At 38.1% G+C, this 72,089-nt stretch overlaps 2 protein-coding genes and 1 long non-coding RNA gene across 3 annotated transcripts; 2 read left to right on the top strand and 1 right to left on the bottom strand.

Annotated features, from left to right (window-relative positions):
* Nucleotides 1-30,229: 30,229 nt before the first annotated feature.
* Nucleotides 30,230-34,499, top strand: LOC129732240 (uncharacterized). The gene is made up of 7 exons (XM_055692914.1): nt 30,230-30,663; nt 30,732-30,812; nt 30,871-31,346; nt 31,526-31,691; nt 32,611-32,798; nt 32,939-33,110; nt 34,129-34,499. Exons 1-7 carry the CDS (start codon nt 30,606-30,608, stop codon nt 34,485-34,487), a joined length of 1,500 nt encoding a protein of 499 aa, XP_055548889.1. The 5' UTR covers nt 30,230-30,605; the 3' UTR covers nt 34,488-34,499.
* Nucleotides 34,500-37,738: 3,239 nt separating this feature from the next.
* On the top strand, nt 37,739-55,871 carry LOC129731734 (protein sly1 homolog). The gene is made up of 6 exons (XM_055691962.1): nt 37,739-37,911; nt 37,964-38,123; nt 38,182-38,483; nt 38,550-39,498; nt 55,184-55,325; nt 55,392-55,871. Exons 1-6 carry the CDS (start codon nt 37,884-37,886, stop codon nt 55,710-55,712), a joined length of 1,902 nt encoding a protein of 633 aa, XP_055547937.1. The 5' UTR covers nt 37,739-37,883; the 3' UTR covers nt 55,713-55,871.
* Nucleotides 55,872-57,238: 1,367 nt separating this feature from the next.
* LOC129732409 (uncharacterized) lies at nt 57,239-57,714 on the bottom strand. The gene is made up of 2 exons (XR_008729252.1): nt 57,575-57,714; nt 57,239-57,504 (listed from the first exon to the last, which is right to left on the bottom strand). It is a non-coding gene; the product is annotated as an uncharacterized LOC129732409 (long non-coding RNA).
* Nucleotides 57,715-72,089: the final 14,375 nt, after the last annotated feature.

Genomic DNA, 72,089 nt, shown 5'->3' with positions numbered 1-72,089 from the left:
CTGTATAGGACGCTGTTACTCCCGGTGGTCCTTTACGGACATGAAGCATGGACGCTGAAGGAAGCTGATCGATGAGTGCTCGGAGTTGTTGAGCGTAAAGATCTTCGATCGATACTTGGCGGTAAACTGGAAGATGGAGTGTGTCGCAGACGCATGAATCACGAGTTGTATCAGGTATACAAACATGCTAATATAGTGAAGGTAATACAGCGGGGCAGGCTTCAGTGGGCTAGACATGTAGCCTGAATGCCTGACGAGAGAGCTTCAGTAGAGAACCAGGTAGAGGCCGTCGACTCCGTGGTAGGCCTCGCACGCGGTGGAAGAAGATGCACGATCTGCTGGTGTTCGAAGAGACTGGAGAACGGCTGCCCAAGACAGAAGAAGCTGGACATCTCTAACTCGTTCGGCCCTGAACCGGTGAACGGTCCGTTATCCAACAAAGTAAAGTGAGTAGCAAAGTTTCAATTTAACCGGGCATCGGGAACACGTGTCTCAAATCGGTCAAAGTTTTCACTTTTTGTTCGATGAAAAAAAGGCACAGGAGTAGTTCATGAAATCATCGGTATCGAAATTTGTTAGATTCCAAATGTCTTAGAAATGCATAAAACGTTTAGATCATCGACTTTATCGTCATCGACCACCCCGATCGACTCACCGTCGACCTCCAGCGTTATGTCGTCCACAAAACTGGCTTTTACAACCCCTGCAGGGAACTTAACCTTCAACACTTCGTCGTACATGACGTTCTAGATCAGGCCCAGGATAGAACCTTGCAGTACTTCTGCGGTGATTGGAACTCATTTCTGACCCTTCTCCGTGTTGTGATCTAATACTCGATTCTGAAAAATGTTTTGCAATATCTTGCAGAATCTACAGCGATACCGGTACATGGACGCTCCTGAGCGCTAGCGCTATGGAGTCCCAGCTAGCGCTATCCGTCGCCAAAATGGATTGAGTGCTACCTCAACCGTCTTGGTGACGAAAGGAATAGCATCCAGAGTGGACCTGCCCTTCCGGAAGCAGACAGATAGGCCTATATGGCTATGGGTCTCCTGGCGGTTTCTCAGCTTTCAAGAGTAGATCTGTGACGCTTCTACCTCTCCAGGAAAGAGCAAGCATTCAGGCACCTCTGCATGACTGTCCGGTTTGATCTCTTTTATAATGATGACAGGATAACCATTGTGATTTTTTACTAGAATTTCAGTAATTATTAGAATTGAAAACTTTTTAACCCCTAACTTTGCCGAGGTGCTTACCAAACGCTCGATTGTTGAAAATTCGATAACATCAAGCCAAAATTCAAGCAGAAATGTGTAAGTGTGTTCGTTACTGCGGCTCCGAGATACTATGATAATCAGCAATGAATGAACAAAGTGAAAATTTAGTGTAGCAATGAATGCTCAACTGAATATTTATTCATTTCATCAGCATTGCGAAAAAATTAGCGATCGAGTATTAATTCTTTAGACAATTTCAATATAATCCTTTGTTCACGAATCATTGGCGTCCGCAAGTGCAATGCATGTGCGATAACCGGAAGAATACGAGTGAACTCTTCTTCCGTAATCTGGCTGAAATTTCCATAGCATCCAGACTTTCTCGTGGCGACTCGTCCTCTGCTGGGGAGATCGCCCACCAGAATTAATTTTGTGTTGTCATACCCGTGCGTAAGCTGGTTTGGAGCGGTTTTCATGTTGATTTTTTCCTGTTTGTGCTTTCCCGAAAAAAAAAAATAACATTACAAACACATTAAAAAAACCTTAAAAATTGCTGTAACTGTACATAGCTATACCATAATTTAACTATGTTTTTCATTGTAGATACATCAATTTTACATTAAATATCATTGTCCAGAACAATAAAAAACATCGTTTTTGCCATTTTTACCATGAAAAAGGAGGGTCGTTATGTATCTTAACAGCATTTTTTCAGGCATTTTTCCCATACATTTAGAAGTCACTGACAATGTTTTTCATGGTAAAATTATTGTCGGTGGTAGATTCAACAACAAAAAACGTTGTTGAAACATGGTAATGACAACAATCGTTTACAAGCTTACAGTAAAAATACCGTGTTTTTATTGTAACATAAAAAACACGGTATTGTAACAAATACCGTGTTTTTATTGTAACATAAAAAACACGGTATTGTAACATAAAAAACTGTTAAGATACATAACGACCCCCCTTTTTCATGGTAAAAATGGCAAAAACGATGTTTTTATTGTTCTGGACAATGATATTTAATGTAAAATTGATGTATCTACAATGAAAAACATAGTTAAATTATGGTATAGCTATGTACAGTTACAGCAATTTTTAATGTTTTTTTAATGTTTTTGTAATGTTATTTTTTTTCGGGTTTTCTTCTTATGTTTATTCACAGTGATCGCAGGACCATTAATGAAATTAACTTTGTAATGCGGCATTAGCATACATAGTTGAAAATTCATAAATTTGTTTCCCAAAAACAACAGATGAGGATAATAATCAAAATAAATGCAAAATAAATTAAGCGTTTTTTGAAAGATCATATTTTAATTAAAACTGTCAAATGTTGCTATCATTATCAGGTGTTTCTAAATCTTCAATAATAAAGCAATCAATGACAGAAGGCAGGCCAGATAAGAACACTGCTAGGTGCATCAAAACCGGTTTTTGTTGTTGAATTTATTGAAATGAAAATATCAGTTGCGAATACTCGACCTGTGTGACCCTGGAGATAAGGTAAAGAATGGAAACCGGCTGCTCGTGCGTGCTTCTTTTTTCCTTGCGATAAATTTTCTGCGTACTTTTTTTCTGCAAATGAATTTGGCTTCAATCCAGTTACATACTTGAGTACGGAATTAAGGGTTAATCAGCAGGTACTCAAGTATAGTCTCGAATAAAATGTTGCAAAACCGAGTGAAAGGCGTTGTCTCCCCTTGATTGGATCAGAAAACAAAACAAGTCATCATTTATGGCCTCCAGTCTGTTATTGACGAAAATAAACTTCAAATGGATAAGTAATTAAATGAAAAACCACTTAAACAGAGTCACTGCAATTAAAATGAGATGCTAATTTTAGTTTTACTTTGTATGGCATGCAATCAAAAACATTTACTACTACATAAAGCAACTAAAATTGGGAATGCAGTTCAAAAATATTCTAGCTTTAAGTCATCAAGCACAATACAATACCCGTTCAAGTTGAAGTCACCAAATGCAAATCAGACAGAGGAAACCTACTGAGGCGTAGAAAACAGAAATTTGCCTTCATTGCTATTGGTACACTTCGTAGATTCTCCCGTTCATCTGGTATTGAAACAGCTGAAACATTATCAAGCCTCCGCGGGAACCCAACACAAATTGTCTGCTGGTTGGGTGATTGTTTACTCATTTGGACATTCTTTCACCATGACTTATTATTCGACCGGTGAGGATGATAAAACCCGTTTTTTGTATTATTTATTTTAAGTTTTATTTTGATATTGAGAAAGCGTATTATGCATCTTCACTCGACCGGTTCTGGTGATCGTATTGACCAGTCCGGTTTATTTTTTTCATTTCATCTTTGATTAGCATTCAAGGCTAATGGTCCCAAAAGTTCAACGTAACGCATGCCAAAAGAAGCCTTGAAAATTCGTACAGCGTCTTTCTTATCGTGCATATTCAAAGCGGAAATCTTGCGCTATACACGTTGATTTTGGTTTACTCACGAGCAGGTAGACGCAGTCTGTCTGGTAGATGGGTTTCGAAGCAAAAAAGGTTGCTTTATCAAAGTCCGCAGTAATGGCAAAATCTACAAAAGCTTTGTAAACGATATGAAAAGAATCGTGTAGATCGATCCTTTCGATAGATTGAAATGCGTTCAATTGTTTCCCGGTGGTGGACGATAACACTTAGCGCAGTACTAGATAAGATTTTTATTGAAGGTGTTGATTAAGGTCTGTATCCGCAATAATAACACTTAAAAATGGTTATAAAACAGTTCAGTGTGACTTAAAAATACAGGATACGGTTTACAAATTTATACTTCAAATCATCATCATTCTGCGTTCACATAAAAATCTTGAGCCATTACAATTTGTACAGACTCCTCAGTGCCGATGTTGGTAGATCTGACCCTGATTCGTTAGAAACGCTTGACATCTTCAATCCCCTGCTTTCCGAAGAAAGCACTCGCATATTGACAATCTTGGTGTTATATTACTCAATCACGGTTTCGGGCACGTCAACTTTGGTTTTCGTTGCGGTCTGGAGCTTTTTGGATTTTGTATGACTTCTTGGTTTCTTTTCGATACTCAATGATTCAAAAAATGTTTTCAACAGTGTTATGAGCAGTGAATTTCGGTGAATCCAGCTTTTTGAAGGCTGGCGTATCGAAAGTTAAAGATTCATTATAACTGTATAAGAGCCTGTGGAGCACATTTTTTATTTGTTGCCTTATTTACCCTCTTTTAGCATAGATATCTAACACTACGCTTGTGAAATATTTCAAAAGTTATAGCGTTTTGTTTGGGGTGTCTTTGAATGTAATAATCGAACTATTCAAAACCATTAAAATCGTTGAATACTGGTTCGAACGAGGTAAACAACAAGCCACTCATTATCGGCTGTGATGCCATCGCACACCACACAGTCTGGGGCAAGTCGGATGTCAGCATACGAGATGAGTACCTGCTTAAATACCTTACTTTTAAAAACATGTAGGGAACCAAATAGCTTTCGCAAATACTATTAGACAAGAGGTCTTAAATCTTACTCTATGTGGTGCCTCAATAGCAGAGAAGTTTTAAAACTGGTATGTCTCGGCTACTTTTCCTAGAGGAGAACTCTTCAGAAATCCAAAGAAAATCAACTGAAACTCTTTTAAGGAACATCTGGTCGACTAGAGAACATCATGCCATAAAAATATTCGAACTCCAGTTTATCTGGACAACGTAGCAAGTGGCCTACAACACATCACAGAAGCGTCTATATCGAAACGGACAGTTTAGCGTGATGTGCCTTGGTGGAACGAAACACTAAGCTTCGTCGGGAAGTTAGATGCTTGTTCAACTGGGATAAAATCACGTCCAACTGGGATGCCTATTGAACATCTCTTACTAAATTCAACGCTGAGCTACGTAAAACCAGAGGAGAACCAGAGTTCGATTTTGTGAAAACATTCATATTCTGCCTGAGGTAACGTGACTGCAAAAAGCGATATCTAAAGATTATACGAATGGTCTTGGGCAATTGAAAAAGGAGATGGTAGTCTGACTGTCTCTATCAAATGAACGCTGGAGGTTCTGATTAACATCCACTTTCCTGACTCGATAGTGACCTCTGGATCGAACGTTGAAAAACTACAGAGCCTCCACTGTGCTCGTTCGTCGATGTTCACGGAGACTTCTGACAGTCGGGCACTAAGCTCTTTCGAGCCTTTAAATATAGTCACCAGGTTCGGATGGCATTCTACTAATCTTGCAACAAAAATTGGACGGGGTCATCATGTCCGAACTCATCAGCCTTCACTCTGAGATGTTTCCCGGGCAGCTGGCGGAAAGTTAAAACGGTATGTATATCAGAGCCGGACAAACAAGACAAAACATTGTCTAAAGCTTTCAGACTATAAGTCTAATGTCAACTCTTTTCAAGTCGATGGAGAAAATTATGGATAATTATATCCGCAGCGATGCACTCTCAGCTGGTTTTGAGGTACGATGCTGGCCTAACAAACCAGTTGTCGTAGGTTCGAGTCTCGGCTCGGGAGAGACTGTTAGTGTCAGTAGGATCGTAGTGCTAGGCCCCGCAATTGTCCTGTACACTAACCAGTTGGCTGCGAAGTCTGTGTATAAAAAACAGAAGGTAGAGTTCAGAATCGGAATGTAACACAAAGGCTTTACTTTGCAATGCGAGTTTCTAAAGAACTTTCCTTTGCATGAACATCAATCTGCATGTCAACAGGGTGAATCTACTGAAACCGCTTTGCATTGCATTGCAGACAGTAGTCTGCATCTTTCTTGATATAAGGGGGCTTTCGATTACATATCTTTCGCACTTATTTACACGGCTGATAAAACTACAAAACTACAATTAGCTGGATTCGTGCGATAATTTCCAGCTGGAAAATCGCAGCTGCATTGGGAAATACGTGTGTCACAGTAGAAATAATCAAAAGGGGAAGGAGTTCTCTTTCCCTTGCTATGGTCACTGATGGTAGGTGTTTTCCTCAACAAGCTATCACAGCTTGCCTACGAAGTCATTGGTTGTGTTGATGACGTAATCCTTACTGCACGGGAAAAATGTGATGCGAATCTATCTAGTCGTAAGTAAACGGCTCTCAACATCACTTCCCAGTGGTGGTTTGAAGGAGGACTGAACGTTATCCTGACTAAAACAGTCATTTTACTCTTTACCAAACGAAGCACGCGTTCAATCACTCATCCACTGCTGAATGGGGCAAGAGCGAGTTTCAATAATAAAACCAAATACCTTGGAATCATTCTGTAAAAGTTCTGAAATAAACTAGATTGCTCACTTGGACTACGCTACTAAGAAGGCTACTTCAGCGATTTGGCATTGCGGTACACTGTTCAGTAAGACCTGACGGCTGAAACTACAATTAGTGATCTGGTTTTATATATCACCATTGCTCGGCCACGTATAACCTACGCAGCTCTCGAATAATGGCCTTTTCTTTTCATTTTTTTTTAAGATGTCGGTGGAATCTGCTCACAGACAACTGAGAACAGAGCCCGGGTAGTTGGGTTGGATATAATCGAACCTCTCCAGTCTCCAGCCCTTATCTTCCAGGAACGCTGAGTATTACGTCGGGAAGTTGTTTTTTGTGTTTCAGGCATCCTCTTTACTCTTATACTTAATAGCCAACCTCCTATAGACTGGCAGTCACCTAACACTGGCATGTTGGTGGTTGATTCGCTTCGCACGTTGTAGCTCCAGGACTTTGTTGAGAGAAGGAGGCAACAATAGATCTAACTAATGGTAGCAGTGGTCACAAGCTCCACAAGTCGCACTCCAGAATTCAGGGTTTTAGCAAATCTTCTAAGCTAAGTTGTCCGGAGTAGTGTCTGTCCCGCTCACTACCATCATCCGACCATCACATTGATATCGCCGAGATACGTCTGGGCGTCGCACGTGTTCAACGACGAAAGGGGATAGTTAAGTGTCGTCACGACGTCCGCCGACTGGAGAACAACTTGAATTCTTGCCTCGGAGTTGCTTACTACCAGTCGTAAAGCAGGTATCAAGAACGCTTTCATCGCGACAAGTGATGATACTTACGGTACAGTGCGTAGCGAGCGGAGGGAGTGGATTACGGATGAAACATGGAAAAATTTGAAGGGAGCTAGCGCGACCAGAGAAGCTAAGACAAATGCATGACTACGATATACTGAACTGAAAAGGGCTGTTCAATGAGCTTATAAACGGGACAAGAGAGCCTGGACCCCTACCCTATCCAAAGAAGAAGAAACTGTCGAAAATAGACAAAAATTACCGATTTCTCATGGGTTTACCTTGACACGCACTGACGAAACTATCCAAGCAGCATCAAACATAGTAACCCATGAGTCAGCAGAAAAAAACAGACAGCTCTATCAGCACAGAACGGAAGGTCAACTTCAGGTATATGATCGAACAGAAAGTGCACACAAAAAGGACTGAAAAATGACAATTGAATTTTCTGTGCTCTCGGGCAATATATATTTGTCGTGTACGTTTATGCCGCTCTGCCAGTGGTATAATGTGGCATAATTTATTCGATGTTTTGAATTGACGGTTATTTCAACAGTTTAACCCGTTTAATACAATCTATTACGTTCGATGCAAAAACGTATTGGGAAAAATTCGCAATTATTAACATTTGTGGAGTTTGTCATATTACAATAGTGTAACGAAGGTATTGTAATCGACAAGTGTTGATTTGAAACACGAGCAACAATCAATGTTATTGAAAAATCGTGCGTTTTAAACCGTTAATGTTGCAATTCTTCCATTTACAATTGTACCATGTGTTATAGATGGTTATTTTTGAAAATTGTTAAAATATAAAATGCAGCTCGTGAGTTTTTTTTTCAACTCGAGAAAGTACTTTGAGTTTTTAAAAATCATGGCACAGATGGATTTTTTAACGCAAATTTTCCGAATATTTATAATAAATGAATCACATCTTTATTCGGAAATAAAATTTATAAACTAGTTTCATCCTCTTATTAGATTATATTAAATATTTTGCCGATTGACTCTAGTCAATTCTGGAGAATATAGATTTTCTACTCATTGATGCGACATGCGACATGCCATTCAAATAAAAATAAGCAGAATAAGGTTCAGTAAAATCAGGTTAGCTTCTAGGGCAACGAATAATGCGATTGTAAGAGGTACTGGTTCCATTGTGCAGTCTTTTTTTTGAAATCTGATAAAAATCTAATCGTGATTCGAAAAAATGCGCTCGAGCAGGCAGAAGTCTGTAAAAATCTGCACACATTTTGAGAAAGTCATAGGGAAAAAAAATGTAGTTAACCATCCCGCATAATCAATAACCATAAAACGTGCCTAACAACTAGTTCGGGATATAGTTTCCACTGTATGGGGTATCGTTAAACCATATGGATTATCATCCGTTTATGGTTATTGATTATGCGGGATGGAGATTGAAAAAAAACCGCACATACCTGCGAATCAAAACAAATCAGCGTTTTGCTGACAAATCTGGTATCCCTGCTGACAATCGAAAGTGACAACCTTACAGAACACTGAAAAAGGATCTCAAGAGGTTCGTTTCAAGAGGTTTCGAAATGCGTCGTAACCTGAGATTACTCCGAAGTAATCAATGTCATTTTTTTCGAGTAATCCAAGGTAACCATCAACAATCAATGACAAATAAACTCAAGTACGAGTAGTCAAAATTTATTTTATTATTTATTCACTTTTCCGGTTTCTTGCATGCATTTGAATGACGTTCAATTTTGACATAAGAGCGCTTTTTAGATGGATGAGGGCCCAACTAACAAACCCCCGACTAATGAGCAACCGGAAAGCGAATCACCATTGTATATCAATAGTGCCTTACTCCTAGCGTTCGTTCATATATGGAAACATTCGTATAATAGATAACGCGCTCAGGGGAGAGGTGGAAGAAAGGTATCCAGCGAAGTGTTAAACTGCATAAGACCACCATGCAAATTTGCGTTACTTAGTTGATGAGGGTTTTGAAAATTTCCGAACTTCACGTTACGTAATATACGAATATTCTTTAAGAGGACTCTAAACGAGGTGGTAATTAGAGACTTGAAACAAAAGATGCGACTCTCACTTCATGTAACTCGTGTTAATAATCTGATTATTTTCACAGTTAAAAGGAGTAGATTACTAAAAAACAATAAAGGAACAGTTCTACAATTATCTATGCCGCTATCTGAGTCAGCTGTTTTGAAGGATGCTAGGGGCAAGACACTGCGTAACCCAATAGGTGATTAGTAATCCTAACAAAAAGAAACAACCGGTGTCATCTTGCAACCTGGATAGCTCAACCCAACGCGTGAAAGTCCTTCACTAGTTGGGCTACGAATTTAGTGCAACTAGCAAAATTCGATTGTATTCATTGTTACTAAGTGTTTATCGTTGCATTTTCAGACACACCTCTAGTTACATCAAAACTCTTTGAAGTCATATTATCGTCGTTGTGATGTTGGTGTATAGAAACATAGTAAAACGGTATGCCAAAAGTACAACCGGCTATATTGCAAAAAAAAAAAAGCCAAAGACTAAAGTTGTTTATTAAAACAACCAATGACCAAAATTCATCGCATCTTATAATATACTATTTCGATGCATTCAAATTATAAATCCGGTAAAGCTACATACCTTGCTACTGATATTCATTCATTTTAGAAGCAATTCACAACTTGAAACACATGAATTTGCGATTTTCATTTGCTTAGTTAGTAAGAATCTATTAACAAGTAGAAAAAGTTATTTACTGTCGCTTGGTGATGCTTCGTCTCCAACCGTACAAAACAAAAAAACGCTTCCCCGCTCGTGCCTACTTGTTAATCAAACCGTTTCAACATGTCGCTATGGTTGGGAAGTTAATGTAAATAAATAAATAAATTAATGATAGATATTAATAAATATATTAACCAATATCGTGTAATATTACCGAAATATTTTTCATGAAATAAAGTTGTCAAGCCCCTAGAAATAATGTGTTTTCCTTCCCACAGATGCTTAGCAGGGTTAACCTGTAGTGTTTTCGCCGACAGATTTATACCAGTGTGTTTGATAGATTTCGATAAAAGTAGTATAAATTCTGTTTATTTTCCGTGTAAAAAGCGTTCTTTCCACCCCTAGGGAGCGCTGCAAAATTCACTGAGCACTTAGCAGTTTTCGTATCACAGATGACCTTCCGTTCTGTGCTATCAGTCAAACTCTAACCGTGATGGCGAAAACAGTAAAGCTACTCCGTTCAGAAGTGTGCGCGTTCAAAGAACGGTACCCCATCGCGTCGAAGACGGGCATCGTGCGGCAGTTCCTGGACACCGGATACGCCTGTCCGGCATCTAAAACATCTTGGCATTATTAGACAACAATCAGAGCATCGAAAGAAGCCCGGTTCCGTACGGCCGACGACCCTGAGCGATGAGAACCTGCTAAGGATACTGGAGAGGAAAACCGAGGGAAAAGTACATCGCTGCGAGCGTTTGGCCGGAAGGTAAAAGTAACCGGCCAAACAGTGAAAAAATACCTGGCGAACATGTACATACATGTCAGGAAGCGGCAGTCCCATCCACTGGTCTCGGAGCTGCAGGCAATGAGGCAGGGGCAGCGTCTGAATAAGATGGTCAAGTCGATTTTTCCGGCAAATAGCGACGTGGCGGTGGTGAAAGATGATCTATCTCCCCCTGGATTGAAACGACTGCCAGAACATTTTTATTTTACTTCCCTCACGAGGGAAATGAGCACCGGGGTAAAGTTCATTTCACACACCAAGTTCCCCAAGAAGGTGCTGCTGAGGCTGATAATCAGCGAGAAAGGGATGTCAGAGCCGTTCTTCTTTCACTCCGGACTTGCCGTGAACAGGGAAATTTGTAGGACGAAGTACCAGCCGGAAGTTTTCAAGAAATACTATAGAGCCGAAGGCGCAATGTTTTGGCCGGATCTGGCGTCGGCTCATCACGCGGCCCATTGAGCGGCTGAATATCGATGTGGTACCCAAGTTAGCAACCCCGCCCAACGAGAATTTCTGGGCAAACTTGAAGCGTAAGATCTACTCGAACAACTTTGTCGCGAAAACTGAGGAGGAATTGATAAATAAAACGAAGAAAGAACTCACAATCATGCCTACACGCATGTTTTCGTCTGCTATGGCGAATATTCCGGTTAACTGTTGGTAGGCCGCTCGCAAGGGCGCAACTCCGAAGCGCCATCGCTAGATGAAATTGAACCGGTAATCAGAAGTATGAAGTCCAACAAAGCGCTAGGGATAGACTGCATTCCAGCCGAGATGCTCAAAGCTGACCCCTAGCAGATCAGCTATTAAGCAACATATGGGAAACCTCAACTTTGCCGGTAGACTGGATGCAGGGCATATTAGTCAAAGTCCCCAAAACAAGACTTAACTGAATGCGGTGACTGGCGTGGCATTACGTTGCTCTTTATTACTCTCAGAGTACTCTGCTAGGTAATGCTTAATCGGATCCAAGAGAAGATCGCCAAGAGAAGATCGACGCCAAATCCAAAATTTCAACTTAAACGTTGAATCCGTTTTGCAGTAGGTCTGCGAAACGTGGCGAGTCTCAGCGGAGACGTAGAACTGTAGGTATTGGTTAATCGCTGCCTGCGATACAAATACAAATACAAATTTGAGAGCGTAGGTGGAAGTGGATCGGACACACCTTGAGGAAAGCAGCGAACGAGATCCACAAACAAGCACTCGACTGAAATCCGCAAGGATAACGCAGAAGCGGCAGACCCAGAGGTTCATGGCGACGCAGCTTAGCCAATGACATCCTTGCAGTCCATCCACAATATAGATCTCCAATTTCATCCCTTTGTTCTGTCGGACTAAGTAAGTAAAGTATACGAAGAAGACATGCTTAGCGTTCTTCTGCACATCCCCGCTTCGAGACACACCCGAACCTGTGTATTTACTGCCTGAAGCAGCCATGGCCTAACAGGATCTGTGTCAGGTGGAAGTTCACTTCTCTTTGGCGCTTTCCGGATACCACTTGGATAAGTCAGTGCGTCCAGCTACGCTTCGAGGAATTGGACCATTCCCGCTGCCATCTGATCATCGAGAATGATCTTCTGGTACCTCGTATGCTCCTTGTGTCCCGTTGAACGAAACATTCCACATCTACCTGAATGACGGTGCTGATAGGCATCATGCCGGACAAGATGCAGATTGCACGCTCGCAAGAAGTTTTCGTTTGATACCGTACACCGTTGAGCTAGTCAACATAATTCGAGATAGTGCTGCAATAGCCGTTGAGGCCCTCTCACGGACATGGTTCATGTGGCTTTTGAACGTAAGCTGATCGCCAACCATAACCTCCAAGAGTTTGAAAGATCGCAATGAGGTAATGGTGCAGTCTCCGACTCTGACTACCGCCTTTTGTTCAGATTTACGGTTATGCACAACCATGAACTTCAGCGTAATGTCGTTCGCAAAGCCGACGATGACAATCTTTACAGGAAACTTTAGCTTCAACATTCCGTTGCACATGACATTCCACAACATCGGGCCCAGGATAGAACCTTGTGGTACTCCTGCAATTATGACCCTCCTCCGTGTTGTAATTTAGTACTCGGTTTCGGAAATAATTTTCCAAAATCTTGAATTATTATATGTAAGCCTGACAGTGTCTTAACATAATCTTTTTTTGCAGATTCATCTGTTTTATAAAACTGAATTTCTAGCTAAGCTTAACTTAAAAAAAAAAGGTTAGGCCAAATGTTAGTGTCTTGAATATCTAGTTGTTGATATTTTTGACAAAACTAACACTGTAGTATATATTTCATTTAATCAGTTACAACCTTGTTATTTCTCAATTTAAGTACCTAATGTTGAGAAAAATGGCCAAAATTAATGAATGGCTGGCGGGAGCACGTTATATTCGCAACAACGGTTATTTTCATATTTTCTCAATACCCAATAAAGTATGTAAAGCAAAGCATGAAAAGTGTAATGGTGATAAAGACAACAGGACTTTTGTGAAACGGAGATGAAGAGCTCTCTCCATTTTTCAAAGTTGACGATAAATTTTATAATTGGCAAACTTACTGCACCCGTTAATTGCTAGCTGTCATTTTTCCCGATATAGCGGATTCTTTTTCATTACATATCATCGCATCTGTTATGATATTCATCATCATGCATCAAACGCGTGGATGAGATTATCAAGTCACCAAAGCATCCGTAGGTACATTTGCAGCTCATGTCCTCCAGGCTCTGTTCAAAATAAAAGCTCGGCCTGATTCCAAGTGACAAGGAGACGAGAAAGTATAATCACTGAGAAAATTGACTTTGGTTGCGTTCATGATCTGGCGGAAAATGCACTGTTGTCGATAGGCGTACGTGACTGCTAGAACGTGAGTAAATTGTTATAAGGGAATTATTTATCTAACGATCGATCGAATGCTAGAAGGTTTTTATCAAGGAGCTTTTGTACCCTGCGGAAAAAAATCCAATGTTTGTTGTACCACGTGCCAAAACGAGCTGCTACGGTGCTCTATTCGAGTGGTTTCTCTCCGAAACTCTATGCGCCGCGTGATAAACATATCGGATCGGGACACACATTTTAATACAGAACATAAAAATAACGGAAGGCCGTTGATCTGCGTGCGTTGACTTGCCACTGGGTGCCTCATTAATGCACAGTGATTAATTTTACGTAAAATTTCTAACGCAAGAGCCGTTTCAATGACGAATATTACGGATCTAAATCAACCAGTTTGATGGTTAAGAAAACCGATTTATGGAAAATTTCCGAGCAGATTCATGCCTTGTACACGACTGTAAGAAAAAAAAAATGTGCAAATAAAGTTACTAAATTTTTTATTACGGAAATGTTTTTTGCAGAACACAGTCAGCGAAAAAAAAAATTCAACGGCTGGTGACTTACCTCGGTCGGGCACGCGCATATGCAAGACGATGAGTACTTCCTCCAATCTAAACAATTCACGCATATCTCGCCATCGAGAACTAGGTCATGGCAAATTCCCGCACGATATTATGACTGTGTGTGGGGTGCCGGCTAAAAAAACATTTCTCCCCAATTCACCATCCGACAGGGGTCAGCGGAATCTGTACGAATCGTGGGGATATATTTTCATGTTTATGTCATTCGCACTGAATCTACCCACGTTTAGCAGCTATTGTAATTTTACACTAATTTTCCACTTTAGCTTTCATGTTTTTTAAATTTTTCGTAATGTCAGCTTTACTCTATTTATAAGATTCAACCGAAACTCGGTTTACTGCCTCATGACGTGCGCTGAGCAACGTGTGTTTTGTTTATTTTCTTGATGAAAAAGGTTCCCACTGTTGCATCATTCTCGAGAAAGAAATCGCCAGTCGCGTGTTATCGGACTATGCCCGTGGATTAAACAATCCAAACAAATCAAACTGTCGATTTGATAAACCGCTTGCGCTGCTTAGTTCTTTATCGCTTTGTCATTGAGTAGCGGGTTTCGTCAATATATTTGTGTTGCATAAAATTTACCTGTTGGTAAACTGTTTTGACTTTGACCGTGTGTCAGGCCTGTGGGATTTTCAGTTATGTGCCGACAAACAAACAAATCGCATAAATTTGAAAGTGTGTCAGTTTTCCGCTCCCGTTGTCAATTTTTGACATCAGATTGATTATTACGATAATATTATCGCATGTGATATCGCTGGAAACAAAAGAACGAGAGAAATTTTCTCGCATAAACATCAGCTCATTCAATTGATTTATTTAGTGATAAGGTATAAAAATACAAGACTATGAAGTTATATGAGGATGGTAATTCTAAGTCGCTCGAATGTGCAAATCAGTTTGAAGTTACTTGCTATACAATATAAAGTTTATATTAGGGTGGGGAATCGTTATATGGAAAAAACGAAACTTGATAGCAGAAAGCCAGAACCAAGTTTTTTTTGTTCTATTTGGGGCCCCAAACAATCCTAAATTTATTGGAAGTCGATTGGTTTTATCTCCGCTTGGCGCATTGCATTTATATGGAGATTTGTATGGAAAAACCAACTTTTTTTGCAGTTTTCCATTCTAAATGGCTCAAACCATAGGTTTCATGACTTTAAATGATAGGTTTTTGAATGCCTAACAACTTGACTGAAGACACTAAAGAGCTAGGGTGTGCCAAAAAAATACTAGAGCTGTTCAAAGCTGAGTATGTCGAAATTTATGTTGCAAATCATTTTTTCTGCCAACACTGCCAGTGTACCGGCGTCAGCCAATTTTCCATCATAAGTATCCTCTGAAACACGTTGTAGATTCTATTTACGCCTAGAATATTGACCTGAATTTGTTTGCATTTATATCGACATACTCAACTTTGAACAGCTATAGCTCTTCTTAGGGACATTCTAGCTCTTCAGTGTCTCCTGCAAAGTTGTTAGGCATCTAAAATACTATACTTTAACATAATGTTGTGCATTATTAGAGCATTATTTAGCTCTCTAGAAAGGTAAAAGCAAAAAAGTAGGATTTCCCATAAGAATTTTCATACAAATTTGAAATGCAATGCGCCAAGCGGAGACGAAACCAATCGACCTCAGGTAAGTCATATAAAATTGCAGCCTCCCAGTTGGACTCGAGCTAGTTGTCGCATGTTCAAATCCCGACTCAAGAGAGACTGTTAGTGTCAGTAGGATCGAAGTGTCTCGTATTTGTCCGGTATACCAACTAACAGTTTGCTGCGAAGTCTGTGTCCAATTAACAGAAAGCTCATGTTCCGGTAGCGGAATGATAGTACTGTTTATTGTGAATCCAAAATAATTTTCGCAGGAAAAATATAAATGTCGGTCTTTTTCTATAGTGAACAAAGTTATCACTGTGTTACGCAGATGTTTTGATATACTTCTGCTGGAGCACAGGGAAAAATCATCGTTCACGATAAGATTTTGTGCTAGGCGATAGTCATTGATAGTTGTAGGCAGTAAATATGTTTACACGTAAAATTCCATTTCTTTACACTCATCTAACAGACCGAACCGGTTTATATCAGTGATATTTATTTGTTTTCTCAAGATAAGTGATTCCAAAATAGATTACAACGGACCATAAAACATTATGGCAATCTTCAAGGTTACGACAAGCAGCTAATAAAAAACAAAATACACATCTGTTATGTCAACCGTTTGTCAGAAACAGCTATGAAAATCATCAACTAATTAAAACAGTTTGACCTACAAGAACAGGTTTCTTTTTTGTAATTTTCCACAGTTAGTCCTACGTCTAGAACATGGGTTGGACTAATTTTGATTTTAAATTTACTTTGAATATATTTAATATGATTTGAACAGTTCGAATGCTTCTTTGACTTTCCAAAACATTGTTTTCTTTCTTTCTGTTAAAAATTTGGGACGATGCAATCCAAGGTTAATTATAGTTCATCGCCTTAATACCTATCGAGTAAGTCTGACCAGATTCATATACAACTTGTTCGAAAAATGACGAAATTTGAATATTCTTATCCGATCGTAGGTTTAAAAAAAACCATTACCCGAACTCTACTCCAACCAAACCAAGGTTTTGTAGAAGGTTTGCTACATTTCGTATAGACACTGCAAGGTGGTTATCATTAAAGCCAGAAACTTAACAGAAATCTACGAAATAGTTTTAAATGATCGTGAAGAAAAGTTGAGAAGCATCGAAGCTTGTTTCATTCGGAGGATAAAAGCCAAACAATGTCCCTCTTACAATGTCTTCAAGGCGAAACGGTGTTTTAGCCACAAATAGTCGACTTTGAGCCACCATTCGATTTTTTAAAGGCATAAGACTCGGTAATAGTTAATGCGTCACCTGTGAAAACAAACATAAAATAGCGTTTCACAGGAAACGGAATATCTATTTCCGAGTTTTGCTCGAAGTCGGCCGTTTGTGGCTTCAACACCGTTTCTCCTTGATGAATAATGAAGTGTATACAAGTTTTCTGGCTTTTTTTTATTATTAATAGTTCTAAGGGAATTTTATATAAACTCAAAATATGAGGTTACGGCAACAGAAACAGTTTTAAAGTGGCCCCTCTCGCACCAGCTGAAATATTTCCCAAAGTTTCGCGCAGCTCCTCTGATGTCCCATTCTCGCTTCACTGCTTGTTTCAGGGACTCCAAAGTGTGGTGACGTTTTGTACAAACCCTGGCCTCTGACATCGATCATATACTATAATCCGTTGGATTCAAACCCGGCGAGTAGGGTGGCCATTCTTGAGAAGTGATGAAATCTAGAGAACCACTCCGCACCACCTTTGTGTTGTCTATGCTGGTGCCGAGTTCTGCTGGGGTGTCCAATTATAATCACCGCAGTGCTGCTGAGCCCAGGGAAGTACTACTGCTACTAATATGTCATGTCTTTATTCATTTAGTTCGAAGAAAGTTGAGTTGAAAATCGTGTACATTCAACGAATTACAAGCTTTAGGTATTGTGCGAAAATCAATCGCTCATTTTGGTTTGGTGGCCGAGACCTGTAGACGCTAATCAAACTACAATGTTTATTTTATTCACCTTTGTCCAGCAACTCCTATCCCAACTTCCTCGAGGTGCCGACCGGGATACGAGTATCGTTAGCGGAGATCGGGTAACCAACCCCCGATGGAAACTTTAGTCGTATTGACTGGGATGGTAAGTCGTACGTGGCTGTGTTCCCATGTTAGGGGTGGTGTAAAACAGCGTCTGACCCGGAGCGGACGGCTGAATCATCGAAATGCTGTTGCCCGCCAGCTACACTCAAGATGGCAGCCCAGAAGCAGGATGTAGTAGTTTTTTCAAATGGAAAGGAAAATTATCTTGCCAAACACCCGAGAGACCATCCTCGGATAGTGTGAGGTTCCACCAAAAGTGTGTTATCCACTAAAACTTCTCTAGTCTCCAGCCCATAGTGATCCCTGGAACGACCGTTAGGTATTGCTTCGGGGAGCGGCTTTTGTGCTTTGTGCACCCTCTTGGCTTTTTTTCAAGCCTCTTAGCTACCTGACGCCTACTTTGCAACTTTAAAACTATTTGAGAGGTGACCGCACTCACAGTCCTCTATGTGTTCGGATCTTCGCACATCCTCCGCACTAGGTTGTCCGGAGTTGTGTCTAGCCCACTCACCGCCATCATGTCGCTTTTCGCGCGTGTAAAGCGAGGTAAAACAAAGAAGACGCGGTCAGCGGTCTCCTCCGTGTCGGCACATGAAGGATGCCGCGTGCCTTAACTTATACAGATGTTTTCTAAAACAGCCATGACACGACAGAATCTGTGTCAGATGGGAGCTAACTTCTCACTGGCGCCTTTCGACCCATTCGGATATCACCGGGATTGGTCGGTGTGCCCATCTACCCTTCGTGGAATTGGACCACTCCCGCTGCCCCTCGCAGTCGGCTCTCGTAGATGGTCTTATGGTGCTTTGTATACCTTTCGTGTAGCGTAAACCGGAGCAATTTATGTATTGTTTGATAATGATGCTGATAGGCATCATGTCAGCCATGATACATATTGCGTAATACGACACTGTGCGATATGAGCTCGCGACCTTTAGGTACATGAGCCTGTAGGTACTTTCCAGCTTATCTCGGTATCTCTTAGTACCTGTCGCTTTGGACCACACCAGTCCGCATCACCTCAGTATGAAAGAAGTCACGCTGGCTAGAAGTTTTCGCTTGCTGCTATACACCACAGAGCTATTGGACATCACGCGAGATAATACTGCGATAGCCATTTAAGCCATACTCGAGTTTCAGGAAGCGCTTAGAGGCGACGGTGCTATCCCCGACGATGATCAACGCCTGCTGCTTTGTTAGGCGGTTATTACCAACTATGACTTCCGTCTTATTATGCGCAGCTCAGTTTCCTGGAGCGCATCCAGTCCTTGACAACGCTTATAGAGTGCTTATAGAGTGCATCAACTCAACCTCCTCGATCGATTCGCCGTAAACCTCGATTGTGATGTCATCCGCAAAGCCAACGATCACAACCCTTTAAAGAAACATATGTTTCAGCACTTCTTCGTACATGACGTTACACAATACTGGGCCCAGGATAAAGCCTTGTGGAATTCCCGCGGTAATTGAAACGCATTTCTGACCCGCGTACGTGCTGTAAACTAGCACTCGATTCTGGAAGATTTCCAGAATTTCGTACAAAGACCTCGGGATGTGGAGCTACCAGAGCCAAATTGGTCACTCGACAGACCATTTACACCTTCGGTGTATCTAGCTAGTCTGTTGAGAATAACCTTCTCGAGCACCTTACTCGCCGTCGATCAGAAATATCGGTCTGTATGCCGACGGGTCACCAGGTGATTTCCATGTCTTCGATAATAAGACCAGCTTCTGTCGCTTCCATCTCTCTGGGAACGTACAGTCATCCAGGCACTGCTGCATAACTGCCCGAAATAGTACGTGAGCCTCTCTAATGGCCTTCTTCATAACCAAGTTCGGGATCCCATCCAGGCCCGGTGCGGTGCCTTGTTCACTTTTAGGGAGTTGGCGATCATGATGAGTTCCTTGTTGGTAAACATTGCCATCTCCTCTGCCTCGGCGCGACTGCCCTCGTCACTCATATACTGGGTGTTCGGCAGGCTGGTCGATCACTTCTGCTCTGAGTTTGTGATACTGGAACGTCGGTGAAGTGGTGAAGTGCCGGAGGCCAAGGACTTGACTCGTGGCGTGTAAAGAGTCCCTCTATGATTCGCTCCAGCATCATTGATACGCTATAACAGACAGCCAGGTGGTCACTATGAGTGTGAACATCGTCTGCATTTCTAATTCGTGATCAGAAATTTGTTATTTATTTTTAAACTCGGCACTTTTTTACACTTTCTTACACACTTATATTATCTAAGTGTGTAAGAGAGTGTAAAAGAGTGCCGAGTACAGTAAAATGAGATTTCAACAGCTGAGATCTCGGTAAAAATCTCGTTATTTTGACAGTTATATTTTTCGGAATCTCGGTAAGAGCTTTTTTGGTTCAAAGAGATCTCGGTTAAATGATGTCAAGCTTCCGAGATTCGGTATTTTAGTTTACTGAACTCGGAAATTTGCTATTTTACGGATTTTTTCGGTAAACAAATTTACGGTATTCCGGTAAACACATTCGGTTTCCGATTTCTCAGAAATTTTGTTACGGAACAACGGTAAACGAACATGTAGTAGTCAAGTAGTTCGGTATTTTACTTTACCGAGAAAACATTATGCAGTTAAGTGTGTAGAGTAAACAAATTGAAGGTGGTAGCACCGTAACTCCGACAGAGCGAATTGGGCTCGAAAAGCGAACCGTATTGATCGATCCAACTTGTTTTTTGAGCTTGGCGCTGCTGAAGATTTACTGTCTTACACACTTAAAACTGGACCTCAAGCTCGGCTAAAAAACATCTGAGTTCACTCGGCAACTTGGGATTCAACCGATATTTCAGCATAAAAGCGCCGGTTGCCGAAAGTCGTCTAATCGTTTTGCCAGTACTTCGCCATATAAACAAAGCTTGACGAATCTCGTCTCTATTTTTTGCCGAATTTATCGTTAAACACAGATGATGCCGAGGTCAGCAAAAACATTACTGGGATCTCAGCACGAATTTCAATTGTTGCCGTATTTCGGCAATACAGCTGTCATTCTCATGAACGAGTTGCCGCCATTTTTCTTAGTGCAAATTTGTGCGTCTTACGGGCGAGTAAACTGGAAGCAGATAAAAGTATGGTTGAAATTTGTGCGAACTACAGGTTTTTACAATCTGTTAGCCGAAAAAATGTAGTACAGATTCGTGGGAAGCGGCTGGAAGTCGAAAAAGTGTGGTTTAAAATAGTATAAATGCAATATTATTATATTTGTTTTAAGGGTAAGCGTTAGACGTAGTATTAGATTAAATGTTTTGCTCAATGCCCTACATGCGACCAAGATAAAAACAAACATTCAAAACTCAATATGAATAAATTTTATTACTTATTAAAACTCATCGAGTCTATAATTGATCTTTTGAAAGAAAACTACCAAATTCTAAGCGTAATTATTCTCTGCGATTGGATTTCAATGAAAAAACGGCTCTTCACTGTGCCGAGCATTCAGCTTATATAACCGAAAGCTCGTTGGACTGGTTTGCCGCCTCTCGGCTGGATTTGCCGAGAGCACAGTCAAATGCGTGCCGCGATTCTTGGCATAAAATGACATCTATCAAATATTGGTTTCCCGAGATTCTCGGCAAAAGAGATTCAGCCAAGATGATTGCCGAGCACTCGGCTGTCCGAATCTCGGCACAAACAATACCGAGATTCGGCGAAATTTTCTAAGTGTGATGCTGGAGAACCTTTCCGTCCTCCACTCCTTTATATTTGTCATATTTGTCATTCAGTTTTGTTGTCATCACTTTCCTCCACTTTGACAGTATGTATGTCAAAACAGAACAATGGGGCCGGATATTTATGGTGAATAATAATTTGCATGTGCTGCTTAAACGTAGATAATAAAATTCAAAATTTGTACGAATTTTATACAACGCCAAAAATTATACAATATTCCTCCAATTTCAATTTTAAAAACCTAAATTAATCCACCTAGCGGTCAGACTCAGCCTTTCTCATTCAAACTTATTATTTGTAAAAATAGATTTACATGAATGCTTTAATCCAATAAAGGTATATTCACTAATTGGGTTCTAAAATATTTATGTTGTAATTAAAGTATAATATATGAAATTTGACGTAATGATAGTGCTTAAGAAATAGCGAAATAAAAGAAATGACTCTTAATTTCGAACAATTCAATCACGAGCGACACCGGGAATGTACTGATACTACGATACCACATTTAAATCATGTTGAGGCCATATATGTTGATCAAAGCAGGTATAGTGTTGAATAGTCTTTGAATTTCTTTTCTTTCCAAAACTTTTGAACAGCATTTCAAATTGTTATGAAGTTTGTTATTTGTAAGTTTGAGAGATGACTAGTTTTTATGACACTAGTTATGTTCAAATAAGTCGTGTAATACTTGAGATAATAGAATTTCATTGTTTTACAAATTAAAACATAACTGTTGCTTAAGTTTGATTACAATCAAATGAAAAGGTAACGTATAGGGTAGCCAAACTTTGAAACTACCTGTTTAATCATAATTCATCAGTTAACCATTAACTAGCCCGTTCACCTGATATCAATATTGTTTAAATCGGTTGTGTAGTTTCTAAGAATTATCTTAGAAAGTTAGAATTTTCGTGATTTTCACATTTCGATACATTACAGACGAAGTTACAGCCCGATTACAGTAAAATTCAATAGGGTGTTATGAGGCAGCTAGACCTTTCATTTGATATTAATTCTGTGGAAATCGGGTCAACCATCTCTGAGAAAAGTGAGAGTCCAAGTAGTCTTCGGAACATGTTTCACATTTTTGAACATAACAGGCGAAGTAATAAACCGTTTGCAAAAAAAAAAAATCAGTAGGGTCTTATGGAGCAACAAGTCCTCTCATATGACACTGATTTTATGAAAATCGGTCCAGCCATCTCTGAGAAACATGAGTGAGATTAAACAATCTTCAGAACGCGTTTCTTTTCATAACTTCTGAACCACAATTTTGTTCAAATCGGTTGTGTAGTTTCTGAGATACTGCTGTTTCGTGATTTTTACATTTTGATACATAACCTCTAAACTAGAAATCAGCTTACAATAAAATGCAATAGGGTCTCATAGGGCAACTAGACCTTTCATTTGCAATTATATTGATTGAAATTAGTTCAGCCATCTCTGAGAAAATCGAGTGAGATTGGGAGAGCGTTACACACACATGCATAAAATGCTCAGTTCGTCGAACTGAGTCGAGTGGTATACGACAATCGGCCAAATCAAATTTAAATGATGTTGAGGCCACATATTTTGATCGTAGCTATAGTTTTAAACAGTCTGCGGGTTACGTTTCTTTCTATAACTTTCAAACCATATGTTTATACATTATGAAATTCATTGTTTAAGGGTAAAGCCCATTAATTTGAATTCAACTATGTTCATAGCTTCTGAGATATAAGAACGTTTTTCACATTCTGACGCAGCGCCAAAACTAAAAGTTTGGTTACAATGAAATTCAATAGCAACCTAAGCGGCAAATAGACCCTTCATTTGACACCAAGATAGGAAGAATCGGTTAGACCATCTCTGAGAAAAGTGAGTGCGAAAAAAAGGTGCACATACACACGTACACACTCACACACAAACATATACACCTATACATGCATTATATATATATATATATATATATATATATATATATATATATATATATATATATATATATATATATATATATATTTATATGTATGTATGTATATATATATATATATATATATATATATATATATATATATATATATATATATATATATATATATATATATATATATATATATATATATATATATATATATATATATATATATATATATATATATATATATATATATATATATATATATATATATGTATATATATATATATATATATATATATATATATATATATATATATATATATATATATATATATATATATATATATATATATATATATATATATATACAGAAAATGCTCGATTCGTCGAACTGAGTCGAGTAGTATATGACATTCGGCCATTTGGATCACTTTTCTACATTTTAATTAGCCAGTGATCGTTAGGAGAAAGTCAATATGTTTACTTTCATTATGTGATTTTACATTTTTATGAACAACGGACAAAGTTACAATCTGATTGCAATGAATTTCAATAGCAACCTATTGGGCAACTAGACCTTTCATTTGACACTAATTTTGTGAAAATCAGTTCAGCCATCTCTGAGAAAAATGAGTGAGTTTAAACAACCTCAGGATAACTTTTCTTTACATAGCTTTTGAACCATATGTTCAATCATAACGAAATTTGAAATTTAAGGGTTCTGGAGACAGCCCGATCATTTGATACCAGTTTTATTGAAATCTGTTGTGTGGTTTCTGAGATATTGATGTTTCGTGATTTTTACATTTTGATACATAACCTCTAAACTAAAAATCCGATTACAATGAAATTCAATAGCAACCTATGGCGCAACTAGACCTTTCATTTGCAATTATTTTTATGAAAATCGGTTCAGCCGTCTCTGAGAAAAGTGAGTGAGAAAAAAAAGTTGCACATACACACACACACACATACACACATACATACATACATACAGAAAATGCTCAGTTCGTCGAAAGGGGTCGAGCGGTATATGACATTCGGCCATTGGGACCACTTTTATACCTTTGGTTTTTCCAGTGATTGCTATACCTTTCTAGGAGAAAGGCAAAAATAATAGTAAATTCAACACTCATAGAAAAAACTCGATTTTAGTGCTATCAAACTTTGAATGCAAAGTATTTTAATGTAAAAAAAATAGTAAAAAATAGCAGCGTGAACGGAAATAACTGAAACTAAGCAAAGAGTTGCCATATTTACGGTATATGTTTATAACATTAGATGTTATATTATCTAGAAAACATCATGATTTTTTTATGACAAAAATACAACAATCACGAAAGTGCAGTGCAGCAACTGCGTGATATCTTGGTCTTGTCCACGTTCTTCTGTGCGGCAGGCTAAAGTAGCCAATCCTAAACCATACCGTTAAAGGGCTATTCCCACTGCTTCCGTTCCGGGACCGGGCCGGGACCGGGCCGTGGCTGTTCCGCGTGTCGTCCGGGCTCGTTTGAGATTGATTGCATGCGTTCTTATGAACGCATTCACACCGACGCGCCGTGCCCAGACCGGGGCAGCGTTGAGTTGCCGTCGTGCTGCCGCAGTGCGAGAGAAAAACTATCGTTGCCGACGATACTTTGTGTTGGCCGGAGAGTGCACGGAAGGCACTCGAGTGGATGCGTGTATGTTGTAGTGACATATTTCGCGCGGAGTGAGCTGCGGTATGAAAAAAAGAGAAAGACGTTCTTTCACATACACACATCAACATTTCTCAGCCAGAGCGCAGCGCTGGCACGGTTCAAGCACGGCGCAGTGTGAATGCATGAAAAGTCCCGGACGAGCCCGGGCCCGGCCCGGTCCCGGAACGGAAGCAGTGGGAATAGCCCTTAACACTGGCACTGGCGGTGCACAAACCAGCTCCGTAGACGGAAGAAACCTTGAAACGACATCTCATTTCGATGGAAATTATTGCCATCGATTTTGCAATTTGTGAGTGCCATTTCAATGAAGAACTCGGGATTATTGCGCTTTTGCTATGCGCACCGTCTTGGTGCAGTTGTTGTGAAACAGCTTATATCGCATGCATTGTTTAGTCTAGTTAGAAGTACACATTTAGAAAATCAGCGTTAGTTGGTGCCACTGTTGGACATGCAGAACGGAGTAGTAATCACTTTGAAAACCAGCATTTAGTAAACGCACTACAACGTTCGACTAAACAAAACAGCGACAACAAAAAAAGAGTTTTTTTTAGAATTTCAACAAATAAAAGATGTCTATATTTCTGACATCGCTACAGATGGTTGAACCTAATTTGTATCCAATACGCTAAAATAATTCCAAAAGCAACTTCCATACATATTCACGACAGTTACTTTGGATGCAGTCAAATGCGCCCACCGCTGTTTATAGGTGCTTTAGGTGGTTAATGTGATCGCCGACGCAGCCGCGCTTACAACGACATTTGATTCGCAGCACATGCATAGGACGTGCCCCCAAGTTCTGCTTCGGAAGCCAGAGAATGTGCATGCCAGTGCATACAAAAAAATGTAAACAACTCAAATGTCGATATATGCAGGCGGTGCGCACAATGCAGTAAACAATATTGAAAAACAGCAAAACAACGCGTCATAAGTGCAATCTAGCCAACCGCTTGCTTCTCGATACGTAATTTCTCTGATTCATTTGTTTATATTTATGATAAAATCAACAGATTACTCGAGGTAGTTATAAATTGGAAGAAAACAATCATAAATTATGGACATTATGCAATAACTTCCCATTATGGTTTTTGACTGCGACGTTTAGTTTATTGACACAACACAAAATTAATTTTTTTTGTTTACAACTAATAGGTATGCAATTTCGAAAAAACATTTAATGTGAAATTGTTGCAAATAGTAATTATGTTGTATTGTTTGGAAAGCTACCGGTACACCGGATAACAAAATCGTAACATTTTTACATTTTTTGTTTATGTTTACTAAATTAATGTTTATGTTATCAACGTTGTGGCCATGAGACCCCAATAATTATAGAAATTGATGATTTTGATATTTGTAAATGATGAGAGTTTTCAGCACATAAAATTAGCTATAACTCTAAAGTAATTAGACTAGATTAGACTTAACTTAAACTCGACATCGGCTCAGCGCAAGAATAGCGATAACAGCGATAACTTAACAGGGTAATCGGGATTCGCGAAATTATACCGAACTGATGGAGGATTATGCGGGGTAGTTGATTTCGAAATCGCTAGAGATCGTTGATTGTTGATACTAGTTTGCTCAAGTGAATGACGACTCCATAGCTCCATGACTAATTCGAAGTTTCCAAAATTGTTAGTTACTATACAGCGGTTTTGTTAACTGCCTAGTCACCAGTGCACGAAATTCGCAAGAGCAACTCAATACATTTGGTAGTGTTCACTAAGCAATTTTGATCGGCACACCCTAGTTTAAAACACCGATTCGGAAGTCGGTAGAATTTTACGGAGTTTTTGAATAACTAACTTTTCGGTGTTAAACTCCAGTAACTGATTGTATTTACCGAAATCAGTAAGCCGCAGAAAATGATCAAAACAACGATTAACGATTTTTTTCAGTAGAGAGTGATGACTTTCTCGGTAAATTTCTCTGATGTTTTAAGTGAAAGTAGTTGTTTGTTAAGATTATTTTACTGAGTTTTTCAGTAATAAAATTTGTGTCACAAGCTTCATTTACCCAGAGAGTCAGTAAAATTGGCCAAAATAAAAATGGAAGATTTTGTTTTAACATTTGATTAAAACTACTGAATGTTTAGATTCCTTTGAGTGCTTTATTCATAAAAGCAGAAACAAAATGCTTCAATTTCGACAGCATTCTCCAGCTGCAATTTAATTCACTATACTAGACAGCTCTGACAACATAAAGGTAAAAAAGATTTTTTTTCAATAGGGGGGATGTTTTGTGATAAATTATTTACTAATATTTATTCAGAATTTTTATTGTGTTCTGCCACAAACGGTGACATATCAACACTATTACATATATTTTAAGCTTTATTTCATTAAAAGATTGTAATTGCTTCCGCAGTTAAGTGAATATAATTGTAGGAAAATTGTAAACCTACTTGTCAAAAAAAAAAATTAATTTAAAATTAAACCTTAATCTAATCTTACTACTGACTATAAAGTGAGCTAATCGTTGTAATTGAGGATTGCAACGATTTTTGTCGGAACTTATTGATAATTTGGTTTGACATATTTTCTAATGTTTCCACATTAGTAAGCCTGTGTAGTTAATTCGTGCTAAACCAGCGAGGACGCTTCAATATCATTTCGGTAAAAAAAGTTTATTTGCTGGTTTGCAAGTAGCATTAAATACAACCGTAGTTTGGCATACAATCGATGAGCTTTACATACTTATGAAACATGTTCTCCACTTCTGTATCAACCCGCTTTAATTGACATAGAATATGTTCTATTTGTTCACTTTTTCGCAGCCGCAATTCATTAGAAAGCAAAACATAAAATGGTGCGCATCAAAGAGCTTAGTTAACAGTGGTCAGTAATTTACAGGAAATTTTGCTGATGGCTCGGCAAAACTTTGTAATCCCTGAAAATTCTCGTTGCTCATTTTTACCGATTGTTGAATCCGTCGGTAACGTGATGTTTTACCGAAATACCGGCACTTTTTTGGCCGTGCTCAGCAAATCATACAAATTTATACTAAAAGTCAATTTTCTTGTTTTACAGGTTGAAAACTGTAATAAAATTACTGACTAGTAAAAATGGTATTAAGTGTGTAATCACCACTCACAAAACAACGTTGTTTACACAATTAGTTTTTTTTTACCGAACTCAGCAAACTTTTTACTGAGCTTTCAACAGCTGAGCCATCAGTAATCTGTTCGATATTTCATTTGCTTGACGAGCGTTCTGTATTTTTTTTTATTGTTTTATTGCTGAAACGTCAAATAAAGAAGATAGCTTAGCAAAAGTTTACAAGGCGTTCATCAAAGCTTTTACAAAGCTGATGATTCGTCACAAATCTACAATCGTTCCGCAAATTGCAACTCAAGCTTTTTCCCGGTTATAATAATATAGATAAATATGAATGTAACTATTCCTATAGCTGCTATTGCAATCGAAGATTAATTTTTTACAGGTATTTCGGATTGTTTAGACCATTATACTGATGTTTCATGCACGTTCGACTAAAACTAGATACGTTTTTTATCATGGCCAATATATAATTTTATTACAGGCTCCGAGTAAATTAATCTACTGTGGTGGTAAATTTGAAAGCACGATACCGTTTTTCGATTTTTTTTTGTCAAAATGGCTCGTAGTACACTTTAAATAACACAGCCACAAAACTTTTCTGTAAATTTCAAAATGGCGGACTTCTGATGTGCGACTCTGTTTTGACAGATGCAGAAAAATCACCGAAAAGTATAGTAAAAAAAAACAAAAGTTCAGTAAAACAATTGGAGGGTTTTCAGCAACATCTGAATAATTGCTGATAGATCGTTAAATATATACTGAACTATAAAAAGGTGCAAAAAATACTTTAGTTTACTGAGGTTTACTCAGGTCAGCATTGTTTTTTGCTGATCTCGTCAAGTGAATTTTATTGAACAGTATTTCGGCAAAAAAAATACCTGACATAACTAATTTTTCAGGAAAATGAAGAATGATCAGGAAAATTTCAAGTTTACTAAACGCGACCGTAATAAAAATTAATAAAAATAAAAATTATTTGGATTATTTTCCTTCTTGAGGCATGCAATCTTTGCTTTCAGGCTAAAAGTGTAATGTATACACAGCTGAACCATTAGTGTAGTACTAGAGCAACCGTTTTCGCCCAATGAATAAATACAGGTGAGGCAGAAGAAGACAGTTGTCTGTATTGGCCCTGACACAAGTAAAAGAGATTTTAAAGGCTGTTCGCACCTACGCGAATTCTCATATGCAATAGTCAATATATGTGTGAAAACAAAAGCGAACATTTTTCCCTCCTTCATTTTCGCAAGTAAAAACCAAACCAATATCAACAGAGTCGTCAGGGCCAATTGGGTTGTTTCTATATCAGTTTTTTTATCATCTGAAAGATTTGCATTTTCTGAGTAACACGTGTTTTAAAATTTTTTTCTATCGAAATCTGCTCGAAATTGCTACAATGACAGTTCTTCCATATACCACCTGTCATTGTAGCGATTTAGAGCGAATTTTTATTCTTCATTCAAAAATCGAAGAATAATGGTAGAAAGCTTTAAAAAATCACGTTTTGCTCAGAAAATTACACTCTTTTAGATGATATATAAAAATTGGAAATCCGTGAATAGCTAAACAACCCAATTAGTATCGAGAAAATAGTTTTTTGCCGTGCTGTTGGGTAGTCAGGTAGAAATCCATCAACGTGTGCATTTCATTTGGTATTCCACATTGTATGGCGTAGAAAATCATTTTCAAACGAAAACTGTGAAAATTGCGGAAAATATCTACCGAACATTGTGTCTTCCGCATTTTTTTTCGAGTTCTTTTTCATCACTGTCAGGGGAATGGCAACATGCTATCTCTTTCTATGTTGTATGAGTGAAAAGTCTTCCCGACTAAAGTGCAAAGTATATGGAAGTTTTGCTGGGCGCCTGCCTCGGGGCTTTATTTTTAAATAAAGCCCCGATATGTTGGCTACTGTCAAACGATTAGAGTTTAGATAGGGCTGCCATCCTTTTGATCACTGTTAACAAACAAAAGCATTTTAAACCTAAGATTCAAACCATTCTCCGTACCTATATAGACTTCATTGGGTATCGAGTACACTGAGCAAAAATATGCAGTAACACGAACCATTCATATACGTTTAAATTTACTATGCCAGCACATAGTAATTTCAATAGATTTTACTGTCAGCGTAACTATGGTTCAGTAAAAATTACTGTGCAATTCCTAAAATCTTGCATAGTACCAATGAAAACATCCATGCTTGAGAATACCATGCATGATTTTCCGGGCTACCATGGCGCACGGTGATGCCGACTGATGTTGCACTTACTTTGAAAATGAATGGTTTTGGTACGAATATTACCATGTTATTTTCGACAGTGTTGTTGTTGCGCGATTTTGCGTGTCTGCCATTTTAATATTTGAACGCAGTTGGCTCAGAGCGGAAGTTGTCTACAGACTCTAGCATTTTCTAATTTTGTGTTTGCTTTTTTAAATTAGTGGTTTGGCAGAATAATAATGACAGAAGAAAATATTATATTACTGACAATTCCGGAAGAGGAACAACTTTCTGATGGTAAGAGTTCATCCAAATAAAGTGAGTTTCGTAAAATTATATTGCTATATTTTTTTGTTTATTTTTAGAAGAATATAACATACAGGAGCTAAACAAACTTCTGGTGGAAGATTGGGACCTGGATTCAGTTGTGTGTGATATCCTGACTGGTAAGTTGTGAGAGTCTATGAATTGACTTTTTATCAATGTTATCCCTTGCAATTCTAGATCACGGAATAACTTTGCCGTACCTAAAAATAATGGATCAAAAGGCACTGGACGATATATTTTCAGTTCTCAAGTGGACCGGCCACAAACATGCACTTCGTGCAAGGCTGGAAGAATGGAAAGATTCTGTTCTATTTCGACCACAAGAATCGCCTGGCAGCAGCCAGCTAAACGAACCAGGTCCATCAGGATCTCGAAACGAAAAGGACTACACTTCTCATCCAGGGCCATTCAAGCACAAATTGTTATCAACAGCCGTTACCAACTGCCTGTTGCTTGACATTTTACAGCGGAATGAGAAAGGAAAAATTGTTTCACAATATTATGGAAAAAAGCACAAGTTGAAGGATGAGCACAAGCGCTCTTTGGCTCACACTATAGTTGACTTCTACATTGCTCACGATGAGTACATCCATCTACCAGATATGGAACGTTTCGCACAATTGATAGTAGCCCGATTTCCACCGGAAATAGCCGTAATTTTTCACATTCACAAAAACCATCACCAACAAAGATAAGATGTTATCGTACGCTGAAAGTTGGTGATGGTCTCCGAGAGTAAATGAATCGCTGAATCAATTCACTTTTCAAAATTCTATTGATTTGAATCAATTGACGGTATAATTAGGACTAATCAATTATTTTATTTTTTCAGGAGACTTACTACAACCCTCGTGATTCAGCAGCTGGAAAACTGCACCCTTCTGGTCTTTTGTATGACCGATTCCACAACCGTAAGAAAACTGTTCGCGCTAAACATCGGACAACAGTTGATCCCTGGAAGAAATGTTGTTCCAAAATAACAGACCTTTCATCGGATGGTAAGAGCAATGTCAAATAATATAAACTAGGTCGTTTCGAGTTAACAAGAGATAGGGGCAATCCCATACTTTTTGAAACCATTATTGTCTTCTATCTATTTTCTCATGAAACACTAGGAATCTCAACAATGGTTTCAAGAAGTGTGTTACCGTAAACCGAGGGAGAGGAATGGACATCCGGAGTGAAGTTGATTGTTAATTTTCAACAAAGTTATAAATATGGGTATTCATATAGAGCTTGTACTCGAATAACCAGCCCAAAAAATATGCACCTCCATTAACGTGTAATAGAAGATACACAGTTTACGGTGAAATATTTTTATACAAGCTCTATGTAAAGACCCCTAATATTTTCTCTTCACCACAGCGTAGTAAATAAATAATCGACTTAACCTCGTGCGACCATACTCCGAGTCATGTATTTACGGTACATGTTTGTATCAATTTATCCAGTTATCTCGATACAGCGTAGTTTGTTGAACAAAATATCGTTTTTCAAAACAAATTCCAAAAAATTGAACTTCAACTGGCAAACTAATACACGCTTGCATAGCCTGTATTGCGAATTGACTGCAAACAATTATCAATGTATAGACTATTATCAAATCGTGATATCAATTTGATGTTTTCATCAAAGTAAGTTTTCGAATTGCTATAATTCTGTTCTCATACTTAGCTCGGGTAGCGGACTAGCGAAGTTATATGTACGATACGAGATAAAAATTGATTGTCGCGGTAATCGACAGTTTCCAACACGAGCGACAATATTTTTTTAATTCGGATCTGGTCAGATAGAGCTACCTACGTCAAAGTAATTTTTGCAACAAAGTGTAATGCATAGCCGTCTATTGTTCTTCTTTTTTTAAACCGCGTTGATCTGTTGATCGATAGTGTCTATTATTCATTCAATCATTTTTAGATATCGAGCTACAAACGTCTATCAAAAACTGGCTGCGGAATAATCTGGATCCTTTCGAAAAAGTTCAACATTCTTGGCAAAAAACTGTACTGCTTCGTTGTAAAGCCATAGAACAAGAAACGGATGCTAATAAATCGAATGTCCTCAATAAGTGGCCACGAATTAGAGACCCGAACGGATACTTACTGGTAAGTTATTATTAAATAATATTCCTAGAAATTCCTTCTTTTTTTCTGTCTGAGTGATAGTGGTTTTTAGTGTTTAAGTAATAGAAGCTACGCTGCACTTTTATACTAAAGATTACCATATGTTTCGTGTTATTTTTCAGATCGACGAAGATTTCGACTACATTTATGGGGATACCAGCCACTCCGATAAACTTTACGGTAACTGGAGCTCTTTCTTGAAAGTGTTTCACGATTATATTAGTTCATGCAAACTCAAAGATCAGCATTCTCTTCGATTGCTTGAACATTTAAACGAGGATTCGATAGCTGAAGGTAAAAGTTCTTTTCAGTAATAATATTGCCTGTTTCTTTGGAAACAAAACGCGCCGAATTCGTCGCTATACAAACTGTATGGCGACGATTTCTGCGACAAATTCGGCGCGTTTTGTTTTCAAAGAAACAGATAATAATAATTCAAAATAGTGGATCCACGGGGAAGATTACAAATTCGCAATACATATATTTATAAATTTTATTATATTGGATTTTATTTGCTTTTGCAGTTAAGTTAATGTTATTGTGAAAAAATGCAAACCTACTTTTTGCCAGGGAAAAAATGAAATAAAATAAAACTACACTCAAACATAGAACTATCGTATTGACTATAAAGTAAGCTAATCGTTGTAATTGCGGATTGCAGCGATTTTTGTAATTATTGATAATTTGGTTTGACATATTTTCTAATGTTTTCAAATCAGTAAGCCTACATAGTTCGTGCTTAACTAGGGAGGACGCTTTAAAATAATTTTCAAAAGTTTATTCTAATTTCTTCAAAGCATCTTTTTTCTGGTTGCACAAAAACTTCTCCAGTTGGGAACTTCATAAAACGTGACTGGCCTAAATAATTGTTAGTAAGTTGCCAACTTATTTTCGAAACAAAATCTAGAATTTATATTTATAAAAGGATATAAACTTATTGCCCTTTGATTGGATATTGTCAATGTGTTCCTTGTAAGTAATATTCTTATCATAAATAAGCCTTAAGTATTAAACTTGATCAGACTAATTCAAGACTACACCGTTCATTTCAATAACGTGATTATTGGTGGGTTTGATAATGAAACTCTTCGCTTGTAAGCAAAAATAGTTAATTGTGTTTTCGATTTTATCGAAAATAACATAGAAAATATTCAGGTTGTCTTGAGTTTTAATGCAAATAAAACCAAAAAAGTATCATCTATATTTCCAATCTTGTTTCTTGAATAAAAAATTTTTTATCCCGGAGATAAATTAGACTAGAGATTGAAAGTGTTTCTAAAAGAAATAAGCTTTTACTCATGCTATTTTTCAGATACTCGAAACTTTATTTACTGCTGCTTATTCCATGCTGTTGCAAAGCCGCCAAGAACATCTTTACGAAAGCTTCCCACCGTTCTTCAAGCTCAAATTGACACTTGTAACGTGTGCAATACCGTAGAGGAGTACGTAACAGAGAGAGATACGTTGCGGAAACAAATTGCAAATGAAAACAATCTGGAGTTCTCTCCAAGAATTTTCGTGGTTGGTCATCCTGAGAAATTAGAAGCATTCTACGTCGTTACTCAAAATCTTGAGTACAAGCTTCCGTCATTTTCACCAGGTATTTCTACGACATCAACTATAGTCGTAAATCTAAAAACGGACAATTACTTCAACTTCTTGCATTCCTGAAACAACACAAATCATGAATTGTTTTTTGTGTCAAGAGATGTACAGCTCTTTCACAAATTATATAGATCACTTAAAAGTACAGCATGGAACACCTTCAGTTTTCAAATATGAATGCACAGCATGTATACCATCAACTTTTCTGCAAGACATTCACCGTTTCAAACGTCATATCACTGGACAACATCTGCATCTTTTCAACAATTCTTCTCAAATGTCGAATCAACAAAGCCAACGAAACGCGCACTCGGAGGTAAACTGGCACTCAACGGAGGAGATAGATCTCGCTAAAGATACACTGGTCGAGAAGGAATCTGAAACTATGGAATGTGGAGAGAACGTAGAGAAAACGATTCTAACAGAAGTTAATGTTTTAGAATTAAGAGCTATGTTGAGAGAAAGTGTTTATAATTTTACATTAAATTTATATAGCAAACCTAATCTAACCAGAAAAGATGTTCTTCACATTCAGAAAGATGTTACCGAAGCAATTATTAAACCTATAAACAAGATATTTACCAGCTTAACTACTATTTCCGAGAATGATACCATCAAAGATTTGCTCAATGATTTGCGTGAACCGTTCAAGTTTATCTCAACTGAGTATAAGTTCAATTTGGCTAGTCAAAACTTAGGCTTTGAAGATTCTCTGAAGATAATTAATTTTGAAAATGGGAATGGACAAATAGTATCGAAAGGTTGTTTAATGCCTATTAAGCATCAGATAAAGTTGTTTTTCGAAAGTCCTAGCATATTACACAAAACGCTTGAAAACATGAATCAGTTAGAACAAAAAAAATCTCTTGATGTTGTCAATGGAGCGCTATGGAAATCGGTTAAAGAAAATATGAGAGATTAAGTAATAATACCGTATTTCCTTTATTCGGATGAAGCCGAGATGAATGATGCAATTGGTGCACATTCAGGAACGCATAAAGTTTGCGCCATATACTACAGTTTTCCTACCATACCATCCCATCTATTGCCTAGACTAGATAATATATTCGTTGCTGGATTTATAAAAGCAAGTGACATGTCAGAGCATGGACCGTCAAATGCGATGCAAGACTTAATTACCATAATGGAAGATCTTGAAAGCAATGAATTAAACCTGATAATTGAAGGCAATGAAACACACGTTAAATTTGTTTGATTAGGAATACTGGGCGATAATTTAGGAATCAATACTCTGATGGGGTTTGCAACATCTTTCAGTGCTCTATATTTTTGTAGATTTTGCAAAATGAACAAGTACAATTCTCAAACATCTATAACAGTAGATTCCAAACTCAAACGTACAAAAGAAAACTACGAAGAAGATTTATATAAAAACTTTAGAGACTCAGGAATCAAAGAAGAATCCAAATTCAATAACCTTAAAAATTATCATGTTGCTAACTTCGCAATAGTAGACGCAATGCATGACTTATTTTCCCATGGCATTTGCCACTACGAAATTTCACTAGTTTTAGATTATATGATCCAAAAACTTCGTATCTCATTACAAAATATTAACTACAAAATTCAAATGTTCAACTTCGGGGACACGGAAAGACGAAACACGTTCAAGAAAATTACAAAAGAACAAATAAAATCTACAAACTTCAAAATGACTGCCAGGGAAATAATGTTGTTTGTTCGTTATTTTCCTCTAATATTTGGTGAGCTGATTCCAAAAGATGAAGTTTGGAATTTTGTTCTCTCATTAGTCGAATTAGCAGATCTGATATTGTTACCCAGTTTCGATAAAGAAATGTTGAAAGTATTAGAAGACCAAATTACGTATCATCATTCTCTCTATATTCAAATATTTGAGCCAGCTTTGAAACCAAAACATCATTTATTGCTCCATTATATTGAAACAATAGAAAAAATTGGTCCACCGAGGCATACATGGAGTTTTAGATTTGAGGCCGTTCATCAAATATTTAAGAAGTATTGTAGAGCCACAACTAGTAGGCGAAATATTTGTTTGACACTTTGCATAAAAGCGAATCTTATCTTTATAAGTAATATAAAAAAGGGCTCTCACTTTCAAGAACAATTAACTATAAAAAATGCAATCAAGATGAAGCTTATTAGTTTACCATACTTCTCCAAACTTGAACTGAACAATGAATTATTGACGTCAAGCTTTTATGCATCAATTTCAGTTTCGTATAAAGGTATTGAATACAAAATTGGCTATTTTCTAACAATCTGTAAACAAAATTTAAGAATTGTAAAACTATACGAAGTTAAAGATTTATTAGTAAAAGATGAGCACTTGTTTATAGCATGTCAGCAATGGGCTGTAAAAGGTTATGCGAGCCATTTTGCTTCATTTGAAGTGTCTATGCCAAAACCCAATTTTTACATCATAAATGTGGATTAGTTTGATGGGCCACCTGTCCATCTTTACAGTTCTGAAGGCAACAATTATTTAAGATTAAAAAAGTTTTTTGCATAGATAGGATTGTGTATTAAATGAAATTGTTAATAATTGTATGATTGTTAATTGTATATTTGTGAAATGTATCTCATAGTGAATAAATTCAGGTCATTCCAATTGTATGAAAACTATTATTAATTACTATCATGGATTTTTAAAATGGGATTGCTCAAACAACAATCCTGTTCGATTGGAATCCACCAAACAGTATTACAATCCCGATTTCGCACCAAAATGCACTGCACTTAATTTTACTACAAACATGGCTAAAACTACCATGCTCAAAACCATGGTAAAATTGACAACAATTTCATTTGCTGCTACAACAAAAAAAAAGCGGTTGGTTTCACCACATTCATACTAAATTTTACTATAACATGGTAGATTCTACCATGGAATCATTTTTTGACGTTGCATGGTAAAATCAACAACATTTGTGGTAGTTTCAAATACAAAATGTTTTCTACCGAAATTTAGTGGTTTTTTGTTTTTATTTTTACCCTCGATATGGTAGTGGTTACCATGGATGTTTTCTCAGTGTACCTTTTTAAAGCAGTATCCAAATATCGATACAAGAGCATCACGCACCTTTATCGATGCCAAAATACGTGACTTGTATGAGACACCATTATAAAAGAAAGAAACTATTCATCATCGTCGCCAGAAATGAGATGTTATATCTATTGTCAGTGTTAAATTAAAAAAAAAAACCAAAATCACAAACTGACGCTCTTTATATAAATATCGATTTACTTTTCCAAAATTCTTAATAAGAAAAATAGTAACTGGGAGCACTGCAAGTTTTTGACAGACAAGAAATATCAACGTCACTAAAATATTGTCGTCCACGAATTTAGTTCGGTGAAGTAATGTAGAATTGTATATATCGTCAAAACCTATTAAAAAATAGTTTTATTGTTATAAATAACTTACTATAGTACGCATTTATTGTTTCGTGAAGTATCAAGATGCTGACGCTGAAAGACAGACAAATAAGTGAGCATGAATTCATTTGAGCTGACGTAAAATTTCATTCCGATTCTTCTAGATGCAATCAAGCAAATGCTTAATCTTAACCAGCCCCAAACTAAGACGTTGGTTGCCGAACCGGTATGGAAACTGCTTATCTATGATCGTATCGGGCAGGACATTATATCACCCCTGATCGCTATCCGGGAACTGCGGGAATTAGGCGTAACGTTACACATGTAAGAAATACGAATACCCTCAACGGTTTTGGTTGATAAAATTACAGTTAAATTCTAGTCAGCTACATTCCGATCGAGATTCGATACCAGACGTTCCGGCTATCTATTTTTGCGTTCCGACCGAGGAGAATTTGGGTCGCATAGCGCAAGATTTCCAAAATGGATTGTATGATGTATATCATTTAAATTTTATATCGCCTATATCCCGCCAGCGATTGGAAGATTTGGCTGCTGCTGCACTGCATGCTGGTTGCGTAGCAAACATACATAAAGTTTATGACCAGTACGTCAATTTTATCACGCTGGAAGACGATATGTTTGTGCTGAAACATCAGAATAGTGATCTGCTCTCGTATTACGGTGAATTTAGTTTTCTCCTGTCACCCGACACCTGGGGTTGTTAAATTGTTCTTAATTTAATTTTAGCTATAAACCGTGCAAACACACAGGACTTCGAAATGGAAAGTATCATGGATAGCATTGTTGATAGTCTGTTTTCGGTTTTTGTTACGTTAGGCAATGTTCCAATCATCCGCTGCCCAAAGCATACAGCCGCTGAAATGGTTGCTCGCAAGTTGGAGAAGAAACTGCGGGAAAATCTATGGGACGCGCGAAACAATCTGTTCCACATGGATGCTACTCAGACAGGAACGTTTAGCTTTCAACGACCACTGCTGATATTGATGGACCGGAATATGGATATGGCCACTCCGTTGCACCACACCTGGACCTATCAAGCACTGGCACATGATGTATTGGAACTGTCACTGAACCGAGTAATCGTGGAAGATGATAACGAAAAGGCGGCTTCAACAGGGGCCAAGTCAAAAATGAAGGCGTGTGATTTGGATTCAAGGGACAAATTTTGGACATCGCACAAGGGTAGCCCGTTTCCGACGGTTGCCGAAGCGATACAGGAAGAGCTGGAACAGTATCGGTCATCGGAAGACGAAATCAAAAAGCTAAAGTCTACCATGGGGATCGATGGTGAAACAGATGTGGCATTTTCAATGGTCAACGATAACACGGCAAGGCTGACAAGTGCAGTCAACTCACTACCACAGCTGATGGAGAAGAAACGTCTGATTGATATGCACACCAAGATCGCTACTTCGATACTAAACTTTATCAAAACTCGACGGCTGGATTCCTTTTTCGAGCTGGAGGAAAAGATCATGTCAAAGCAGGCGCTTGATAGGGCTTTGATTGAGGTGCTTCGTGATCCGGAATTTGGTACACCAGAGGATAAAATGCGACTATTCGTTATCTACTATATCTGCAGCAATGTGGCTGAGGCAGAATACCAACGGCTGGAACAGGTGTTGAAAGAGTGTGGCTGTGATCTGGCACCGATGCCGTACGTACGAAGGTGGAAGTGAGTACTTTTATGATGTTTTGTGTTTTGTTTTGTTAGGCGGTTTTATTATTTTCTACTGCTTATTTGTTACTGGTATTAAAAGCCTGCATTTCAGATGAGAAGCAAAAATTAATCTTTAAAATATTCAATATCGGTTTTAGTAATTTAGCATGCTTGTTGTTATAATCAATGCAGACCAAATACTTACCAAATTAGTTGGTGCAAACTAAAGCAAACAGAAAGGATCAAAAACAAGAATCAACTGCGGGTTGTGTTGCTAATTTTTACAGACATTTGCGGCAATATATTGGAACCAGCAGTTTTGTACTATATTGAAATCATATGCATGTTGAAAAGCGAAGGCTATTATTTAGTCATGGGATTAGCTTATGTGACACGAGTAGTTAGCTGTAAAACTCTCGAAAAGGCCCAGATTCATGTTGATGGATATCGCCGACAATAGCGAAGCTATTGGCAAAAATAATAGATGCTGTTTTTACAGTGTAGAATACTTTTCAAAAGTTAAATAGCGAATCGTTGACAAAACTGGAGAAAACCTAAGCGAACAATATTAGCAAAGATAGCAAACCTTACGTGATGGATAGCTTTAACGATCTGTTTGAAACGAGTGTCTTATTTTTGCTGATTTTAACAAAATGAACCATCGAATCAATACCACAAAGTAAGGTAACCAAGTTCCTCCGTTTCAAGCGTAGCTGCCCGTACGTCATTAACAAATTAACATCGAACCTTCTCCGGCATACTGCAGAATAGTCACCTTGGAGCATGTTTATTTTGCTTGAATAACGTGGTAATTCTTCTGGGTACTCTGACACTTAGTTACAAGTTGCCAATTATACATTTTCACGGCTGTCTTGAACGTGGGGTTTCTGATTGACTCTAAACATAGACACAACTCAAACAACAAAACAGTAAATTTTAATGTTTAACCTTGTCGAAAAAAGTGTCCATGCAAAATTTCAGGTCAATCGGATCACGGGATGAGGAGCCTCAAAGCGGTTAAAGTTTTTTTTCTATGATTGATGAATCGATTTTTTTTTAACCAAATGTCTTAGCCTAGGGCGACTCATGGCTTTTGAACCAGCCTGCTCAACTACAAATTTTGAAAATCACAGTTTGGGAAAGTAATTACAATCATATCCGCGTGTCTTCGATTATTTACAAGTAAAACTAAAAACCAATCAAATATTAATATAAATTTGCATAAATTTTGCACGAGCACCTATCGACGAGTCGCTCCTGGTCTTAGCAACACATAAAATTTCGAGATCTGGTCTTGTCTCAAATTTTTTTTAAAAGAAATCCACTTGCAGTTTTTGAAGTAGAATACTTCTCTCAGGAAGTTCGGCTACAAAGGGATGTGAAATGAAAATCTAAAACCGAAAAAAGTGAAAAATATGTCCAATTTCAAAATGCTAATAAATCGGTTGGTATCCGATGGATTTTCTTCGTTCTTGCAGCAATAGATTGGAACATCTTCTAAGATTCTTTCCAAAATAAGATAATTGTAATTTTATTATTCACACTATTGTACTATTGAAAATACTCAAGCCTTGTCAAAACGAAAAATTCGATCTATGATTGGTCGTTATATGATTGCTTCCCAATCACGGTCGACAGAATCATATACCTTGCAATTGAAACCATGCCATTTGGCCTATATAGGAGCCTGTTCAGCCGAAGCCGCTCATAATAGTTCTGGACAGCGACAAGTTGTCAACAGCAGTCGTTCTTCCTTAGCAGCAGCACTAGCCCTGTGGTTGGTCACCACGTCTCAGGAGCAGCGCGGTTCTTCTCAGGATAATCCGTCTGAAGAACATTAGGGAATGGAACAACTGAACTGAAAGGCGTGGCCTATTTCGTAGCGCCCTTCGGCTATAAAAGAGTGTTTCTGGGAAAACTAGCTACATTCATTAGTCGGAAGGTGAGCTGGATGAATCGTCCGGGTTGTGCCTGTGGCTGCCTTCAAATTAAACAAATCACTTGCCCTGTGGTTGGTCACCACGTCTTTCTGCCTGAGAACGAACGCCAACGCGAGCGATCGGGCGAGATTTTTGCCGTACATCAGCCAGCACTTCCTCTAATGGAAAAGTTGGATCATTTTGTTCAGAAGAATATTTCTGTCGGTAATATTACAGAGATGCGATTGCATTATATCCGATATGGAATTGAACAATTGTTCTTTTGAGAACAAATAAAACACTTAATTTGAAGAGTTAATAGTTTTGGGTACCAGTAGCAGTATGGTACAGCCTCAGCGGTAGGTGCAGCCGGTACTTCCATGAGGCGGATGTTATATGGAAGTAAATGGAAGCGGCACGGCGAAACAGTTCGGGTGTGCTTAGACGCGCGTCATTTTTCATTGTTGATATGATTCCCCACATGAAACGACGCGCTTTCATACGATAGCGGCGGTAATAGCGGTAGATGCATTTGCCAACACTTACTCCAGTAAAGCCGTGTCTAATTTTCAATATGAAAACACCTTTCTATTGTGTTGGCCGTGCGCATTAGGCCTCTGCCAGTCTAAACGCGAAAAGCGGCGTGAACCGATTCGCCCGGCCGTAGCTTAATGTACAGCCGTAAGTAGAGCTGTGTAAAAGTATTCTACTTCAACCTTGCGGTCGTGGCTTTCCACACAACCCTCCTGTGATTTTTTTAGCTCGAAAAGTTTCTGAATCCCAAACATCAATTTTCCTGGCGACGTTTCGACAATCCTCCGGGCATCCAATGCTTGTCAGGTCTTGCTTTACTTGGTGTAACCACCTTGCCAGATGCGCTTCTCTTCTTCTGTACCAACCGGATTTCCAGCGAACGTCAGCTTTGCAGGGTAGTTGTCTTGCATTCGTGTCACATTTCCGGCCCAGCGTATCCGTCTGGCTTTGACCACCTTCGAGATATTTAGTCACTGTCTTCCTGCACGCCGCCGAAAATGGTTCTTGACACCCGTCGTTCGAAAACTCCAGTCCAGCTCGAGCAGAATCCACGACTCATGCCCGTACGACCAGTCTTATGAGTGTTTTGTAGAGGATACACTTTGTGCGAGACATAAGTCTATTCGACCGCAGATCCTTGCAGTAGCCACGATTTCCTGCATATAAAGCGCCTCTGGATCTCACGGCTGATATCGCTCTCCGAGGTTACCAGTGAGCCAAGGTAAACAAATATGTCGACTACCTCGAGTTTATTACCTCTGCCTCGCGTTTTGTGTACTGCTCTGCCACCGCCTTAAATGTTCTACCGACAATGTCTGTGACGTAGACAAAGCAGATGCGAATTGCTAGATCAGTTAAAAATCGTGCCCCGCATATTGAACGACGCTTGTCGCATAACACCTTCTAGCGTAATGTCGAACAGCTGGCAAGAGAGATCATCACCTTACGTAGCACTGGTTTCTATCCATCGTAGCATTGATCAGTCGGTACAGTATCGCGGGAAAGCCGTTCTCGTTTATGATCCTCCATAGCTCTTTCCGGTCAATTATATCATATGCGGCTTCAAAATCGGTGAAAAGATGATGCGTAGGACCACTATACTCACGGAATTTTTGGAAGATCTACCGCAAAGTAGAGATCTGGTCCATTGTGGACCAGCCAGCTTAATAACTTACCACGAACCCATTTACCAGTGACGATAGACGTTGGAAGGTGACTTGGGAGAACAATTTGAAGGCGTTATTTAGGATGGTGATCGCACGATAGTTCTCACATTCTCATTTGTCGCCTTTCTATAGATACGGCGGATTACATGATCCTTTCACCCATCTGGCAGCTGTTCGGTATCGCAAATCACGACAATTAGCCGATACAAGCAGTCGGCCAATTTGTTTGGGCCCATCTTGATAAGCTCTGCTCCGACACCATCTCTGCCGGCCAATTTGTTATTCTTCAGCCGCTTGATGGCATCTTCAACTTCGCCTGTTGTTCTCTGCAACGTCGACGATGTCATTCACATCGCCGTCTGGATCCTCTTGTTGTGCGCTAATAGAGTGTTAATCGAAGTGCTGCTTCTACCTTTTGGTTACCCCTTCTCGTCCACTTGCCGACTTTGTCGAATGTAGAGTGTAGAGTAGTCATTCCGTCGGTTTCTTTCCACATTCCTTAGGAAGTTCTCTGCTACGTCATTGATGGTTGTTTCCGCTGTATTCCAACAGTCCTCGAGTGGGGTTTCAGTCTTAATCAGGTTTCGTCAGCTGGTGCACGTTGAATTTTCCAATTACCGGTTTAAACTTCTCCTGGCCGACCTGAGCGTTGCAATCGCCGATGATGGTCTTGATATCATGTGTTTAGCAGTGGTCGTATCCGCGCGTTGAATTCATCTTTATCATCGGTGTTTCTAAGGTGAGAGCTGTGTATATCGATGATGTTGACATTGAAGAACTGGTCTTTGGTACTCAACCGGCACGATCGGCGAATCATCCGAATTTCGCCCGATAAAAACTGTACCCAGCTCATGTGAATTACTGCAGCTCTGATGAATGGTTTGATCATCCTGGAACGTACGTACGTTATTCGTTGCTAGGCTGTTTTAACTCCAGATTATAGTTCTGTGCGCAATAGCAACATGGCAGTTCAGCCGCTCCTATCATGGAGAACAGACTCTGTTTTGAGCTGCTCCTGACATGGAGTTAAGTCGTTTGGCATGGCTTTCTGTCAGCATACGACCAGAGTAACACATACACCAGTTCCTATGATGGTTTGAGACCCCTCCCTCTTCTGGAAGGGAGGGTCCCCATACAGATGAAACACACATTTCTGCACATCTCAAAAACTAACCAAGCAAATGGAACCAAATTTGACATGTGAGTGTTTTTGGGAGTAACGAATATGTCCATATTGGTTCGACACCCCTCCGTCTTCTGGAAGGGAGGGGTTCCATACAAATGAAACAGAAATTTCTGCACATTTCGAGAACTAACCAAGTAAATAGAAATAAATTTGGTAGGTGGATGTTTTTAGGGGTAATAAATATATCCATAATGGTTTTACACCCCTCCCTTTTCTACAAGAGAGGGTCCCATACAAATGAAACACGTATTTCGCACTGCTCGAGAACCAATCAACCAAATACAAACAAATTTGGTATGTGAATGTTTTAGAGGTAACAAATATGTCCATAATGGTTCGACTCCCCTCCCTTCTGTGAGGGAGGGGTTTCAAACAAATGAACGCCAAATTTCTGCTTATCTCGAGAACTAACCAACTAAATGAAACCAAATTTGACAGGTGAATGTTTTTAGGGGTAACAAATATATCCCTAATGGTATAAGGGAGGGGTCCCATACAAGTTGAAACCCAAATTTCGCACAGCTCGAGAACCAATCAAGCAAATATAACCAAATTTGGCAAGTGAATGTTTTTAGGTGTAACAAACATGTCCATACTGTTTTGACACCCTTCTTTCTTCTGGCATGTCTCCAAATACCATTTCAAAATCCAAGATGGCGACGTCCGGTTTCACAAAAACAGCGGCAAATGACCAAATACCACCCAATATGGGTATTTCCGGAATTGTCATGATGCACTGAAGCCTCAAATCGACCTATCGGCCTCAGACAACATTTTGAATTGTAAGATGGCGACTTCCGGTGTCTGGAAAACAGCCGAGAATGACCAAATACCACTCCATTTGAGTGTTTCTTCAACCAGATTGACGCTCAGAGGCCAAAAATTGTTTCCAAATGCCATTTTGAAATCCAAGATGGCGACTTCCGGTTTCTGAATAACATAGGCAAGTTACCAAATACCACTCAATATGGGTGTTTTCGGAATTGTTATGATGCACTGAAGCCAGAAATCGATCTCAGACAACATTTTGAATTGTAAGATGGCAGCCTCCGGTGTCTGGAAAACAGCCTTAAGTGACCAAATACCACAAATGCAAGGAGCTTTCGGTGACATCCGGTTTCTGAAAAACAGCCGAAAATGACCAAATAACACCCAATATGGGTGTTTCTTAAACCAGAATGACGCTCAGAGGCCAGAAATTGTTTCCAAAAGCCATTTTAAAATCCAAGATGGCGAATTACGGTTTCTGAAAAATAGCCTGAAGTGACCAAATACTACCCAATATGAGTATCACCGGATACAGAATGGTGCAAGGAGCTAAAAATTGACCTCAGACACCAGTTTGAATTGTAAAATGGCAACTTCTGAGAAAGAGCCGAAAATAACCGAATACTACTACATATGGATATGTCCGTAATCGAAATAATGTAAAAAAGCCAAGCATTGACCCTGGACACCATTTTGAATTCGAAGATGACCACTTTCAGTTTCTGGAAAACAACGAAAATAACTGAAATGCACCCAATATATTTCCGGAATAAAGGTGATGTACAAAAGTCAAAAGTCGAGGATGTTGTCATTCCAATAAAACCAATCATTTCAAACGATATAAACAAATCGCAAGAAATCAATGAATTTGAAATGTTTAAAATCATTAAATTAAACACTAAAATAGGCGGGACGAAGTTTGCCGGGTCAGCTAGTACTGAATAAAAGGCTAAAGGATCACCAGTGATATTTTACATGGGTTAATTTTATAACTGCAGGCATGGGATGCACCGATACACAATGGTCCAGAAGTCGAATTTGGAGGAAAATTTGGATCTAGAGCTCGATAGCAATAATCTAAAGAATAACTTACTCCTACAAATTTTTTGCTAAGGAGTTTTCAATAAGAGCGCTACAAAAGTAGACCAGCAAACGACGCCATATGTTTGCCCGCTCTCTTGACATTTCTCTCCAGTAAGGTTTGGCATTTCATAATGGAAAGATACACGATCCAACAACGAGTCGAGATTATTAAAAATCACTACCGAAATTCGGAGTCAGTGACCTCAACTTTACGAGCGCTACGTCCAATTTATGTTTGTCATAACCGTCCTGCCAGATCAACAATTGAGCGTCTAGTGGAAACATTCGAATCCACAGGCACAGTGGATATCTTCAGATATCTCCAGCTTTTTTTGGGTACGACAGGAGAACAGCTAAAGGTTGAATATCATCAGTTTTCTTTAACCCTTAAATGCGCAATGTTGTTTTAAAACAACACTACTAAAAACGTTTTAAAATATACGTATTTTAGTATTTTTTAGAAATAAAATTTATTAGAACAACTCTAACTAAGAAAACTTAACAGCTGGAAGTACTGTATTTGAATGTTTTGTTTTTATTTTTGGTGTCAAAATCTCGAAAACTAAAACAACAAGGCGAGATTCCCGACTGGTGCTGACTGTCTTTGAAAATAAATTTTAAAATAAGGCTAGTGGTTAGTGAAAATGTTTGAATTATCAGTAATTATACTAACAGAAGGTCAATTTTAAAGTTACTATTAACAAAAGTAATTGTTTCGGCTTTATTCTGCGATAAAGTCACAGTGTTGTTTAAAAACAACATGGTAATATTTGCACATTAAAAAGTAAATCTTTCAATTTTTTATGCATATTGGTTAGTTTTAGAGCAGTTAACCTGTTGAACAAAGATTTTATGTTTTTAGATGATTTTTTATCATCGTGCGCATTTAAGGGTTAAATTGTCTCAGTTTTAGCCAGCTTTCTTTTTGTCACCATATTTATGGAGCTTATTTCCCTTACATGTATGGTCTTTCCAGTATTTAATGCATTCATGCCTCTCGTTGTTAGGCTTTAATCGACCTCCACTCACATAATCAGAATTTTGAGTACGCCAGTACATTATATCTACTGATTATAAGCACCGTCAATAAAAAAATTAAAATAACAATGCATTGTCTCTTTCACCTTTCTTTTTTACATGCAATAACACTCCTTCACCTTCTTTTTTACGTGCAATAACACGGTGCAGTATAATGTATATTAGACTGGGACACGGTTATATGAGAAAAAAGTGATGGTGTTATTTTTTCGCTCCTATGCGCCTAAAGCGCCTCTGGATCTCACGGCTGATATCGCTCTCCGAGGTTACCAGTGAGCCAAGGTAAACAAATATGTCGACTACCTCGAGTTTATTACCTCTGCCTCGCGTTTTGTGTACTGCTCTGCCACCGCCTTAAATGTTCTACCGACAATGTCTGTGACGTAGACAAAGCAGATGCGAATTGCTAGATCAGTTAAAAATCGTGCCCCGCATATTGAACGACGCTTGTCGCATAACACCTTCTAGCGTAATGTCGAACAGCTGGCAAGAGAGATCATCACCTTACGTAGCACTGGTTTCTATCCATCGTAGCATTGATCAGTCGGTACAGTATCGCGGGAAAGCCGTTCTCGTTTATGATCCTCCATAGCTCTTTCCGGTCAATTATATCATATGCGGCTTCAAAATCGGTGAAAAGATGATGCGTAGGACCACTATACTCACGGAATTTTTGGAAGATCTACCGCAAAGTAGAGATCTGGTCCATTGTGGACCAGCCAGCTTAATAACTTACCACGAACCCATTTACCAGTGACGATAGACGTTGGAAGGTGACTTGGGAGAACAATTTGAAGGCGTTATTTAGGATGGTGATCGCACGATAGTTCTCACATTCTCATTTGTCGCCTTTCTATAGATACGGCGGATTACATGATCCTTTCACCCATCTGGCAGCTGTTCGGTATCGCAAATCACGACAATTAGCCGATACAAGCAGTCGGCCAATTTGTTTGGGCCCATCTTGATAAGCTCTGCTCCGACACCATCTCTGCCGGCCAATTTGTTATTCTTCAGCCGCTTGATGGCATCTTCAACTTCGCCTGTTGTTCTCTGCAACGTCGACGATGTCATTCACATCGCCGTCTGGATCCTCTTGTTGTGCGCTAATAGAGTGTTAATCGAAGTGCTGCTTCTACCTTTTGGTTACCCCTTCTCGTCCACTTGCCGACTTTGTCGAATGTAGAGTGTAGAGTAGTCATTCCGTCGGTTTCTTTCCACATTCCTTAGGAAGTTCTCTGCTACGTCATTGATGGTTGTTTCCGCTGTATTCCAACAGTCCTCGAGTGGGGTTTCAGTCTTAATCAGGTTTCGTCAGCTGGTGCACGTTGAATTTTCCAATTACCGGTTTAAACTTCTCCTGGCCGACCTGAGCGTTGCAATCGCCGATGATGGTCTTGATATCATGTGTTTAGCAGTGGTCGTATCCGCGCGTTGAATTCATCTTTATCATCGGTGTTTCTAAGGTGAGAGCTGTGTATATCGATGATGTTGACATTGAAGAACTGGTCTTTGGTACTCAACCGGCACGATCGGCGAATCATCCGAATTTCGCCCGATAAAAACTGTACCCAGCTCATGTGAATTACTGCAGCTCTGATGAATGGTTTGATCATCCTGGAACGTACGTACGTTATTCGTTGCTAGGCTGTTTTAACTCCAGATTATAGTTCTGTGCGCAATAGCAACATGGCAGTTCAGCCGCTCCTATCATGGAGAACAGACTCTGTTTTGAGCTGCTCCTGACATGGAGTTAAGTCGTTTGGCATGGCTTTCTGTCAGCATACGACCAGAGTAACACATACACCAGTTCCTATGATGGTTTGAGACCCCTCCCTCTTCTGGAAGGGAGGGTCCCCATACAGATGAAACACACATTTCTGCACATCTCAAAAACTAACCAAGCAAATGGAACCAAATTTGACATGTGAGTGTTTTTGGGAGTAACGAATATGTCCATATTGGTTCGACACCCCTCCGTCTTCTGGAAGGGAGGGGTTCCATACAAATGAAACAGAAATTTCTGCACATTTCGAGAACTAACCAAGTAAATAGAAATAAATTTGGTAGGTGGATGTTTTTAGGGGTAATAAATATATCCATAATGGTTTTACACCCCTCCCTTTTCTACAAGAGAGGGTCCCATACAAATGAAACACGTATTTCGCACTGCTCGAGAACCAATCAACCAAATACAAACAAATTTGGTATGTGAATGTTTTAGAGGTAACAAATATGTCCATAATGGTTCGACTCCCCTCCCTTCTGTGAGGGAGGGGTTTCAAACAAATGAACGCCAAATTTCTGCTTATCTCGAGAACTAACCAACTAAATGAAACCAAATTTGACAGGTGAATGTTTTTAGGGGTAACAAATATATCCCTAATGGTATAAGGGAGGGGTCCCATACAAGTTGAAACCCAAATTTCGCACAGCTCGAGAACCAATCAAGCAAATATAACCAAATTTGGCAAGTGAATGTTTTTAGGTGTAACAAACATGTCCATACTGTTTTGACACCCTTCTTTCTTCTGGCATGTCTCCAAATACCATTTCAAAATCCAAGATGGCGACGTCCGGTTTCACAAAAACAGCGGCAAATGACCAAATACCACCCAATATGGGTATTTCCGGAATTGTCATGATGCACTGAAGCCTCAAATCGACCTATCGGCCTCAGACAACATTTTGAATTGTAAGATGGCGACTTCCGGTGTCTGGAAAACAGCCGAGAATGACCAAATACCACTCCATTTGAGTGTTTCTTCAACCAGATTGACGCTCAGAGGCCAAAAATTGTTTCCAAATGCCATTTTGAAATCCAAGATGGCGACTTCCGGTTTCTGAATAACATAGGCAAGTTACCAAATACCACTCAATATGGGTGTTTTCGGAATTGTTATGATGCACTGAAGCCAGAAATCGATCTCAGACAACATTTTGAATTGTAAGATGGCAGCCTCCGGTGTCTGGAAAACAGCCTTAAGTGACCAAATACCACAAATGCAAGGAGCTTTCGGTGACATCCGGTTTCTGAAAAACAGCCGAAAATGACCAAATAACACCCAATATGGGTGTTTCTTAAACCAGAATGACGCTCAGAGGCCAGAAATTGTTTCCAAAAGCCATTTTAAAATCCAAGATGGCGAATTACGGTTTCTGAAAAATAGCCTGAAGTGACCAAATACTACCCAATATGAGTATCACCGGATACAGAATGGTGCAAGGAGCTAAAAATTGACCTCAGACACCAGTTTGAATTGTAAAATGGCAACTTCTGAGAAAGAGCCGAAAATAACCGAATACTACTACATATGGATATGTCCGTAATCGAAATAATGTAAAAAAGCCAAGCATTGACCCTGGACACCATTTTGAATTCGAAGATGACCACTTTCAGTTTCTGGAAAACAACGAAAATAACTGAAATGCACCCAATATATTTCCGGAATAAAGGTGATGTACAAAAGTCAAAAGTCGAGGATGTTGTCATTCCAATAAAACCAATCATTTCAAACGATATAAACAAATCGCAAGAAATCAATGAATTTGAAATGTTTAAAATCATTAAATTAAACACTAAAATAGGCGGGACGAAGTTTGCCGGGTCAGCTAGTACTGAATAAAAGGCTAAAGGATCACCAGTGATATTTTACATGGGTTAATTTTATAACTGCAGGCATGGGATGCACCGATACACAATGGTCCAGAAGTCGAATTTGGAGGAAAATTTGGATCTAGAGCTCGATAGCAATAATCTAAAGAATAACTTACTCCTACAAATTTTTTGCTAAGGAGTTTTCAATAAGAGCGCTACAAAAGTAGACCAGCAAACGACGCCATATGTTTGCCCGCTCTCTTGACATTTCTCTCCAGTAAGGTTTGGCATTTCATAATGGAAAGATACACGATCCAACAACGAGTCGAGATTATTAAAAATCACTACCGAAATTCGGAGTCAGTGACCTCAACTTTACGAGCGCTACGTCCAATTTATGTTTGTCATAACCGTCCTGCCAGATCAACAATTGAGCGTCTAGTGGAAACATTCGAATCCACAGGCACAGTGGATATCTTCAGATATCTCCAGCTTTTTTTGGGTACGACAGGAGAACAGCTAAAGGTTGAATATCATCAGTTTTCTTTAACCCTTAAATGCGCAATGTTGTTTTAAAACAACACTACTAAAAACGTTTTAAAATATACGTATTTTAGTATTTTTTAGAAATAAAATTTATTAGAACAACTCTAACTAAGAAAACTTAACAGCTGGAAGTACTGTATTTGAATGTTTTGTTTTTATTTTTGGTGTCAAAATCTCGAAAACTAAAACAACAAGGCGAGATTCCCGACTGGTGCTGACTGTCTTTGAAAATAAATTTTAAAATAAGGCTAGTGGTTAGTGAAAATGTTTGAATTATCAGTAATTATACTAACAGAAGGTCAATTTTAAAGTTACTATTAACAAAAGTAATTGTTTCGGCTTTATTCTGCGATAAAGTCACAGTGTTGTTTAAAAACAACATGGTAATATTTGCACATTAAAAAGTAAATCTTTCAATTTTTTATGCATATTGGTTAGTTTTAGAGCAGTTAACCTGTTGAACAAAGATTTTATGTTTTTAGATGATTTTTTATCATCGTGCGCATTTAAGGGTTAAATTGTCTCAGTTTTAGCCAGCTTTCTTTTTGTCACCATATTTATGGAGCTTATTTCCCTTACATGTATGGTCTTTCCAGTATTTAATGCATTCATGCCTCTCGTTGTTAGGCTTTAATCGACCTCCACTCACATAATCAGAATTTTGAGTACGCCAGTACATTATATCTACTGATTATAAGCACCGTCAATAAAAAAATCAAAATAACAATGCATTGTCTCTTTCACCTTTCTTTTTTACATGCAATAACACTCCTTCACCTTCTTTTTTACGTGCAATAACACGGTGCAGTATAATGTATATTAGACTGGGACACGGTTATATGAGAAAAAAGTGATGGTGTTATTTTTTCGCTCCTATGCACTTTCCGTGTTCCTTATGGGTCTTACAACAACTGTGTAAATTTTTAGATCGATCGGTGGAACTATATTTCTGCGCCCGATTTTTGAAGTTTTCATACAATTTTATATGGGAAAATGCACTTTTTCAAAACTTATTCTCTAGAGATGTCCGGTTGGCTCCTAAAAATATATGGATACATAATATTTGTAGGAAATTTTCCTGGGAAAAACTCTTCTGAAGACCGTAAGCTGCGGCGATGCTTGCAGAAAAAGTTATTTCCCTCCAACTGATTGAATATCTGACGAACGGCTTTCCATTAAATTTTTCTAGCAATACAGTGTTGCTGGAAAAATTTAATGGTGAGCCGTTCGTCAGACATTCAAACAGTTTTGGGTTAATAACTTTTTCTCCGAGCATCATAGCGCCTTACGGTCTTCAGAAGAGTTTTTTCCAGGATAATTTCCTACAAATATCATGTATCGATTTTCTCATATAAAATCGTATGGAAACTTTTAAAATCGAGCGCAAAAATATAGTTCCACCGATCGATCTGAAAAGTTACACAGTTGTTACAGGACCAGTAAGGAACACGAAAAGTGCATGGGAGCTAACATTTATTTTTTGTCCAACCCTAATGTATATATTTGATATTTACGCAACATTTTTGAATCGAAAATCGAACAAATTTTTGTAAAAGCTTTATATATTTCTATATTCAGTATTCTCCAGTTTTTTGTTTTGAAATCTTTCAGTTTTTTCTTAAAAATAGGTTGGCATCGCTGCACAGTACTGTGCTTGAAAAGAAATGTTAAATGAAATGATCGGGAAAAAAATATGGCGTCGTTTGCTGTCCCTATTGGTTTACTTTTGTAGCGCTCTAATTGAAAACCCCTTTTTTCTGAAGCGCTTATTACAAAATATATGAAAAATTAGAGTCACCCAAATATTCGGTGAAATCAGGTATCTAACTTTTCTATCTTTGCTCTATAATGTTGTAGTTGCGTTAATTTTAAGCACATTTGGCTTTGTCGTATTGTATTGTTATTGTCTTTGTCTTGTCTTTGTCTTTGTCTTTGTCTTGTCTTTGTCTTTGTCTTGTCTTTGTCTTGTCTTTGTCTTGTCTTTGTCTTGTCTTTGTCTTGTCTTTGTCTTGTCTTTGTCTTGTCTTTGTCTTTGTCTTGTCTTTGTCTTGTCTTTGTCTTGTCTTTGTCTTTGTCTTTGTCTTTGTCTTGTCTTTGTCTTTGTCTTTGTCTTTGTCTTTGTCTTGTCTTTGTCTTGTCTTTGTCTTGTCTTTGTCTTGTCTTTGTCTTGTCTTTGTCTTGTCTTTGTCTTGTCTTTGTCTTGTCTTTGTCTTGTCTTTGTCTTGTCTTTGTCTTGTCTTTGTCTTGTCTTTGTCTTGTCTTTGTCTTGTCTTTGTCTTGTCTTTGTCTTGTCTTTGTCTTGTCTTTGTCTTGTCTTTGTCTTGTCTTTGTCTTGTCTTTGTCTTGTCTTTGTCTTGTCTTTGTCTTGTCTTTGTCTTGTCTTTGTCTTGTCTTTGTCTTGTATTTGTCTTGTATTTGTCTTGTCTTTGTCTTGTCTTTGTCTTGTCTTTGCCTTGTCTTATACTCGTCTTGGTTCTTGTCTTCTCCTATTTTTTGTTTTTCTTGTTCCTGTCTTGTCCTTGTCTTTTCCTTGTTTTGTTTTAGTCTTCTTTTTGATTTGTCTTGTACGTGCCTCGTCCTTGTCTGACTTGTGTTCTTGATTTGTCCTTGTTTTGTTCTCGTCTTGTCCTTGTCTTGCTCTTGTCTTGTCTTTGTCTTTGGCTTGTCTCGTACCCGTCTTGCTCTTGTCTTGTCCTTGTTTTGTCTTTGTCTTGTTCTTGTCTTGTTGTTACCTTGTCGTTGTCTTGTCCTTTTCTCGTTACTGTATTGTCCTTGTCTAGTCCTCGACTTGTCTATGTCTTGTCCTTGTTTTTTCTTCTCTCGTCCTTGTCCCAATCTTTATTTAGAATCACCCTAATTTTTGATAATTTTCAAATAAGGGCTTCGTCATATAAAACAACTTTGTAGAAGAAAATTTTTTTCTATAATATTGTTATTGTTCCAACTTTCGATAAAACGCGGACCTTGGAAACAGACTCGCTTATTTTCGCCAAAACATTCCGCTTATTATAGTTGTGCTTTGTCGCTAAATTGTGTTAAATCTTCCTCGCCATTCTTGTAATTATTACGCGTATATGTATAACCAAAAGCAACTCGTCTTGTACATATATTTGAGGTACCTGTGAAGCTAAACATAAAATCTAAACGCTTTTGGTAAAGGGAGGGTTATTGGGAAGATGAAAGCCAGCAACACGTATCGATAAAAAATTAAAGGCGCAGAACTCTAGTTGAAATGGATACTCAAAGAGCAAACCAGGTTTGAAAATCAATAAATGAACAAAACAGAAAGTACATAAACAAGGTTTGAAAGTTAATAAATCATCATTTCAAAAATATAAAATTTTGAAATTCCCTTAAAAAAATAATTACAATGAGGTCTTCGAAGGATATCTATTGACTATGTTCCGCCTAATATTCTCTGAGGGTTTTGTTACTTATTATTCAGCTTTGTACTTATTATTCAGCTCAGTAGTATACTAGTATCAAACTAGTCAAAGTATTTCAGGTGATAAATTTTCAAAACGAATATTTAAAGTTTATTATAATTATAATTAGTCATAAATTAGTCATGATTGTTCGAAACATAGCGCAAAACATTTGATTGCTTAATTGCTTTAACACATATTTAGTTTGAATGATTTTCATTCAGATCAATTTTTGCTATCCACTCGATCGAATTCGTTATTGGCTCCCCAATAACAATATATAGAAGCTCTGCGTTTCTTCCATTACTTCTTATTTCTTCTATTTTTTTTTAAATTTTTGCTTCTCAATTCATCCTTAAAATCTAAAGTTTGCCCAGACCTAGACTAAGCTGATAAGGTTTTTGAATGCTAAAATCGTATTATCACTATCATTTCAGGAGCATTATGAAAAGCACAGTTTCAAATCCGAATCAGTATGAAGGTAGCGGCACAAAAACGGTATCAATGTTCTCTAAGTTGGTTACTCAGGGTTCGTCGTTTGTGATGGAAGGAGTGAAGAATCTAGTCGTCAAGAGGCATGTAAGTTACTTTCTTTACCAATTTATCCCGTTCACCGCATATTTAAACAATTTTTTCTTTTGCCAGAACTTACCGGTTACGAAAATCACCGAACAGCTGATGGAGTGTAGAGCGGGCGGTGAAGTAGACGACTATCTCTATCTGGATCCAAAGCTGCTGAAAGGTGGTGATGTGGTGCCAAAGAATCGTGCCCCATTCCAGGATGCCGTTGTCTTCATGATCGGCGGTGGGAACTACATCGAGTACCAAAACTTGGTGGACTTTATTAAAACGAAACAGACGGCCGCCGGCAATAGGAGGATTATCTACGGCGTGTCAACACTGACGAACGCGAAACAGTTCTTAAAGCAGCTATCGTTGCTTGGCCAGGAGATTGGCGGGTCATAACGGGATAGAATAATTCGAGGGGCCGGTTAGGGTTTAGTTGACGGAGCATAGTTATCGAGGTTCTATATTTATGCGATAATCGTTGCATTGTCTGTTTTGTAGCTATTCAAAATATTTCGCAATAAAAATATACTTTTCAACCACGCAATGCCATCTCTATCTGCAGTTGCAACAATCATCAATCTTGAGTAGTCATCCAAATACGGAAAGTGCAAATGGATATGTCCGCCACGTCTTTTTGGTGGTATACATCGTTAAGACCGCATACCCTGTGAAGCGCATCGAAGCGATTACTTCTAAAAAGAACGGCCCTGAGATAAAGGCAAAGCTGTAACAGCATAATTATGATCAAATTGATTTGTTCTACCAAATTTGGATACGGATTGCTATGCTTAATACTGCTGTTGGGAGATTGACGTAATTGAACATAAACACCGTATTCACATCAATGGCTCAGTACAAACCGCCGTCTGGTCTGCGTGCGGTCGTACTTAAACATGCATAATACCTCCGAAGTTGGCATAAGTAACTAAAAGGTAAGAGAAGGCTACCGCTTGCACACTGTAAATATAAAGCAATGTGGTAATGTGGATGATACCTTTTTTGATATCACCGCACTTCACGTCTGCCGCTTCGACACGCAACAGTGGGTCCAAGCGGTCGGTTAAAACAAAGCTGTAAATTGCTGGAACTGGAAAGCAAAACAAGACGCGAACCTTACGACTGTCAATGGAAAGCAAGCGGTTTCCAGAACGATGGATGGCTGTTCTTCGGACGCAATCAAATCAAATCGATGAAACGTGATATGACCCCAACAAGGTAGCGTGAGGTGTGAGAAAAAGCGATAAATAAGGAAGTGTGGCTTACGAAAATGGAAACGGAACGGAATTGAGTGCTGATCACTCAATTAGTCGGTTGCCTTACAGGGTATGCGAAAATCGAGTGCAGAAAGACACTGTTGTGGCTGAATCACGATTAATAATAATTATTAGTTGCTGGTAAAGAAGCTGCTTTTGTTTTAGTAAATTCATGATTCTTTGTTTGCTGAAAAATCGTTTTTGTTGTGTCGTGATAGAATTCGCATTGGGCGCACATTCTGATTTAGACTGCCGAGAAGGAATGGCTATTACGAGGCGAACGCGAACATAAAGAGGAAAAACCGTTGTCTTATTCAATTCAAACAGCCTACCTCACACGATGAATTTTTGGTGGTCTCTCTGGAACATTTCGGATAGTGCGGGGAAATGTTTGTTCCCGTTGGGAATGCAACAATGGCAGAGCTTTTATCTCATTGCAACTTGTGTCGATTCTGACTGTGTGAAGGAAAAGAATTTCGATTGCGCTGCGAACAATCGCGACGGGCGATCTTTTTCTCACGTTTCCGTGGTATATTTCAGTGCGTATTCAACAATCTTGCACAGGCCAATTTCGATGAAGAACTTTTGATTGCGGAGTAAAAATAAATTATGGTTCTAAAATCTGGACACTGGAATTGTTTATTGCTACAGCAATAGTTAAACGAATAGTTAAATTATCATTTCTTTTTTATTTATGCAAGTAAAAATATGTAAATGTGCAGAGTGGAAGATTCTTCTAATCAACTACTGGGCGCCCACCTTCAAATAAGAAATCTAAGAAAGTGCCTATGCTTCCGATAGTATCGAGTACATTCAGATTTATTGACTTTCTGATTGTTTTCCATGTCTGTCCTTAGTTTCCTCCTTGAACACAACATTGAATTGTTTGTGATATCTGCTAAGTTCGGTGGAAAATTGACGGTGATCTTTTGAATCTAGAATATATAAACGTTTTTTTATAACTTTTAATTAAATTTGAATTGAGGTAGCCATAGGTACACTCACTATATCACTATCTAAGGCATAATTTCCTTAACAAAAGTTTTAGCGGATACCAAAGTAGTGCGAGCAGTAGAAACGTGCCGAATATGAAAACGTCCATTGTGGGTTCTGTTATCTCCAATAGATCTATTCGTTGACTAACAACATCTCGGAAACGTGCACAAACTAGTATTGTCATGTCATTAGAAAATGAAATTAGTCCAAGTGTCAGTTGTATAAACAAGCTCATCGAATTACCTCCAGCAAAGGTTCTCAGAAAGCGTGGGCATAACAATAGCGTTATTGAGCTCACTTTGCATTAAGTAAGCCGACTATTATGGTCTTGCGCGAGGAGTTAATAACAATTTTTAGTTATTGATGGTGATCAAAACCATCTGACGAATCGGCTGTGGTAAAGGTTTGTATTATTTAGGTTTAACCTCAATGTAACGAGCAAACACATCAGTTATGTGAGGCATTCCACGCGGTAGTCGTTTCAATACACTTTTGGAACGGATAGGAGACCGATCAACCTTTCAATAAGTTAGAGCTGCGACTTAGAGCATACTAGTGAAGCGCGAATATCTTCAGCAACTATACTGTAAACCTATTGAGTAACTCATTCAGTTTTTTCAAGGATTACTCAAAAAGGCCTTTGCCTTGAATGAAAAGATCAACACTGCACTCTTCCTCGCTATCTCATTGTGAGAACATTGAATCAGTTAGTTGCTTAAACATGGCTGAAGTCTAGGATGGCCATAACAGTTCCCTTTAAATATAACTGCCATTTTTTACGTGGACAGTCCACATCAGCACTGATGATGGTTGCATGTAGCAGCCGAAATACGTATCTGAGGACGGTATTCGAGTAAAGGGTATTCGATTTTTTGTAGTAGAGTTAAATGGAAACATAACCTATTCTCAATATGCAAAATAACCGTCATCGTGATACGTTTCATTCAAATAAAACGGCGGCTGAAGCGCATCAAGAGTAAAAAAAAGTTTGTGGAAATGCTGCTCTCAGTGAAATAGTCGCTTTAAAGACGGCAGTTTCGATGTCCGCTTGTAGGAAGGCCAAAACCTTCGAAGACGCTGAATTGGAAGATTTGCTCGATAAGATTACATGCCAAACGCAGGAACAGCTTACTTAGGTATTCGAAGTTACCCGTTAAGCCGTTTCCAAACTGTTCGTGTTTGCTATAATGCGAACGCAAGATAATAAACCAACGCTACTAACACAACAACGCAATCGCAAAGATTTTAAATGCAGCGATGAGGTATTTTCGCAACACACAGGACAACAGACGTTTTGAAGTAAATCTAACTACAATTTGAAAGAGTAATAGTGTTATGAAGAAAATTTGAGAATTCAAAAACAAGGAACTTAGGTCCCTTATGATTTAGAGTCGCGTTTTGCGTCACTTTTTCTCCTGTGAACAACTGCTCCAGTGGCAAAAAAGGAAATATTTCTTTCATTGCATCGTGATGAGTGATGTAAAATGGATTCATTACAGCACCCTCAAGAAAAGAAAGTCGGGCTTTCGAATAGCGTCTAACTACCAAGATGAGATAGTACGGTGCTAAAAATGAAAAAACAAAAATCCAAGAACTTTGAAAGTGACACCACAGAGAACAAGAAATTTGAAAATCGTGTGTAAAAATTTGAATCAAAATACGTTAATGTACTAACAACATCTATCTTGAGGTGCCCTAGTTGCACTGCATAAATATTGCCGTATAGATATTTTATTTAGTTTATCAGTGACCCGAGTGTCACATAGCAGGAGTATTACCACTTACTGTTAAATTACGGTTGCAGGTTTTTCTTCATATCCTTTGGAAATAAGATGAAAGTCTGTTCTCAGTGGTGACACAGAGTAGGTTGTAGGTTTAGTCGAGTGTAATATTGTCTTATACAAGAAACTTTCTTAACATCCCTAAAATTTAATGTTATTTCAGCGACTTCGGCGAATGAAAGTTCTTGCATTTCTTCCATTTGTAGCACCGTGAAATAAACAGTCCAAATGTAGTTGTGCGAAGAAAGCCCAAAATTCTGTTTTGCTTTAAAAAATCAGCCGAAACATCAGCCGATTTTAATGAAACAGCTTCTATTTTATTAGCAATTGAATATAGTTCCAAAGCGCTAGTGTATTTGCAATATTTTTTTCCCTAAAATAACTGGCAAATTCAAATTTAATTTGAAAACATGCGTGGAAAAGTATAAAAAAAAAATTAGGTTCAAATAACTCAACATATATTGGTGAGGTTGATACTACAACCTGTATAACTTTTGAAAGTTCTACCTTTCGTCTTTTCAAAACATTTTAAAACATTCAAAATCGGTTGTGAAACAGCTGAGTTAATAGTATTTTTTTTTTTGCGCTGATGTCCAAAAAATGGTATTTTGGCCATAACTTGCAATTTTGAGGGTGCTTGGAAAATTTGTAGTGTGAGCGAAAGTTACACTCGACTAAACCTACCACCTACACTACGTCACCTCTGAAGTTCTTGCATTTTTTCGCTTTTTTTTCTTCATCTATCATTTATTTAACACGGCACCAATACAAATTAAGAGCCAGTTCGCGAGAGGCGCAACCGCATGTTGTTTTGACGTACTCCGATTGGGCTGAAATTTTCAGCATTTGTTTGTCTATTCAAGGTAGGAAGTTTTGCAAAATTTCATTTTTTTTCATTGAGGTTAAGTGGGGTAAAACGGCCATTGAAAATGATATGTCCAAAAACGTCCAAATACTAAAAAGTGCAATAACTCCTGCTAGACTTGATGGATTTTTCTAAAAATTTGTGGTGTTATTCTACACTAAAAGTACTTCAAAACGCATGGTAACAATATAGGGTAAAGAGGTAAATTGACGAAAATAACGCATTTTTCTTTAAAAATTGTCAATTCTCAGGGTCATCCTACTCTTTACAACATCGCTAGAAAAAATATCTGAATATGGCGTTTTGTAGAGCAACTCAAGAGCTTTGATGTCATGTATAAGCCAAGTGTGCCAAATAGGGTAAAACGGCCCTAGAAGGTTTTTTTCAAAAAACCGTCAAAATCACTAAAATCACTGTAGTTTCTGCTAGACCTAAAATATTTTACTAAAAATTTGGATTATCACTGTACCTTACCAGAGCTACCTACTCTATCTGAAGATAGGGGTAAAACGTTCTTTGAAGATTTTTTTTTCGAAAAATGCCGTCAAAATCACCAATACTGCAAGAACTCGGGTTAGACTTGATAGATTTACTGAAAATTTAGATTATTACTCTAAGTTAATACGATTTAAAGGCAAGATGACAAAAAAGACAAATAGATTTACATAACGAAAATAAATATTTTTCTTGAGAAATACTTACGTTTTTGGACTTAACATTTTCAAGGGCCGTTTTACCCCACTTAACCTCGAAGAAAAAAATTTAAATTTTGCAAAACTTTCTACCTTGAATAGACAAACAAACGCTGAAAACTTCAGCCCAATCGGAGAACATCAAAACAACGTCCCTCAGAAAGGCGGTTGCGGCTCTCGCGAACTGTCTCTTAATGTTTAACGGCGCCAATTATAGTGTCGGACATAAGTTCAGCAACTAGTTTGAGGTATGCAAATCAGACTCAAAACAATAGATTTAAGCGACGCTTACTGCTTTCGGGTTCGGATAATGTTTTTTTTTTTCATTTACATCATTTCAAAGAGGTTGCAGTTATTTATTTTAAAAGAACATTATGCAAGTACAGAAGAAGTTGAAATACGATGATTTTTAAAGCGACAAAAGATAAAACTAAGATAGCAATTATTTATTGCTGACTTTCTTGATATTTTGTTGCAAATCTTTATGCTATTGCTGCGCATCGCCGTGAGCCAAGCCTACATTGTTCCTTATTTCGGATCCTGATGTAAAACAGTCGTTTTCAGAGCAACGTTTGATTACGCGGACCATTCGTGGACTAGTTATCCTCGGACGACCGAAACGGGCAGCCGTTTCAACAGTTTCTTTTTCTTTATATCGCTTCAGAAGGCGGGATACCACTGACTTGTGAATACCAAAAAGTTCACTTACTTCTTTGTGGGTACGTCCTTGTTGAATGAATTCAACTATTTTTGGTTTCAAGTCGTTACTGTACACATTACGTGACATTTCTTTAGATCACTTTGCTCAATACCTCAGCAAATAATAAAAACTCTTAAATTCAACAATATTTGATCAATTTACCAAGTTTGAAGGTTAGGAAATGTAGTAATTGTCCACGTAATAACCTACATCTTAATTTATGTCGCACGAGTTTAAGCACTTCAATAATATTTTTGAACAGTTTAATAAATACTTGCAAAAGTGATTCTTCTTCAACCAATAATGAAAGTTATCTGTTGTAACACCCAGTTGCTCAACTTATGTCCGACACTGTATCTCTTGTGTCTTACTCTCTAAAGTATCTAAATAACTAAAAGCAATTTTTATCTTCGATGCCAACTGCTGAAATTAAATCTAACTTAAAGCTAGAATGTTTTTCATTAGAAGATTTTTTCGTTTGTAGCACCATTCTATCTTCTCGGTTAGACGCTTTGCTGTCATAATACTTTTTAAATAGTAAAAAAGTTGCTCGAAAACTCGCGATGGATTATTTTCGTGATGGTTCCAAATGAAAGGCAAAAACTATAATCAAATGCTGAAAAGTATGCAGAAGTCCATTTTTTTTAAATAAAATTGTTCTACCATACACATCGTGCCCGGTCATTCTACATTGTCGGTTTGGCCGAATATACAAGTTGTGAAGGTTATGCTGTTTATTTGATGAGAACAGGTCACTCAAATATGAAGTCCTCACTCACCATATTACGCCGTTCGACTATTTCTTGTTCCGTTAATTGGCACTTGGTCTTAACGATCAGCAGAAGACATCTAGCTTACATTTATACTTTTTTGGTCTTCTAAATTATTCATCTTGATGTCAAAGAATGAATTGTGTTGTATTGATCGTATTTTTCAATTAATCTAAGTTTGTTGGTGGACAAAAACTGAATAATGAAATATCTCAAAAACGAAGGCATTCAGAAAGTTAGTTGCCAAAAGGGCCGGCGCCACACTATTTTCCCGAGTGGGTAGTAAGAAATAGAGAAAGTTCATGGGTGGCCTTCCGGCAGGTAATCGTAACGATCACAATCGCGGGCGAAAACATGCGTGTAGCATGCGTGATCTTATGTTTCAGTTTTTCAGAAAATCTCGATGGGGCGCAGCAAGCGGACGCTCCATCTCCACCAACGATTGCTTCGAGTAGTAAGCCGACGGCAGATCCATCCATCACGTTTTCGCCTTCAAGATACTTCTTGATTACCAACGCAAACTTCCGGCAGGCACTTAGGCGACATTCATTAAGTACGTCACGCAAATTTTGATTAAATTTTACTCCTCCTCCTCCCCTTGTAAACTTTGTCACACAGGAGAAGTACGTCACGTCACAACAACTCCCCTCCCTAATTAAAATAAAATGAACCGTGAGTGTCCTGCTCCAAAGTGCCTGTCAGTAGGTCTCGAGGTTTTTTTTTTTTTTTTTTTTTTTAAGGGGGGATTTGTTAGTAGCTTAAGTATTTATGATAAATATTAGTAAATAATGAGTATGTGTGTCCAATCACAAATGGTGACTTCTCAACACTGTTAGAAATTTGTAATTTTAATTGTTAGGATTTGTTTGCTTTCGCAATTAGGACTTATCATTCGTAGGGATTTAAACCTACTTGTCAGAAAAGGGGAAGTAAACTTACAACTAACTTAATTGCTAACTTATTGGCTATAAAGAGAGCTTATCGTAGCAATTGAGGATTGCAACGATTTTTGTCGAAAATTGTTAATAATTTTATTTGACATAGCTTCTAATGGTTCAACACCAGTAAGTCTATGTAATTCGAGTGTACCAAACCAAGGAGGACGCTTCAAAATCATTTTCAGAATTTTATTCTGAATCCTTTGGAGCGTTTTCTTCCTTGTTGAACAGCAACTTGACCAGATCGGTACAGCATAAAGCATTGCTGGTCTAAAAATTTGTTTGTAAATCAAAAGTTTGTTCTTCAAACAAAGTTTAGAATTCCTGTTAATGAGAGGATATAAACATCTCGTATATTTGATGCACTTGGCTTGTATACTCTCAATGTGCTCTTTGAAAATAAGTTTTTTATCATAAATTAGTCCCAAGTACTTAACCTTGTCGGACCAACTTAAAATAACCCCATTCATCTTGACAACGTGATTATTGTTTGGCTTGAGGAAAGAAGCCCTAGGCTTATGCGGAAAAATTATCATTTGAGTTTTAGAAGCATTGGGAGAGATTTTCCACTTTTGCAAGTAGGAAGAAAAAATATCTAAACTTTTCTGCAATCGACTGCATATGACACGAAGACTTTTTCCTTTTACGGAAATGCTTGTGTCATCGCAGAACAATGACTTTGTGCATCCTGGAGGCAAATCAGGAAGATCTGAAGTGAATATGTTGTACAGGACTGGACCCAAGACTGAACCTTGAGGCACACCTGCTCTGACAGGAAATCTATCAGATTTTGAATTCTGATAGACAACCTGCAGAGTTCGATCAGTAAGATAATTTTTTAAAATTTTGATTAGGAAAATTGGAAAATTAAAAGTTTGCAATTTCGCAATCAAACCTTTATGCCAAACACTGTCGAATGCTTTTTCTATGTCTAAAAGAGCAGCTCCAGTGGAATAACCTTCAGATTTGTTAGCTCGTATCATATTAGTAACTCTGAGCAATTGATGAGTTGTGGAATGCCCATGGCGAAATCCAAACTGTTCATTTGCAAAAATTGAATTTTCGTTGATGTGTGACATCATTCTGTTAAGAATAACTCTCTCAAACAGTTTACTTATTGAAGAAAGCAAACTGATTGGTCGATAACTTGAAACTTCAGCTGGGTTCTTATCCGGTTTTAAAATGGGAGTAATTTTTGCATTTTTCCATAATTTGGGAAAATATGCAATTTTGAAGCAGCAATTGAAAATTTTCACTAAAAAATCCATTGTGCTCTCAGGGAGATGTTTGATTAGTATATTAAAGATTCCATCGTCACCAGGTGCTTTCATATTTTTGAAATTTTTAATAATTGATTTAATCTCATTCAAGTTAGTTTCAATTATTTCTGCAGGTAAAAAATTCTGGGAAGAAATCAAATTAAATTGACGTGTGACTTCATTTTCAATTGGACTCACAAAATTCAAATTTGAGTTATGAACACTCTCAAACTGCTGAGCAAGTCTTTGAGCCTTTTGTTCATTGGATACAAGAAAACGTTCACCATCTTTTAAAACTGGAATAGGCTTTGAAGGTTTCTTAAGAATCTTCGACAGCTTCCAAAATGGTTTTGAATATGGTTTCAATTTTTCAACTTTAGTCTCAAAATTTTGATTTCTCAGAAGAGTAAATCTATGTTTAATTTCTTTCTGTAAATCTTTATAAATAGTTTTAAAAACAGGGTCACGAGAACGTTGATATTGACGTCTGCGGACATTTTTCAAACGAATTAGAAGTTGAAGATTTTCGTCAATTATTGGTGAATCAAATTTCACTTGAGCCTTTGGAACAGAATAATTCCTGGCATCAACAATTGCACATTTTAATGCTTCCAAAGCGGAATCAATATTCACTTCGTTTTGCAAATCAAGCTCATTATTGAAATTTCTCTCAATATAATTTTTGTATCTTTCCCAATTAGCTTTGTTATAATTAAAAACAGAGCTCATAGGGTTTAAAACTGATTCATGTGATAAAGAAAAAGTTATTGGAAGATGGTCAGAATCAAAGTCAGCATGTGTGATCAAATCACTACATACATGACTTTGATCTGTCAGCACCAAATCAATTGTTGAAGGGTTTCTTACAGAAGAAAAGCATGTAGGACTATTCGGAGACAAAATAGAATAGTATCCTGAAGAACAATCATTGAATAAAATTTTGCCATTGGAATTACTTTGAGAATTATTCCATGAACGATGTTTAGCGTTAAAATCGCCGATTATGAAAAATTTCGAACGATTTCTGGTGAGTTTTTGTAAATCACCTTTAAAATAATTTTTGAGCTCGCGTGTGCATTGAAATGGTAAATATGCTGCGGCAATAAATAAAATCCCAAGTTCAGTTTGAACTTCAATTCCCAAAGTTTCAATAACTTTCGTCTCAAGATGGGGAAGAGCACGATGTTTGATTCGGCGATGAATAACAATTGCAACTCCACCGCCGGAACCCTGAATCCTATCATATCTATGAACCACGTAATTGGGATCATATTTTAATTTTATGTTAGGTTTCAAAAATGTTTCAGTAATAATTGCAATATGCACATTATTTACTGTTAAAAAATTAAAAAGCTCAGTCTCATTGGCCTTCAATGAGCGAGCATTCCAATTTAATATTTTAATTGTTTTATTTAAAATCATTGCTAAATTTTAAATTAGAAACAATTTTAATAGTAAAATTTGTGCCTATTTGAATGGCTTCAAACATTGATTTTGCCTGCAACATGGCGTTCATAAGATCGAACATTGCCTGTTGCAAAAAAGAAAGTTTACCTGCCGTAATAGGCCCCAGGCAGTTGACATTAGAAAAAATATTTTCGGTAGCAATATTAGCTGGAGTGATAGGTGTACAATTATTTTCTAGCGTGTTTTGCTTACCCATATTAACGGTCATTTTCGAACTACCAACACTAGGCGGTATAATGTTCGAACTACCTGTAACCTGTGCATAAGTTAAACGGGTATGCAAAGGAGTAGGTAAACTATGCGTCACTGGTACGCTTGGAGAATTTTGTTTTGAAGTTGGTTTTAATTGAGAAATTGAATTTTGTTTACCTTGCCTTGCCTTAACAATTGCTAAACGGACTGGGCATTGATAAAAATTTGACATATGGTTGCCGTTACAATTCGCACAGCGAAAATTTTTACTCTCTTTCACAGGACATGTGTCCTTTTTGTGAGAAGAGTCTCCACAATTAAGACATTTTTGGTCCATGTTACAGAATTTGGAACCATGGCCATAACGTTGGCAAGTACGGCATTGGGTGATATGCTTTTCACCTCCGCCATACTTCCTATAAGTTTCCCACTTTACACGCACATTATACAAAGCATGTGCTTTTTCAAAAAATTTTAAGTTGTTAACCTCATTGCGGTTAAAATGAATTAAATAATTAACAAGGGAAATTCCAGTTCTCTGACTGTTTTCGCCTCGTGATTTTTGTTTCATTAGAATTACTTGGGTAGGGGCTATGCCAAGTAATTCTGTTAAAGTAAGTTTGATCTCATCAACGGTTTGATCGTTGGTGAGACCTTTCAAGACAACCTTGAACGGCTTGGCGTTCTTGGTGTCATATGTAAAAAATTTGTACATCTTGTCAGTTAAATACTGAACAAGACGATCACGACCCTTTACTGAGTCGGCTAATAAGCGGCATTCACCTCTACGGCCAATTTGATAGGTAACTTTAACGTCAGAAACAAACGTTGAAAGTTCCTTTTTGAATATATTAAATTCAGAAGAAATAGTTACCACAATAGGTGGAACTTTCTCCTTTTTTAAAGATTTTAGGTCTCGAGGTTCGTTACTGACCTAACAAGTCAGTCGTTTTAAGTTCGTAGCTCTAGCCCCGCAATTGTCTTTTACGTAAATGCAGTTGGTTGCGAAATTTCACGGATTCTAGAAATGGTCTCCGATTGCTGTAATTGGATATGTTTCAGGAGCCTTGGATATGTCAATGGAAATGAACGCGATCTCACAATCTAAAAGTTTCATTGATAAGTGAGCTCATAGTTCAGAACCAATATAAACAGAGTCAACGCAGTCACAGTTTTCTCAAAACAATAAACAAACGACATTGAAGTTGTTTTTTTACAGGTTTACAAAAAAGAAACAACTATGTTCCAATGGAACAGATTTTTGACGAAAATAGTACAAAATTTTTTTAGCTCCCAGTACAGATGAAAATGTGGCAATGTGTCAGAACCATTTGAGGAATCAAGACTTTTTGCTGATGCCTTGTTATCGGTTTTGTATAATTAGTCTCAGTTTGATTATTATCCAAAAGGCTGTGAATAAAAAGGAGGTAGACTAATCAATTTTTTTCAGTCAATTTTTTATTCTGAAATGTTTTTCATGTGACGTCACCCACCGTCTCCTCTACGTCACAAATCGTCACGATTTGCTTAACCCCCTCTCCCTCCCATATGCGTGACGTACCTCATGGATGCCGCCTTACTATGAATTTCCCCGTTCACGGCCAGTCCGGAGCGAAAGAAGAGCCGCTTTGACATCCCCTTCTTGCTGATTGTCAAATGGTGTGTCAAATGAACTTCACCTCGGAGCTCATTTCCTTCGTGGAAAAGGTAAAATACGAAGTGCCCTGCCAGTCGTTGCCATCCATGTTCGCCAGGTAATTTTCGCAATTTAGCCGGTGGTACTGACCTCCCGGCCAAGCACAGGCAGCGATGTAGCCACTCGCAGCATACTTTGGAGCTACTTATCTCTCAGGATCGTCGGCCGTTCAGGAACGGACTTTCTTTGGATTTTTATTTTATTCCCGCTTATTTTCCGTCGGTCTAGTTCCGCCACTGTCGTTGTGGTAATCAGCGACGCCCGGGGACTCCACCCAGAACCCTAACTTACGACCCATTGATTAACGGACCGGCGCCAACGGTTTTATTTCCTCATGCGATGGAAGACGTGATCCCAGAAATATTGCGCCTCAGATAATCTCCCGGTGTCGGCTAGGATTGAAATGCTTTGATTGTTGTTGATTAATTTAAATTTAATTTGATTTAATTTCCGGGCCTGATGTCTGCTCTAGACTTTTTAACGGAAATACGTATTATCGCTATCGCTATACTCTCTCAGCTGGTCTCGAGGTACGATGCTGGCCTAACAAGCCAGTCGTTGTAGGTTCGAGTCTCGGCTCGGGGGAGACTGTTAGTGTCAGTAGGATCGTAGCGCTAGCCTCGCAATTGTCCTGTACACTTAACAGTTGGCTGCGAAGTCTGTGTATAATAAACCGAAGGTCGAATTCCGATACGGAATGTAGCACCTAGGCCTCTTTCCTTCGTCTTCTTCTTCTACGCTCCGTGAAGATGAAGAAAACTTCAAGAAAGAGCGGAAATACGTATCTGCGTGATTTTTTCTTCACATAACATTTATTTGACACGGAATCTGCGTGATTTGTAAAGTGAAAAGTCATAAAAAGTGATAGAACTAATAGTGAAAAAAGTATACAAGTAGTGTTGTCTTAATTGTTCAAAAATAGATATAAAATCGGAAAAGTTATCAACTACGAATGTTTTACTACCTATCTCTGTGTTCTGATGTTTACTTTCCATGTGTGTTTTACTGCAGTTGATGCGTGTAAATCGGATGGGAAGTAAAATATCACTTACATAGCAAAAGGCACAATTATGGGTCACTTTTGGCATTCAAAATCATTTAGTTTATAAAATCGTCAAAAAAGATAACGCAAGTTATTTTAGTGTTGTAAAAGCTTGATAATAAGTTATTTTATTCAGTCTTGTCGTATAGTCATGCAAAAGCAATAGAAATAGCCAAAATATGGACTGACCCACAATTGTGCACCGCAAAATGTAACATTACTACAATTATGGGTCACATCACTTATTGCATCGAGCAGAATTATAGTTTTTAGTGACGTTTTCAACTTTGAATCATTTAAATCGTATAATTAAGGTTACAAGTGAGTTATAAAAAATACCACTGCCAATGAAAATTGTTCAATTTCGTGAGGATAGACGCATTTGCGTAAAAGTGATCCATAATTGTAGCTGACCTATAATTGTGGAGGCACTGTACATTAGAAAAAAAAACTAAACTTGTTACGAGCAGAATATGCGGTAAGTTTCGTCTAATCTTTCAAGTAAATACGCCGTCGCTGCTTAGTGCTGACCAAAATATAAAATCAAGCGAAACTTCAATACTACCGTTTAAAAATAATTGAGCATTTTGTACTAAACAATCAAAAATAGTTTAATAACTAACTTGTAACATGCATATCATGACATGTGTGGAAAAACTAATGTCATCGTTAGCTCGAATCTAAAATTTATAGTTCAAGCTACGCAAATCTTATGTAATTGTATCAGTGTTGCTGCACTATAAAAAAAAGCATTGCCCAATCACATTATTAGGAGATGTTTAAACAATTTAAAAACGCATTGAAAACTAAACATCTCATTTTACTTTTTACATTGTTTGAAATTGAGAATGAATGATAAACCACAGATTTTCTAACCGCGACGTCAATGTTAGGATGTCATTATTCATCATCATAGTATAACGTGTTAGAAAATCCATTTGCACCTAAATGGTGGTATACTAAGCGCCACAAAATAAGTTTTATCAGGAAATTTAACGCTAGGTAAAACGTACATTTTGACTGCTCGAAAATACTGTCGGGAAACTTGATTCACACATGATTTCTCAGAAACCGATTTTCCTCGTCGCCACTGTAGAGTTCGGCTTGAGAACATTCTCGGAAAATTTGATTCACACTCGATTTAAAAAAAAAATTCCTCGTCGCCAGTTTTAATGTATTTTATGCTACAGGTCAACCTATTTATTATCAAAAACCCAACCAGATTGTGGAGTAAGAAGAATTTTAACCAGGCACCTAGTAAACTTGCTCACATTTTCGCTGATTGTGTGCCACCTGGCCTTGATTTCGCTGGCAGCACAAAGCTCTGAATTTCCCAGTACTTTTCTATCCGTACAGATTTTCAGAAAATTTTCATAAATCCGGTCATAGCTATAACCAGAGTTGCCAATAAAATTTTTGATTTAACTGGAATAAGGCTGAAAAAAAATTGGAAAAAACTGGATCCCAAATAAATTTGAAAAAAGCAAAAAATGATTATGAGAGAGCTTTTAAGTTATACATATTGTTGATACAGAAACTAAAGAGATAACTCTTCGCAAAAATTACTCATTTTAATCAAAACTGTTTTGTTTTGAGCTTACATTTTGTTAAATAGCAGCAGCAAAACTTAAAATTACGCAGTCAATCTATCTCAAAATTAAAACAATAAAGCTCTCCATTTAGTTTTATATTTCACAAAAGTATTACGCAACATTTCCTTCCGTTACATCAGTGAAGTTGAAATTTCAATTATTTCTGATTTCAGTATCTTTTGATATCTAATTCCTCTAACAATTTTTTAACTGCTGCACAACAGAAAATAAATAGAAGATTTTTTTATGGTCTGGTAAAATCTATTTGTTTGGTTTTATCTCAACCATGTCATGCCGTCTTTTATTTGACCGTGTTTCGTGCGAGAAGATAGTATACTGAAAATGCTGTTAAGAATTGTCATAATAATTTATCAATCTACAAAATTTTCGTTTTAAAAATATTTTCGAAAACCAATCGGAGCTTGAATAAATGAAAAACTGGATAAAACTGGCAAATATCTGAAAAAACTGGAAAATTTTGGGAAAAAACTGTTTGACTGGATCACTTGAAAAAAAACTGGAAGAATCCAGTTAAAACTGGAACATTGGCAACCCTGGCTATAACGTTTGCGCTCACTGATTCATGCAGACACTTGCGTCCTGTGACGTGTTTAACCATGCGAGACAAAGCGCTTCATCTTCCGGGATCGACTAATTATGTCCGCGTTTCGCAATACTCATTATTTTCACAATACGCATTATTTTCCGGTAAAATTTCACCATAAACGTAAAGAAATTTGATCCATGCATCGCTCCACTATCGACGTATGGACCTCAATGTGAATAGGTGGAGCTCGGTTTCTTTCCAAAATGTTCACGAAAACTTTGTACGAAAACAGCGTATTCATCTTCTCGCTTGCCGAGATGACGTTAACTACCCTCTCAATTTCCTGGACGTACCGCTCGTGGGCCATGGAAAGCTCCATTAGGGTACGGTGGCCCGCTGTTCGCAGGTTATACAACTTGCGCCGAATGTTGAACAGCGCAAGTCGCCCATGTCGTAAATAGACAGAGTCTAAGCGGTCCACAGTGTGTTTGGCGTAAACACACTCCATCACGTGTGCCATGTCGTCATTATCCAACGAAAGCCAGAACACGTTGACGACCGTCGTCCTCTTTTAGCTGCTGCTGATATTTGGCTGCGTTGGGGGCAGCCACCTCCGGCGTGGCATCTGCAGGGGTGTCGCCGCAGTCCACCATCGGCGGGATACTCTCTAGCAAAGATGACTAGAACAAGATTCCTGACTTTTTTAGTATCCAGCTGACACGCTTGTCGCTGCGCGTGAACGAAAGTCGAACTAAGTTGTTTACTGGTAATTTGATGTTGACGGTAAGGTGACGAAAGGTGAAACAATTTTTTTTTCAATATTGTTGTATGGTCATGCCATCTAATTTTCAATATCCTTATATGGTGGTGCCATCTAGTTTTCATTTTCATCTGGCGGGTTATGCACGATGAATCGATTTTGCTAATAACCAGTTTTATGCGCATTTAAGTTATCAGATGACAGGACTAACCGTTGTAAAGGT

Source organism: Wyeomyia smithii, chromosome 3, assembly GCF_029784165.1.
Source record: "Wyeomyia smithii strain HCP4-BCI-WySm-NY-G18 chromosome 3, ASM2978416v1, whole genome shotgun sequence".
In the NCBI taxonomy this organism is placed as follows: Eukaryota; Metazoa; Arthropoda; class Insecta; order Diptera; family Culicidae; genus Wyeomyia; species Wyeomyia smithii.
This window is presented reverse-complemented; position numbering and strand designations above follow the sequence as displayed.

Bases quoted from the DNA above. Each gene is read 5' to 3' on its own strand.
- LOC129732240 (XM_055692914.1), top strand. From the start codon at position 30,606: ATGACAGAAGAAAATATTATATTACTGACAATTCCGGAAGAGGAACAA. The intron at 30,813-30,870 runs GTAAGTTGTGAG...TTGCAATTCTAG, and splicing joins TGTGTGTGATATCCTGACTG to ATCACGGAATAACTTTGCCG. The intron at 32,799-32,938 runs GTAAGTTATTAT...GTTATTTTTCAG, and splicing joins ACCCGAACGGATACTTACTG to ATCGACGAAGATTTCGACTA.
- LOC129731734 (XM_055691962.1), top strand. From the start codon at position 37,884: ATGCTGACGCTGAAAGACAGACAAATAA. The intron at 39,499-55,183 runs GTGAGTACTTTT...CTATCATTTCAG, and splicing joins CCGTACGTACGAAGGTGGAA to GAGCATTATGAAAAGCACAG. The intron at 55,326-55,391 runs GTAAGTTACTTT...TTCTTTTGCCAG, and splicing joins ATCTAGTCGTCAAGAGGCAT to AACTTACCGGTTACGAAAAT.